Raw genomic sequence first — 59945 nt, 5'->3', positions numbered from 1 at the left:
CCCTTCACTGTGATTACTCAATGTGCTAAATAAACGATATGAAAGATATAGCGGTTTATTTGTTCTTAGCTTGGTTAGTTTATGTTAGACTATAATTGTGAGTTACGTAACAATCTGACCACATTGTAGCAATATTGCCCTTTTCAGTGGATCCGTTGTTTTCTATTGCCTTAAAGGCATTGGCATCAATGAAATGATTGTCATTTTCCAAATTCACCCATCATTAAATATAGTTATGTTTGGAAATAAATGCTCAAACACCCCTTTATTTTGGTTTCATTCTAATTCATCTGTCGCTTTTGGTTTTGATTTTGCCTATGTAGTATCATTTTTGCAAAATTAAAAAGGCATCTAACCCTGTAAACACCTAAGGTGAGTCTCTCGGACTTATTCCATAATGTTTTTGAGAAATTGCAGTATTCCCTTTTTAGCTTTGTGTAATACCCCCTTCACTATTCCTCCATCATATAGTTCCACATATAACATGATTTTGCCCTTTTTATACATTATGTATGAACAAGAGTAATACTACTATTTACTTTCTGTTGCATAGACTCCTAATGTAAGTCTGACGGGCTCACAAGGTATTTCGTGGGTCACTTGTTCTTCCCACCTTCGTGCTTTGCTGTAGACGACAGATAATATATTGCAGTGGTTTTGGGTAGATCCCATCACAATTGTGAGAGATAGATCGAGAGTTGCCAGACAGTAGTAGTCCTAGAACAAGCGTGTGTGTTCATAATTTTTTCCTTTCTGTTTGTGTTTCGGCATGTCGAAAAGAAAATTGAGTGCCGCAGAAATAACTTGTTTGCTTGCCGAAGAAAACAACAGTGATATACATTTCAGAAATGACGAAGCCAAATGACAGTGAAGTCCCAGAGGAGCAGAGTTCTGAAAATATTGATGACGATTTGGAAAGTAACAGCACTAAAAATTACTGCTATGTAAGGAAAAATGTCTTTCTGTGGAGCAGGAATCCACCGGCGCCATTGCAAAGTGAGAAGACACAATATTATCAGGTCACAAACAAATGCGGTAAAGCTGCCATCTTTAAAGATATTGTAGAGTCCAGTGGCTGCTTTTCATTTGCACATCCCAAATCACCAATCGCAAGCAGAGAGAATTTATACAAAAAAAGATTCATTGCTCATGTGGCACAAACGAGATTCAGTAGAAATTTAAGCTTTGATTGGACTGCTGATCATTGCAGGTGACTTGAGAAGCAATTTCTCAAACGTCTGTATTCTGTGGAGCAAGAAATACAGTCCACTAATTGTCCATGCCACGATGATAAAGACAAGACTTGAAGACCTAATGATCTCTTTAAGATTTGAGGACAAGTCATCAAGAATTGCTCCTTTTTGTGAGATATAGGACCAGATAAATCACAATCTTCAAAAGTACAAGTTTCCAGGTGTGACTCTGACTACTGATGAGCAATTGATCCCATTCTGAGGTCGCTGTTACTTTCGCTAGTACAGGAGTTGAAAGCCAGTAAAATATAGAATGAAGATCTTCTAGATATGTGACTCCAGCAACTTTTACCCACTGAAAGTCTTGCCCTACTTGGGTAATGAAGGCAATGTGAGGGGAACAAATATTGCATTCAAGGTGGTGAATGAGATGGCAATAGGGTACTTCGGCACCCATCAAAAAATTACCATGGACAATTTATTTACATTAGTAGAACTTGCTGACCACTTACTGAAGAATAGGCTAATACTGGTTAGCACAGTGCATCAAAACAAGGCTTTCGTACCAAAGAAAATAAAATGTATAATGTAATTGAGTTTTTACGTTCCTGAGTAGCTACTTAAGTACCAATTATTTTTAAAGCTAAATAATTGCTCAAAGCTGTCGCTCAAACTGTTGTTTGAGCGATCTTTGAGCGATTATCTGCTCATGTAAATGGGCCTTTAGCATTGAAGGGGAGGGGGTAGGGTGAGATCACCAGGCCAGCAGTGTTAGCTGTGCTATAGATTTCTCAAACTTCCCACTCACACATAAATCCTCGTGAAGACTTTAACCCTCTATTGAAAGTCTAAAAAGTTGTTATAAATTTATATTCCCAAATTCTTCTATGGCTTTGTGACTTGAAATTGCCTTTCAGTATAATAACTTTCATATCTTCTATGTTGTGTCCGTGACTAGAGAAATGCTCAGCCACAGGTAATTCTGTCTTTCTCTGCTTAATCGTGTGGCGATGAGATCTCATCCTGGCTTTAAGTTTTTGTCCTGTCTCTCCAACATAAAGGCCCCCAACGGGACATTTACTACAGAGGATCAGGTACACAACATCAGACATGGAACATGTGAATGTCCCCAGGATCTTATAGTCCCATTGAGTGTATACTGCCCGCAGTCAGTACATGTGAGCAGGTCTTGCAGCTCCTTACATTACAGAGATAAGTTCCTTTTTGTGTGTCAGAGGGCAATGCACTCCTGACTATAAAGCTCCTCAAACTTGGAGGTTGCCTGTAACATAGAAATGGAGGGTCCAGAATAATGATATTCAGATGGTCATCCTTGTGTAAGTATGAAGTTTCTTTACGGTTTTCCTTAGTACCTCTAGCTGTGGATTGTAGAGGTACACAATTGTATATTTCCTTATCTATGTATTGGATTAGCTGATTTCTGGGTATCCTGGGGGCTCTGGTGATTTGGTCATCAATTGAGGTGGGATGGTAGTCCTGATTCAAAAATGTCCGTTTAAGATGGTAGTCCTGATTCAAAAATGTCAGTTTAAGATGGTATAGATGTTCCTCTCTGTCTGCTGGGTTGGAGCAGATCCGGTTGTATCTCATGGCCTGGCTGTAAATGACTGACTTTTTGATGTGTTCAGGGTGGAAGCTGTCCCATCTGAGGTATGTGGGACAATCAATCGATTTCCGGTATAGGGATATCTGTATTGAGTTGTTTGAAATTTTTATGGTGGTGTCCAAAAAGTTGATTTTGGTATATGAGTAGCTTAATCTCAGGTTTATAGAGGGGCGGACCAATACCGAGCAAGAACTAATAAAAGTCCATGAGAGATTCAATGCATACCACCCCACCATAAACCTGACATTTGCGAGGCCAAATTGTCCTTATACCCGGCTTAACACTGCTACAAAATTTCTCCCTGCTCCTTCCCCAAAATGTCCTGAAATAGGGTGAAATGGGTATTGAAGGGCCTAAAATACCTCTGGAACCTTTTATGTTGTCACTTTTAGAATTTCTTAACAGATGCTGCACAAACAAAAGCAAAACTGAAAGCGGCCGATGAATTAGACCCAAACTAAAACACGGGTCGTGTGAACATTTTCAATCCTTATTTGCATACATAATGATATTTACTTATAAAATAATCTGGGTGCGGAGCAGAGAATTGTAGATTTATTAAAAATCCCCTTCTGTACCGTCTCCTCCCTCTTCCCAGTCCGGAGGGTTTATAAAGTGCAGTGTTATCTATTACAGAGAAGGATTCGGTATATGCGATCAGGGAAGAGGAGCCGAGAGGAGAATGAATGTGAATACTGTTAGCACTGGTAAGATGGAGACAATACACTTACGATTATTCTAGTGAGATACTAAGACTATGTTATACCTGTACGAAGAGCCGACATTCCTCTTCATGATTCTGGTTCTCTTCCACAGGACATTTGGAAAATGACGATCGTTTCATTGGTTTGGAAGTATTTAAGGCGATGGAAAACTATGGACCGGCTGAAAAGGGCAAATGTAAAGTATTTATCATCATATTTTACTCAAAACACAAGTTAGCTCATCAAACTCAGTTCTTGAGGGGTCATTGAATCAATATCAATCTGAATCAATTTTTCTGACTTGAGGAATTCTTAAAAGGGGGGGGGGGGGCAGGGATTAAAGCTTGACTGGACATTTAAAAAAATGTTTTGTTAAATTAATATAATTTAGTTTTGCTTGGCAAATGAGCATGTACATTTTTTTTTTCTCTTTTTTTCTCTTTTTATTTTCATGCAGTTTCTGATTAACCTGTAAGCTCTTTTATTTTAAAAGTTATATGCTTCTTATAACAATATGTATGTAAACGTATCCGAAAAGCACAAAAAAATTACCAACACTAGCAGTTTGATACATAGTGTAATAACATTCAGTGAAATTATCATTCGGACACTCTTGTGCTCCAGTGATAGTAATGAGAGAAAAGCTTGTGTGCAGAAGATTGTTGACATAAGGAGTGAAATTATGATGGCTTGGGCGATCTTTCTGCCTATCATATTATTTAGTTCCCTTAGAACCTGGGGGTGTATGCCATTAGCACCTGGCGATTCGTCTACTTTAATCTTTTTAAGGTGGCTCTGCACTTCTTCCTGGGTTGGTCTGCTGACATTTAATGTAGAGTTTACTTTATCAATCTGCATTTCATCTGACATTACATTTTCCTGAGTGGATACACTGGCGAAAAAACTATTTAACAGGTTTGCTTTCTCATCAACCTCTACTATTTTCCCCTCATTACATTTTAAAGAGCCAACACTTTCCATTTTAATCTTTTTTTTGCTATTTATATAGTTGAAGAACAGCTTAAGCTTAGTTTTATTTTCTTTGGCAATGGGTCTCTCTGTCGCCACCTTTGCTGCTTTTATTTGCTTTTTACATAATTCATTTTTTTTCCCTTATAGATTTTTAGTGCTTCTTCGCTGCCTTCTTGTTTAGTAGTTTAAACACTTTATTTTTGTTGTTTATTGCCCCCTTTATATATTTAATTAACCACGTAGTTTTTTTCTTATTCCTAACCCTTTTATTCCTGTAAGGTATGAACCGCTCACAGTAAGTATTTAAGATACTTTTAAAAATGTACCTTTTATTGTCTTTACATTTATTTCTGAAGCTACTGTTCCAGTCAATAAGGTTAAGGGCATCTCTGAATCGATTAAACTTTGCGTTCCTCAAAATGTATATGAAACTTATATGATGATATCAGAAGTCAAAACGTTCATTAACGAATAGAGATGAGCCAGCATACTCGCTAAGAGCAATTACTCGAGCGAGTATTGCCCTTAGCGAGTACCTGCCCGCTCGGAAGAAAAGATTCAGGTGCAGGCACGGGTGAGTGGTGAGTTACGGGAGTGAGCAGGGGGAAGCGAGGGGGGGAGAGAGCGAGATCCCTCTCTCCCCCCCGCTTCCCCCTGCTCACTCCTGCAACTCACCGCTCACCCGTGCCGGCACCTGAATCTTTTCTTCCGAGCGGGCAGGTACTCGCTAAGGGCAATACTCGCTCGAGTAATTGCTCTTAGCGAGTATGCTCGCTCATTTCTATTAACGAACCTATGCAAGTTCAATTGTGTCATGGTCAGTCTATAGAAAGAATTGTCAAACAAGTCACAGACGCAGCAGTCAAAGCATATACAGCTAAGAAACGTGAAGAATATATATAAAGTCAAAAAGCAAGCCGGCGGTTGATGTTCAAGAATGAATCAAAACAAAGACTTTATTAAATTTATTGTTTAATTTTAATATAGCCTATTACATTCTGTTGTACTTTGTTTAGAAAGAGATATTTTTTGACATTATACACTGTTTTGTGAGAGGGGTGAAAAATTTGTGAAAAATGATGTTTAACCCTCTAAATGACATGCCATAACATGTTGTGCACCATACAGGCTTACAGCCCTTAGTGATACCCATACTTTTAGATCAAGCTGGATGTCCTGCACCTCCTAAGTGTACCACACAAAGCACTGGGACTCACAAGGTGTGAGAACCCTTCCCATGGTCTTCTGTGGTACGCTTAGAATGTGTGGGACAGCCTGGTATAATAGTATGAACATCAGTAATAGGCTGTAAGCCTGCATGGTGCACTACATGTACCTGTCGGATTGACATATTATACAAGCCTTACCTGTGTGTAAGTACAATACTATGCAGCCCCAAATGTATGCTAGGTGTATGAGTGGTTGTCTATTAGTATTTTGCATCTGTGCAATCACCTCCATGTAGCAATTTGTCTTTCTGCAAGCTTCTGGGAACTGAAGACTGTACCTGGTATGTGTCAGTAAATACAACCCTAAGGCCGCCCTGCAGACGAGCGGGTCGGATCCGGCGGCGAGAATTCTCGCCGCGGGACCCGACCCGAGAGCCTGCAGTGACAAGCGCGTACTCACCCGCGCCTGGCGGCCCCGGCTCTTTCATGTGCCAGCTGCCGCGCAGCCGGCGCATGCGCAGGCCGGAGCCGGCGGCCGGGTGAGTGCGAGCCCCGCACAAAAATAGGACATGCTGCGGTTTGTTTGCCGCGCGAGATTTCGCACGGCCAAACCGTGGCCGTCTGCATAGGAGTGCGTATTGTAATGCACTCCTATGCAGACTTTCAGTGGCGGAAATCCCGCGGGAAATCCCGCCGCGGGATTTCCGCCCGTGTGCAGGCGGCCTAGAGATTTTTGTATGGATTTGATCCCTTTTTCAGTGATTTGACTTAATATTGAATTATTGGACCATCGGGGAGGTTTACACAATAGCTTATAAAGAAGCAGTTGATTGTGGAGGGATTAATAACATGAGCATAAACCTCTTTCTTCGTCTTTTCTAGTTGAATCCTGTTTCGGGAAGAGCAGGTCTATAGTATTCACAATAGTTCTCTGTGCTTTGATCTTGCTGATCTGTATAATCCTGATCATTGTCGTATGCGTGTTAAGTAAGTATAAATATCGTTGGAAGAATGTTTTTGTGTAAGAATGGTGCTATACCAAGAAATCAAAGGAGCTTTGTCTAAAGCTTCTTCAAGAAGCAACTACACAATCCAGATAGCATCAATTTGTTTTCAACCAACTTTATTCAGTTTCCCAAATCTTCATCATTCAATGCAGCTCTGTTCCAAAAGTCGCCAAAATCAAGTGACTATATGGCTGTGTGAGTTGAATCAGGGGATATATAGACCTATTTAACTAACAAAAAATGACATTTTAACCCATATACAGATATAGTATGGAATGAATTACTGGATGATTCTAAAACTAAACACTGACTGAACTTTACATGATCAAAACGTACAATGGGAGAGATATCTTCTCACAATGTAAGGCTAGCCATAGGCATAAAATAGTTGGTTTTGGCCGTACCCACTAAAATAATAACACTTTCTTCTATCTTCTTCTTTCTTCTTTTACCTTCTTTTTCTTCCTTCTTTGTCCTTCTTCCTCCTTCCTTCTTTGTTCTTTTTCCTTCTTCTCACTTCTTCTTTCTTTCTACCTTCTTCTTCTTTCTTCTTCCTCTTGTCTTTTCTTATTTTTCTTAATTCTTTTTCCCTCTTTTTCTTCATTCTTTTTCCTTTGATGTTGTCTTCTTCATTCTTCTATTTTGGTCTTCTCTTTTTCCTTCTTTCTCTTCTTTTTTTCTTTTGCTACTTTTTCCTCTTCATCTTGTACTTTCTTTTTCCTTCTTCTTCTGCTTTTCCCTTCTTCTTCCACTTTTTCTTTCTTTGTTCCCCTTCTTTTTTCTTCAGAAACATTGCCTTAAAAGAGCTCAAAAGTTCTTAGATAAACATCTAGGTGACCTGAAGTTGTTATACAGGGCTTTTATGGCTCTTGCACAGTGTTATACATCAGTTTTCGAGGTATTCATGAAATTCTAGTTTGGTTCAAACTAATTTGAACTAAACCAAAGTTTTTGCTCAAATTCATCGAACTGGCCTAACCGAGCTCTTAAAAAGTTTGCTCATCACTACACATGAGCTAGTGGTGTCAAGTACTGCTTGTGAATGCACTCGGACTTGGAAATTGTTTTCAAGCTGCAAATCCAAGTTCACCGTGGCAATTAACAGTAAACTACAACCATTACCTGTGATAGCTAACATGCATGTAAGAGTACCCTACAGTACCACTCAAGAGCTATTATTTATACAGCAGTGTACAATAATCTTTATAATCGAACCATTGTCTTTTTTATAGAATGGTAGAGTTGGAAGGGACCTCCAGGGTCATCGGGTCCAACCCCCTGCTCAGTGCAGGATTCACCAAATCATCCCAGACACATATTTGTCCAGCCTTTGTTTGTTTATGTAGATTCAGCTACCTCTAGAGGTAACTCCCCAGAGGTGCTGTAATTTACAGGACTGGTTATAAATGTATAAATACTGGAAATATGATGCCTGGGACCCCCAGAAATTACAAGAAAGATGCTCCAATCACTTCAGTGGAACTAACTGTAAAAGCAGAACACAGCGCTTGGCAATCTCCACAGACAGTGAGGGGAGCGGTGGTCATGGATCCACGCTGCTGCTCCACTCACTAGGGAAATCCAGAGGCCAGTATTCTTGTGATCACTGGGGGTCCCAGAGATTATACATGTATTACCTATCCTGTTCATTGGAGATAAATGTATTAAATGGTGAAAACTCTTTAACCTTCATTTCTTTACGTTTGTTTTTTTGGTTCTTGTCTTCCATAGCTGTATGAGGGCTTTTATTCTGTGAAAAGAGTTGTATTTTTTAATGGTATCCTTTAATGTACCATAAAACATACTGAACATTTGATATAACAATGATATAAAACACATTCACCACATTCTGAGCCCGATATAATAAAAAAAAAAATTATCAATTGGGCTGTGTAAGGGCTGTTTTTTGTGGGTCAAGCTGTAGTTTGTTTTAGCACCATTTTGGTGTCCATACTAGTTTTTTCCTCTCTTTTTATTTAATTTTTCCAGAAGTGTGATAGCGAAAGAAAAACACAGTTCTTGCATTCAATACTTTTTTCCTGTGTTTAACATGCGGTATGAACAGTGTAGTATTTTAATATTTATTTATTTATTTTTTACTACTTCAAAACTTTTATTAAACTTTTCCCTACATTGTTTTCTAGTCCCCATTAGGGACTTGAACTTGTAATCACTTGATCACTTGTACTATTGTATATACTGCAATATTTCAGTATTGCAGTATATGGGAATTTTCAATGTTGGCTACTAAGCCCTGTCACAGTCGGGGCCCAATAGGCATCCATACATGGCAGCCTTAGGAGCCCTCACTATGCTCCGGGCTTCCATGTTAACTCATTGGCATCCTGCAATTATGTCCTAGGGTTTCTGATGGGCACCAGTGGGAGCTCAGTTTGACTGCAGCATCTAAATAGTTTACTGCCATGTTCAGAGCTAACTCTGATTGTGGCATTTGCTGGTGCCCGTCGACTATTAAAAAGAGCTGATAGACGACGGTTATGGAGTAGACTTGGCACTTAAGCCACTTCCATACACCTTTCTCGACCGCATGATCTATATTTGCATGATGCAGTCGGCAAGTGGTAAACCTTTAGGTATTTGTGTATGTAAAGGCGGGAACCACATTGAAACTTTGCCCTAGGTGAAGGGTAGTCTAATATCTGCTTTGTCTTCTGCATTACTTTCTATCATAGTTGTATATGGCCTACAGGATTTGCATTAATTAAATGAATATCATTATTGGATATATTGAAATGCTGCATTGAAATTTTTCTGTACTACATTACTATCTACAGTTTCCGAATTCAAGCAGCATGCTATGGAGGAGCAGGACTACCTGAATACGAAAGTGGCCAACCTCAGTAATTTGATGGGTAAGACAATGTCTACATGATTCTAAGTGCCCATGAAGATGCTCACAAACTTCTCTGCCTTGGCCTGTATTTTTAGAAAATTAGCTAAGAAGTCTGTGGGCCTCTTTTATCCTGTCTCATACATTTTACTTAGTTTTCCTTACCTCTCAGTAAGATTTATACAGCTAATCTCAGATTTAATGAGATTTGTATAAATCTGCATGCAGTGAGCTCCCCCTAGTGGCAGTGCAGATATACAGTATGGCCATTTCTCTGCAAACAGAGTAAGCAGTTCAGCATTAGGCCCCTTCTACTACAGGTCCCACATTAGTCACATGCACTGCTTGGTAGATATGTCACCATTGATATCTATGCAAATGGCAAAATGGAGAAATACATCTACAGCGCCACCTATTAGAAGGCAGTACTCCTGCAAGTCAATGTCCGACTTTTTAACAAGCCTTGTAACAATGACTGTAAATATCAAAAAAGTCAAAGCCAGAATCCTCTGTAGAAGGAGAAGACAACCATGTACAGGCAGACTGTTTCCCCCTTATCAGTGGGTAATCGGTTGCTAGCTTGGCTACGTGAGAAGCCTATAAATGTAGGTCAAGAGCGGTATTGTTTCTCCTAAGGGAGTGCACCTAGTAAGGAGACTTTATGCAAATTTATGCAAATAGCAATTTGGAACAATGCCACGCAATGACTTTTTATATAGCTGCTCCACCTAAGGAGAAACTATACCCTTCCCAACCTACATAATAGGCCTCTCACCTAACCAAACCAGCTACCTACTGTACACCAATGAGGGGGCAAATAACCAGAAACAGCTGTCCGTTCATGATTTATATTTTCCTTTTTGAGAAGACTCTGACTTTGGTTTCCAGTTTCCAGTCATTGTTACAAGGCTTGTAAAAAAAGTCTGACATTGACTTGCGAGAATGCTGCCTTCCAATAGGTGGCACTGTAGAGGCATTGTACCGCCTTCCTATTTGCATAAATATCCCAGAGGAGCATGCATGGCTTATAAGTCTCCTGACTAGCTGCTCTCCCTAAGGCCTTAGTCACACGGGCGTTTTTTCACGCGATTTGCGGATCGCATGACGGATGCGCATCCGCAAATCGCGTGACCGGGGCCAAAAAAATTGCCCGAAAAATCTGCTCCTAACTGCGTTTCATTAGAAACAGGCAGGAGCTGTCCAGCGCATTGAATTCAATGGAGCCGGCAATACAGCCGGCTCCATTGAAAGCAATGGGCTGCCGGCGAGCGCAGGATGAATTGTCGGGAAGGGCTTAAATATATAAGCCCTTCCCTGCAATTCATCCAGAAATGTGTAAAAAAAAAAAATATATATATATATATATATATATACTCACCTTGTCCCGGCAAGGAAGGGCTTATATATTTAAGCCCTTCCCGACAATTCATCCTGCGATCGCCGGCAGCCCATTGCTTTCAATGGAGTCGGCTGTATTGCCGGCTCCATTGAATTCAATGGGCAAACATCGTTCTTCTCTGCCACAGCTGTTATAGCTGTGGCAGAGGAGAATGATTTGTCTACTATATGTTCTCAATGGGGTCGGCGCTGCTGCCGCCGGCCCCATTGAGCGCATATAGAGAAGAGAACAGGAATCGCAGATCACAGATAGGTGCGATCTGCGATTTCTGTTCTATAATTTATCGGACGAGCGCATAAAAAGCGCTCATGTGTCCGATACCATTGCAAAGCAATGGTTTTAAAAAATCGCCGGACGCATGCGCATTCGCAAATCGCGCGAAAAAACGCCCGTCTGACTAAGGCCTAAGGAGAAACCATACCCTTCCCAACCTGTTGATATCTACAGCTTCTTGTCCACTTGCTGCTCTCTCACTCCTGGATCTTCTACTTCTGTCTCTTTTACTGTCCCCTTTACATAGGCAAAATCTGCACAGCGTGTCCCGCTGGTTGGCATGCTATTGATTCTTCATGTTATTACCTCTCTGTGGAACAAAAGACTTGGTATGGAGCCCGAGATGAATGCTACAAAGTTGACTCTTTTCTTGCCATGATCACGGACAGGAAGAAATCTGTGAGTGTTTTACAAGCATGCAATAAACTGCTGTGTTACTTTACATATATAGACTCTGTTTGACAAATCAGCACAAAGAGAGTTAAGGTCTTTTTATATGCAAAGATAACCTTTTCCATTAACATTTTATCATCTTCATTTGCATGTAAAAGGACTTCTATGAGTTGTTTGCAGAGCCCAGCTTGTGTTTAAACACACACACACAGCTGTGTAAACAGCTGCCATCATGCTGCAAAGAGAACATTCTGCAGTATTTTGAAAAATAAGTGAAATGCATTCAAATGAAATTTATTTGCTTAGTCTTTCAGCAACTGAATGATGGATTTTAAAGGTCCATTTACACGGGACAAATGTCAGGCAAACGATGCCCGACACTCGTCCCCGCATGTCCTTGCTCTCGTGCTGTCACACGGGAGCTACTATTACTGGCTTGCTCACAGAGCGGCCAGCAGGGGGGCCGGGCAGTGCAGGAGATTTCTTTCCTCTCGCTCCCCCGCCCCTTTCCATTCCCTTAATACAGCGGCCGTTCAATACTGAACGCCCGCTATTTACACTGAACAATGATCAATGAACTCATCTTCCATTGTTTATGCTGCATAAACGATGGACGATTAGCTCATCGTTCAGTGTAAATAGTGGCCAATCAGTAGTGAACGGCTGCTGTATTAAGTGAATGGGGAGGGGTTGGGGAGCGAGAGGAGAGGAATCTCCTGCTGGCTGCTCTGTGAGCGAGCCAGCAATACCTGCTCCTGTGTGACAGCACGGGACACAGAACATGCGGGGACGAGTGTCTGGCATTGTTTGCCCAACATTCGTCCTGTGAAAATGGGCCTTTAGTGATCCAAAATCCATTGTTCAAACAAAAAGTGCATGATTGCACACGTTTACATGTTTATCACGATTATTACAGCAATTATCGCTAATTTTCGGGTGTTTGGACCAATTTTGGGCAATAATTGTTTTGTATAAAAGGGCCTTTATTTCAGCTTAGAAAAAAGGTCTGCTTTTCTGCAAATAACAGTGCCAGTCTTATTTCACAGGCTGTATGTGGTATTGCAACTCAGTCACATTCACTTGAATATGTGCAAAACCATATACAGTTTATGAATGAGAGTACTATTGTTTCAGAAAAAAAACAACCCTAAAGGCTCTCTCAGAAACTTTCTTTAAGTAACAGTAATAGAACTTTGCCTTAAAGGGAACCTGACCCGAAGATTGTATCCCTCAAACCAAGAGTAAAGTTTGAAATTGACTACTGACCCATGTACCTGAGATGTCATACTGATGTCCTATCTGAAGGAGCACCATGTTTTATGATGAGTTACCATTAAAATCCATTTTCTTCCAGAGCCACATTTACCCTGCTGCTTGTGTAATTCATATGTCCCAATGTTCTGTACTAGGAAAAGAACTTGTTCTTCCCATTACCTATGATAACACTGTGCTCAGCAGCAGGAGGTGTTGTCATCGGGTAAAGGCATTGAAGCTCTTCTGCAATGAAGAAAAATGCAAATTTTTAAACTAATCATGTTTTACTTTGAATGTAGTTCTGGGAATGAAGAGTAAAATCCGCTCCAAGGTCAAATTTAGCTTCATATATTTGCTGATGCTTTATTGTAGGATTCTCTGAATACGTTGTTTACCGGTTCCATAAGATACTGGATAGGACTGCACAGAGACCCCAAGAATATTCACATCTGGAAGTGGTTAGATGGGACAGAAGTGACCTTTACGTAAGTACAGCTACTTCATCAGTCTTCACTCATTTACAAAACAAATAGTGCACTCAGAAGGAGTTGTTTGAATCCGATGAAACCTTATATGTGTGATTGTAATGATGATATAATTATGGGATGACGATACTAGAGCGAAAGGATAAGTTTATTGGGAAAGACTGTACAGAGGAGGTTCTAGTGCCCTGTTGGGCCGCCTCTAGCCTGAGTACATGATCAGATATGATCGGGCATGGAGGCATACAGGCTCCGTATGTTATCCTGCAGCACATTTGCCCACAGATGTTACAACTGGGCCACTGGATCTTATACACTTGTAGGCTACTGAAACGGACATCCCAGCTGGTCCCATAAATGCTCAATCTGTGATAAATTTGCTGACCTGACAGACCAACATGGTTCAAGCATTCCTGTGACACCCTTGCTGTGTGCGGTCATGCATTACTCTACTGAAATGTGATCGTTCTCAACAAGAGAAACCAAGTAATCTTGTAGATATAATACCTTTAAATGGGTAACAAAAAATACATGATGTTATAGCGAGCTTTCAAACCTACTTAGGGTTCTTCCTTAAGGCCCATTTACACTGGACGATTATCGCTAAAACTTCACTCATTGGCAATTGTTTTAGCGATAATCGGCGCGTGTAAATGGGCGCGGGGCACCCACATTTCGGGCTCTTTTCGCTGATCATTAAAATCAAGTGAGCTTGATTTTAGTGATCAGCTTTATCAGTCGCTCTCCATGGGGAACTTCTCCATGGAAAACAAAGGATCTGAGCACAGCTAATAGCCTCAGGCTATTAGCATGCACTCAGAGAAGGCTTCATTATCATACATAATTGGCATTTAAGTAGCTGAGAAGCTACTTGAATACCAATTATTTTTAAAGTTTGAGGGATCTTTGAGCAATTATCTGCTAGTGTAAATGGGCCTTTAGGCTAATCGAATAGATCAAAAGAGACATATATACACACACACACATAAATATGAAAAGGCACAGACATGGTGCGATTAATTTGCATTTAAAACAATACCAAAACAAAATGAGTAGAGGAGTAAAAACTTAATTAGTCCACTGATAAGGGATGTGAAAGTTTTATGCTCTCTGAATTGTTATTAGGGGGTCACCAGGCCTGTGTGTGCTATATATTTCTCATAATCACCTGTCACGCATGAAGCCTCTTGAAAAATGTAGACCTGTATTGAAAGTGTCAAAGATGGTTATAAACTTGTACTCCTAAATTATTCTGTGATGCTGAGATTTGAAGTTGCCTATTAATATGGTAACCTTCATATGTTCTATGTTGTGTCCGTGACTAGAAAAATGCTCAGCCACAGGTAATTCTGTCTTTCTTCCTTTAATCGTGTGGCAATGAGATCTCATCTTCGCTTTTAGTTTTTGTCCTGTTTCTCCAACATAAAGTCTCCCAACATAACATTTACTGCACAGGATCAGGTACCAGGGGCGTAACTATAGGGGATGCAGGGGATTCAGTTGCACCTGGGCCCAGGAGCCTTAGGGGGGCCCATCAGCCCTCTCTTCTCCATATAGAGAGCCTAGTACTATGCATAAAGCATTATACTTGGGGGTCCGGTACAGATTTTGTATCGACGCCCAGAAGCTTCAAGTTACGCCTCTGTCAGGTACATAACATTAGATGTGGAACATGTGAATGCCCCCAGGATCTTATAGTCCTGCTTATTCTACTGAAAAATGCCTCTTGGAAACCCTGCCAAGAGAGGCAACACGTGGCGGCAGGATGTCCTGAACACACCGCTGAGCTGTTAGTGTTCCTTGTATCTGACTGTGGCATGCGATGGCTTCCTCGGTCATCATACCAGCAGTTGGGAGCAGTTCCACAGCAAAGGCAGGATTAAAGTGCTCCTTGCGAGACTTCAATACTCAAACACAACCATTGTTGGCTCCCAAATAGAACGCTAAAGACAATACAGTTCTAGACTTTAGCAGACCAGGTTTCTTATTCACAACACCACTGCAAACAAAGGCAACAGTGTTTGGGTGCTAATGGCAGGACATGTAATGGGAACCGTAACACCAAATTTACTTTTGTTAAATGGCTGAAAATAGTTCTGGCAGAGACAGGGATCTGTAATAAAGGTGCCACTTGTGGCTGGATGGTGGACAACGAATCTGTTGGATTTGCTTGTGCTTGTGAGCGAATCAAATAATCCTCTTTACTGGTGGTCTGTCTGGGCCGTCCGGAACTTGTGCACACTCTGTGCATGCCCTCATGTAACCACTGCTCCCAACACCTCCTAACAGCTTGGTCAGAAGAGCCTAGATGGCAGAAGAATCGTCAAAACGTCCATCTAGCTTCTCATATTCCAATGATGCTCCCCCTCTCAAAGTCTGTACACTGAATAAAATGTCTTTGAGTCATAGAGGCATGTCTAGTGGTCAACAATCTCAACAAAAGGTCCACTACACAAAAGTAGCCTCTGAGAGCAACAGGGGAAACACGTTTACGCCTCCAATGGCAAGACTCCGCATCTAATCATACCATATCAGTAATGATTTAGATATCTGCATGAGACATAACTACATGCCCAGTTTTTTTTGTCAATGAGACTATCTATCTATCTTTCTATCTATCTAATATCTGTCTGTCTATCTCAGTTGTAAGATAGTAGGCTCTCTTGTGCTGAAGTGCTCTACACTTTGGTCCGTTTCCAGGACCATTAAAATTCTGGCGTTCATTGACATGCATTGTTAATATACTGTATATTCCGGCGTATAAGACGACCTTTTAACCCCGAAAAATCTGCTCTGCAGTCGGGGGTCGTCTTATACGCCGGCTATACAAAAAAAGTGTCAAAAAAAAAAAACAGTACTCACCTCACCCGGCGTTCTGCGGCACTACTGCAGGCTGTCGCTCCCTCCTTGTCCCCGACAGAGCATTGCTTTCTGGATGCGGGGCTTGAAATCCCCGCCTCCAGAAAGCTAATGCTGTGATTGGCTAACTCACGTGCCGTCAGCCAATTACAGCCATTCAATGACATCATTGAATGGCTGTGATTGACTGACGCCATGTGGCGTCAGCCAATCACAGCTATTCAATGTTGAATGGCTGTGATTGACTGACAGCGCGTGAGTTAGCCAATCACAGCCTTAGCTTTCTGGAGGCGGGGATTTCAAGCCCCGCATCCAGAAAGTAATGCTCTGTCGGGGACGAGGAGGGAGCGACAGCCTGCAGCAGCGCTGCAGAATGCTGAGGGAGGTGAGTACTGCTTTTTTTTTTACACCGTATTCCAAGAGTATAAGGCGACAGTTGGGGGGGGTCGTCTTATACGTCCAGTCGCCTTATACGCCGGAATATACAGTAGTAAAAATTTTTCTTTAATCCCTGGAAGTGGAGATTTTTGGTCATTTGTTTTTCATATATTTGCAGAAACTGGGGAGTGAATGAACCCAACTTTCTCAAACAATTAGAGCACTGTGGAGAAACTAGGTCAGGACCCTGGAATGATGAATTCTGCAATAACAGCTACAATTATATCTGTGAAAAGAAACGATTCTGTTGAATATCTGTATGGTTAATAAATACAAGTACCAAATGAATCAATGAGAATTATTATCAAACACGTCAGCTCACTTTGCATTTGGTAATAGAACTTTTATTTTATTTAAAGTGTTCTCCCTACTCTCTCAGTTGCTGCTGTTTGCACCTATTCTCATGTCAGTAAGTTCTGATTTCCAGGTGGTTTTCCCCATTTTTCTGCTGCCCTGCTGTTTGCAATCCATTTTTGTGCAGGGATTGTGCAACAAGCTTAGCATTCTGCCAGTTGTTCATTGTCCTGGCTTCCTTGCCCTTTTGTCCCATGCTGCAATTCACAGTCTATGTATTCCAATTAGCAGGGGGCGGTATCACAATGCCACCTATCTGCTCTCCTAAGATGATTGAGGCTTTCTGGCCAAACTGTGAGTTAAGCCAATATAATGTGTGTATGAAGACACACACACATACACAGACGCTGCCAGGAGAGGCAGAAATTGTGAAAATCATTATCACAATGTCTGCAGATCTGTCAGACCGCAGTCTCTCAGAGCACAAATGCGCCCTGTGAAGATAATTAGTGGAAGCCACTTCAAATATGATTTATTTGTAATGCAAGGATATTACAGAAATAATGAGACTTACACAAGCTAGTAGAGGAGCATCAGTTGTCTGAAAAGCTAATGCCACTTTAACCCTCCACCCTTCCCCCATGCCCCAATGGCATCACATATACAGGTAGGAATAGGAAAGTCCCGCAGCACACCTAACACATGCACTTAAGTGCAGAGGTTCCAATCTATGTATGCCAAGCCACCTGTGGGGTCATGAACCCAACCCCAAATAAATGCAATGGTGTCCAAGGAGGCGGCAGCATCAACGGTGTAGAAATTGTAGAAAAAGGTTTTATTGCTCCATAAAATGGTGACGTTTCGACTTAATCTAAGTCTTTTTCAAGCCTAATACATTGCCATGAACACACATCTTATATAGTGAGGACAGACAGGGAGGACACTCCTCCAACTCCTTAATCAGTAAGTAATACAACACACATGAAACAAAAACCAGACATGGACTATACAAAAGACAAGGTTCTCTACACATATACATTAGGGTAAAACCTGGACTGCATCCATGTGTTGGGCTGCTCCACACAGCGTTCCACTATGTCTCCATTCATGTGTTCAGCCGGACATAACGTCAGGCGAATCTTCCCGGCGCACCGCGCGTACGCGGATTGCGTCACAGCCAACCACAGTAACACTGCCGATCAGCGTCTCAGCCATCCACTATATGGCACTGACTCTATTAGGAACTAGTCATGCATAAGGGCACTTCTGGGATTAGAATAAACACGGCCAACCACAAGATGGCGCCTCCGTAATAGAAAACAATGGAGCATGCCAACCAAGGGTGCCTATACATAAAGTATATTATATATAATAGCAAAAATTGCTTTGGCACATAAGGGAATACTGCAAATTCACAAAAAGCTCTCACAAGGTGCCAGCAAAACATTAAAGTCATCTATAATAAAAAGGCAGAACAGAAGAGAATAATTGTAGATAATAAAAACTATATCCCAAAAATGTGTGCCAAATAGGAAAAAAAAATAAATTTTTAAATAAAAAAAAAAAAATACCAACAAAAAAATGAAGAAAAAGTGTTCAAAATAAAAAAAGCATGATGAAGTAGTATATGTGCATGTGTGTAAAGAGTAGCTGTATAATAGTGAAAAAAATCTAAATAAATATACATAAAATCACGAAACAAAAAAATATAAATAAAAACCAACATATGACTGGACAAAAAGTAGACAGAAAATAGCAAACCTTAATAGGTGTGAATAACTAATCTTTCAAAAGTACGGTGCATAAGCAAGTAAACTCCCAAAAAATTATAAAGATACATTAAAAAATTAAAACGCTAATAATTGAAAAAATAAATTTTTTTTTACATTTTTTTGCTTTATTAATACGGTAAATTTTTTTTTTATATAATGCATGACAATGTTACAGAGAAAATACAAATTGTCAACTGACAATATTAGACATAGCAAGGACATAATTGTAATAGTGAATAAATAGCCGGAAAAGACACGAACTGTGGAGAAGACCAACACAGAGACCAGAAAGAAATCTAGGGAAAAAAAGAAAAAAGAAAAGGATTAAAAACAGGCATCTAAAAACTATATACATCAGATGAGGATCCTTAAATATAAGGGGCAAAGACATACTCCATGTTTAAACCGAAAGGATGTAACGTATTGAGGGTGTGAATCCAGCGCAACTCTTTCTTTTTGAGAAGAGCCTCCCTGTCACCTCCTCTGGTCAACGGTGGAACATCATCAATAATCCTGAATTTAAATTGACTTATACTATGCTTTTTCTCATGGAAATTCTTGGGGATCGGCAGGTCCAAGCACTTGGTACGTATAGTACTCTTATGTTTAATCATACGACTACGCGCCTCGAGTATCGTTTCCCCCACGTATCCAAGTCCGCAGGGGCAGGTGACCAAATAGATGACATAAGAGGAGGTGCAGGAATATCTGTTCCTAATTTTGAATTTCTGGCCTGTATATGGATGATGAAAGCTATCACCCTTGACAAGATTGCCGCAGCAAACACAGCCAAGACAGGGAAAATTGCCCTTCTTGGCTGGTGCTAATACTCGCTGTGTATGACTCACCGTCGGTACAATTGATTTCACTAACTTGTCACGTATGTTCGGGGGTCGTCTATAGGCCATCATCGGTTTTTCGTTAAATTCTGGTACCACACTTAAGCCTTTTGTCAGAAGGGACCAATGTTTGTTTATTATGGAAGAGACCTGCCCACTATGTCTACCAAAAGTGGAGATAAAAGGCACTCTTGCTGGTTTGGTGGTTTTACTTTTAGGTATCAACAAGGTGTCACGCTGCAGTTGTCGTACTCTGTCAACTGCCCTGTTGATAGGAGGTCTCGGATAACCTCTCTGCAAAAATTTATTTGCCATCTGCCCCAATCTCTTTTCAATGGCAGTATCATCAGTGATTCTACGCACCCGTAGGAGCTGACTCCACGGGAGGGAATTTACTGTTGGTCTAGGATGAAAGCTGTCATAGTGTAAGATACAGTTCCTATCAGTCGGTTTAACATAGAGGTCTGTCAAGAATTTTTCACCGTCATAGCATACCATTGTATCCAGAAACTGGATAGACTCTTCGGATGAATTAAGAGTAAATTGTAATTCCTGATAATGTGAATTCAGTTGCTAATGAAACAAATTAAGTTCATCCTGAGAGCCACTCCATACCACAAATATGTCATCTATGAAACGAAACCAGGCCTTAACCCGTGGCCAAAATTCAGATGTATGTATAAACGTTTCCTCAAAATGGCGCATATACAGATTTGCATAGGTGGGCGCGACATTAGACCCCATGGCGGTGCCCTGCCGCTGCTCAAAGAACATCCCCCCAAAAGAAAAATAATTCCTGGTGAGGATGAATTCGAGCAGCGACAGGGCAAATGCCTCACACCCTGGGGCCCAGTCGCACCCCACCATGTAGTGTCTTACAGAAGCTAGCCCTTTCTGATGTTGGATCGACGTATAAAGAGAAACCACATCGAATGTGGCTAGAACACATGGACCCGAGATTTAAATCTGTTTTAATTTGCATAGAAAATCACTCGTATCTCTGATATACAGTACGAGGAAGCATTCTCTGCCCAAGGGCGAAGCACCTTGTCCAGGAATTTTGCAGAATTAGCAAATATGGAATCACGTCCAGAGACGATCGGTCACCCTGGGGGGTTATTCAATGACTTGTGAATTTTTGGCAACAGGTATAGTACAGGAACACGAGGGTATAGTACATCAAGGAAACGTGATAATTCGGAGTCTATGACTCCCTCTATGACCGCATCAACAGGTGACATGAGCTTGTAGTTAATCAACCCAGGCCTGTATATGGGACGTAACTGCATCCTGTTGTAGCTGTGGAAGTTTCCAGAAGTGATAGTTGGTTTTAGCACATCACTGTAAACCTTAGAGAGCGATTCGCAATGTATGCCACAAATGTCTGATGTATGTGTGACCCACATCTGGGACCTGCACCCATTACTAGAACAGACGTCCCTGACCTCATCTCAGCTCATCTCCATGGCCATTGGTCACCGGGAGTATGGAAACAGCTCAACTAGTTGCTTTATGTTTCCATAACTTAAGGTAACCAGATGTCCCTATTCCCCAGAATCCCAAGAGGGACAGTCATTTGTCCCGCTTTCGGGATGTCTGTCCCATTTTTGGGTCACGGGGTCACGGGTTACTATTACTACTGGAGCCAATGTAGGGGTCACTATTACTACTGGGGCTGATATAGAGATCACTATTAATACTGGGGCTAATATAATAATAATCGTTATTTATATAGTATCAACATATTTCACAGCTCTTACAAAACAGGGGGAACAGAAACAAAACCAAGGTTACATGTAGTAATTGATGGAAACAATAGGGGTGAGGGGCCTGCTCCAACGAGCTTACATGCTACAAATAATGGTGTGATACAGAACGTAAAGAAACTGGAGATGTACACAGTATGGCGAGGTGGAGAGTGTGGGATGCTATATATATATATATATATATATATATATATATATATATATATATATATAGACAATGGTCAAATTGAGCCAAATAGTGCCCGAATCAGTATGACTGCAGGGGGTGGTTGATTGCGGCTAGCAGGAATTGCAGTTAGTAGGACAGGGAGCATGTTATCAGGCAGAGTACGGAGGGATTTGGTTTAGGAGATGTGATATACCTCCCTGAAAAGGTATGTTTTTAAAGCACGCCTGAAGTTTTGTGAGGGATTGCCAGGATAGTTTGGGGTAGTGTGTTCCAGAGGACTGGTGCTGCTTTGGAGAATTCTTGGAGGTGGGAGAGAGAGGCTTAGGTTGAAGGGGTGCTTAATCTGATTTCGTTAACAGAGTGAAGGGCATGGTTGTGGATTGTGACGAGGGAAGCAATATAGGGCAGCACAGTGCTGTTAAGAGCTTTGTGGATGAGGGTGGTGAGTTTCAATTGAATTCTGTATTTGACGGGCAGCCAATGTAGTGATTGGCACAGGGCAGAGGCATCTATGTGGCGACTGGACAGGAAGAGGAGCCTGGCTGCAGCATTCAGTATGGATTAGAGAGGGGAGAGTCTGGTGCGGGGGAGGCCGATCAGCAGTGAGTTGCAATAATCGAGCCACGAGTGGATGAGGGCAACAGTGAGCATTTTCAGCGTGTCCACGGTGAGAAAAGGGTGGATTCTACTCGTGGTGGAAACACGAGTAGGTACATTTTTGAGAGGCTGAATTTTAGGTAGAGAGAGGACATAGTGTTAGAGACAACGAACAGACAGTCAGTAGCATTCTGAAGGAATGGTGCTGTGATGTCACGGGAAGAGGTGTATAACTAGGTGCCATCTGTGTAGGGATGGCACTGAAATCCAATTCTACTGATTGTTTGTCCAATAGGGGCTGTGTAGATGGAGAAGAGGAGGAGGTCAAGGAGCCCTGGGGGACCCCAACAATAAGGGGAAGAGGAGAGGAGGTAGAGGCTGGAAAGGATATGCTGATTGAACGGCCAGATAGGTAGGAGGAGAACCAAGAAAGAGCAGTGTCCTTTAGGCTTATGGAGCAAAGCATATGGAGGAGTTTGTGGTCAACAGTGTTAAATGCTGCAGAGAGGTCAAGGAGGATCGGGGGAGTAGTCACCCCTTGATTTAGCAGTCAGGAGGTCGTTTGACAGCTTTGTAAGGGTGGTTGCTGTCAAATGTAGGGGGCAGAAGCTGGACTGTAGGGGGACAAGAAGAGAGTTTTCTGAGAGATAGCTTATAAGGCGGTAGTAGACCAGGCGTTCCATTAGTTTGGAGATGAAGGGAAGATTTGAGTTGGGTCGGTAGTTGGCAGCATGGATCAAGTCAAGAGTTGGTTTCTTTAGCAGTGGGGATATGATAGCATGTTTGAATGAGGAGGGGAAAATGCCAGAGGTCAGATAGAGGTTGAATATAGTGGTGAGGTGGAAGATGACAACTGGGGAGAGGGACCGGAGGAGATACGAGGGAAGAGGATCACTAGCATAGGTAGTGGGGCAAGCTGAGGAAAGCAATCTGGAGACTTCTTCCTCTGTTGGTTTGAGTACAGAGAGTAAGCAAAAGCTAGATGCAGTACTGAAGAGACTAGGGTCAGGGCTAGTCTGGGATTGGGAGGTTATTTATTGCCGGATGTCATTGATTTTCTTTTTTAAATAAGCAGCCAGCTCTTCAGCACTGAGATCTGTCACCGGGGGACTGCAATTTAGGGCTGAGAAGGAAGTGTAAAGTGTCCAAGAGTCATTTAAGGTTGTGAGATAGTGAGGAGACGCGAGAGATGAAGTAGACTTGTTTGGCATGGTGGAGGGCTAGGTTGTAGGTTCTGAGCATGAATTTGAAGTTGAAAAAGTCTGTGGACTTTTGTGACTTTTTCCACAGTCGTTCAGCATACCAAGAGCACTTCTGGATAAAGCGCATTTGAGACATGAGCCAGGGTTGCAGTGGTCTGCATCGGATGGTTTGAGTCATGGGGGGTGCAGCTTCATCCAGGGCAAGGTGGTGTTGTAATGTGTGACAGCCTGGTTGGTGCAAGAGAGAAGATAGATAGGGGACAGAGAGGACTGTAGGGTCACAGCAAAGCTTTGGGTGTGAACGGCCTGAAGATTCCTGTATGTATGGTGGGTAGGAGGGTCTGGGGACTATTACTACTGTAGCTACTGTGGGGGACACTTACTATTAGGGTTGATATAGGGGATACTATTGCAGTAGATGGCTGTCACGGGTGGCTCTGCTGCTCCGCTCCGTAGTTCGGCTGCGGTCTGGCTCAGCTACTCGCCGATTGCAAGTAAACTTAAATAGAAGATCGTGACGCCAATACCCTTTGACTTAATTATATTGATTACAATGATGTACGACAGTCCAGACACCAGAAGTTTACTCAATTATTGAACAAAGTATATTACAATCTCTATTGTAACAAGCAAAACGTTGATTCTTTAATAGATCTAACAATTAAGCAGACTTCTCTCAGACACTCTGTAAACTTAAGTGATCCTGAGGTAACGTTATTTCTAGTGGGATGAAGGGCTTCTATCCTGCTGCTCATTAGCGGTAGTTCTACTCATGGTTGACTATAGCCGCTTGACTGTTGCTCCCGGGACACATGAGGTCTTACCCACACTGAGCATGCTTCTTCAAGTGGGGTGGAAATAGACTCTATAGCTACCGGGGCTCTCCTTCCTGTTCACCTTTTCTTGGTCTATGTATTAGACCAGGCACAAACTTTTCCTCTTTCTCGTGCTTTACTTCTCCTTCTACTCACTTTTTCTCCCTACCCTACACCCATGCACTGCTTTTTATAGACTCTCCTCCTGCTAACCCCAGGGGATTATAGGTGAACCCCTCTACCCAATCCCAGGACTGCTTTTGTCGGTGACACACATCAGGGTAGGGATGTCTCATATTCAGACATATACACATACACAACACCGGACATTTGACCTGACAGTGACTCTATACAATACACAAAAACATCTCCTGTCTCCTCTTTTACACAAGACAGACAGGCACTCACAAATGCAATTACACACCACATGAGGTAATTAAAGTGCTGAGTGGCCCTAAAGCATGGGACACTACACTATTACTACTGGGGCCAATATTAGGGACACTTTTACTACTGAGGCTAATATAGGGGTCACTATTACTACTGGGGCCACTGTGGGGCATACTATTACTACTTGGTCTGATATAAGGAACACTATTACTACTGGGGCTGATATAGGGGACACTATTACTACTGGGGCTACTGTGGGGGACACTATTACTACTGAGGTCACTATTACTACTGGGGCCACTGTGGGGGACACTATTACTACTGGGCCACTCTGCACGTAGCAGTATACTTCAAGCTGACTTAGGGTATATTTACATGTGGCAGAAATGCTATGGAATGTCCACAGCAGAAATTCTGCGGCAAATTCCATAGCATTTCCACATCCAAAAAACAGTCAAAATCTGTACCATTGGTGCGAATTTTGACTGGAAATTAGACACGTATCTGCAGCTGATTTCATACTATGCTGCGCTACCCTCACCACCTTCGTAGGCCTCACACTGTCAGCACTCCCTGGCATCCGGTTTTTAGTGGCCTGGTCAGCTGCAGTGCCGCTGGTCAGGTGATGCTGGTCCGGTGAGACCACTACAGGCTGCTTGGAACCAGAAGCCAGGGAGCACTGACTGAGGGAAGCCTTTGGAGGAGGTGAGGGGGAGCGCTGTATACTATGAAATCAGCCGCGGATGCTGCAAAATCCACACCAATAGTGCAGATTTTGACTGTTTCTTAGATGCAGAAATGCTGCAGAATTTCCTATCTGTCTTTTTTGAAACGTCCCTGTACATTTTATAACAACGGAGGTAAAATCATACGTCATGATAAACCCCAGCCCCTGACCACTGGGAAAATCTGGTCACTTTACATAACTCCTATTCACTTCTAATGGGTCTTCTATATAAAGGACTAGCGTACCCGTCGCGCGTTGCTGCGAAAACAGACACACATACATACATTCGTTTTTATATATCAAGATAACAACCAATCACAGCGCAGCTTTCATGTTACCTCAGTGGTATAATATATAACAACCAATCGCAGCGCAGCTTACATGTTACCTCAGCTTTATAATATAACACCCAATCACAGCGCAGCTTTCATGTTACCACAGCAGTATAATATATAACAACCAATCACAGCGCAGCTTTCATGCTACCTCAGCAGTAAGAGAAATAACAACCAATCACAGCGCAACTTTTATTCTGCCTCAGCAATATAAAAAAAGAGCAACCAATCACAGCGCAGCATTCATTTTACCTCAGCAGTATAAGAAAAAGCAACCAATCACAGCACAGCTGTCATTTTACCTCAGCATTCTCAATATCCAGCAATTGTCTTGTGAAACGTTCAGCGGATGCATCATTTTCTGGTTGAACACGCATCCCGTTGCTCGTAATGCCTTTTGCTTTCGTGCTTGAGATGGAAATCAAATGATCTTTGTCTGGGGGGCATAACTGTCGACGATGCTCGCATGCACGCCACCTATCGTAGGATAGTTGTACTATGCCAGTAATCTTCCCAGGAGTGTATTCAACAACTTCCCAAAGTTTCATGGCGATTGGATGAATGGTGTAGTAATGCATAAAGGACAGACAGACAGACATTTTTATATATATAGACTAGCTTACCCGTCGCGCGTTGCTCCGAAGACAGACAGACATACATTCATTTTTATATATCTAGATAACAACTAGAGATGAGCGAACGTACTCGTCCGAGCTTGATGCTCGGGCGAATATTAGCGTGTTCGGGATGCTCGTTACTCTTAACGAGTACCACGCGATGTTCGGGTTACTTTCAGTTTCCTCTCTGAGATGTTAGCGCGATTTCTGGCCAATTGAAAGACAGGGAAGGCATTACAACTTCCCCCTGCGACGTTCAAGCCCTATACCACCCCCCTGCTGTGAGTGGCTGGGGAGATCAGATGTCACCCGAGTATAAAAGTCGGCCCCTCCCGCGGCTCGCCTCAGATGCCTTGTGAGTTAGCTGAGGGACAGTGCTGCTGGTGCCGGAGCTGCTGTAGGGAGAGCGTTAGGAGTTAGTGTAGGCTTCAAGAACCCCAACGGTCCTTCTTAGGGCCACATCTATCCGTGTGGAGGCTGCTGTTAGCAGTGTTGCCCATTTTTTTTTTTTTCAAAATCGGCTGTGCAGAGCATTGCGCCCTGCAGTAATACTACAGGGACAGAAGTGGTGGTTAGGCAGGGAGAGTGTTAGGAGTGAGTGTAGGCTTCAAGAACCCCAACGGTCCTTCTTAGGGCCACATTTAACCATGTGCAGTACTGTGCAGGCTGCTGTTAGCAGTGTTGCATTTTTTTTATTTTTTTTTAAATCGGCTGTGCAGAGCATTGCGCCCTGCAGTAATACTACAGGGACAGAATTGTGTAGGCAGGGCCAGAAGACATATTTATTATTGATTGAATATACGCAGTGGGCCTTTTCTTTAACAAAAAAAGGGAAACATTCTATTTGGCCTGCCTCTGACAGTCCTCAGCGTTCTGGGTACGTGTGTGCTGGGTGGAGAACGTAAAGAAATCATACGCAGCCAGCTACGTTTAACAGCAGGCTTGCGCCAATTTCTTTCCTGCCTGGGAAAAATCACCGCTCTGCTGTAGTTAATAACTCTGCAACCCTGCAGTTCTGTGACACATTTGCAGGGCCAGAAGACATATTTATTATTGATTGAATATACGCAGTGGGCCTTTTCTTTAACAAAAAAAGGGAAACATTCTATTTGGCCTGCCTCTGACAGTCCTCAGCGTTCTGGGTACGTGTGTGGTGGGTGCAGAACGTAAACAAAAATCATACGCAGCCAGCTACGTTTAACAGCAGGCTTGCGCCAATTTATTTCCTGCCTGGGAAAAATCACCGCTCTGCTGTAGTTAATAACTCTGCAACCCTGCAGTTCTGTGACACATTTGCAGGGCCAGAAGACATATTTATTATTGATTGAATATACGCAGTGGGCCTTTTCTTTAACAAAAAAAGGGAAACATTCTATTTGGCCTGCCTCTGACAGTCCTCAGCGTTCTGGGTACGTGTGTGGTGGGTGCAGAACGTAAAGAAATCATACGCAGCCAGCTACGTTTAACAGCAGGCTTGCGCCAATTTCTTTCCTGCCTGGGAAAAATCACCGCTCTGCTGTAGTTAATAACTCTGCAACCCTGCAGTTCTGTGACACATTTGCAGGGCCAGAAGACATATTTATTATTGATTGAATATACGCAGTGGGCCTTTTCTTTAACAAAAAAAGGGAAACATTCTATTTGGCCTGCCTCTGACAGTCCTCAGCGTTCTGGGTACGTGTGTGGTGGGTGCAGAACGTAAACAAAAATCATACGCAGCCAGCTACGTTTAACAGCAGGCTTGCGCTAATTTATTTCCTGCCTGGGAAATCAAATCACTGGTAATACACCATGCTGAGGGGTAGGGGTAGGCCTATAGGACGTGGACGCGGGCGAGGACGCGAAGGCCCAAGTCAGGGTGTGGGCACAGGCCGAGCCAGTGCGGTGGCCAGGGGTAGAGGCAGGGCCAGACTGAATAATCCACCAACTGTTTCCCAAAGCGCCCCCTCGCGCCATGCCACCCTGCAGAGGTCAAGGTGCTCTACGGTGTGGCAGTTTTTCACAGAGACGCCTGACGACCGACAAACAGTGGTGTGCAACCTTTGTCGCGCCAAGATCAGCTGGGGAGGCACCACCAATAGCATGCGCAGGTATATTATGGCCAAGCACCCCACAAGGTGGGACGATGCCCGTTCACCGCCTCCGGTTTGCACCACTGCCTCTCCCCCTGTGCCCCAACCTGCCACTGAGATCCAACCCCCCTCTGAGGACACAGGCACTACCGTCTCCTGGCCTGCACCCACACCCTCACCTCCGCTGTCCTCGGCCCCATCCAGCAATGTCTCTCAGCGTAGCGTCCAGACGTCGCTAGCGCCACAGTTTGAGCGCAAGCGCAAGTACGACGCCACGCACCCGCACGCTCAAGCGTTAAACGTGCACATTGCAAAATTGATCAGCCTAGAGATGCTGCCGTATAGGCTTGTGGAAACGGAGGCTTTCAAAAGCATGATGGCGGCGGCCCCGCGCTACTCAGTTCCCAGTCGCCACTACTTTTCCCGATGTGCCGTCCCAGGCCTGCACGACCACGTCTCCCGCAACATTGTACGCGCCCTCACCAACGCGGTTACTGCCAAAGTCCACTTAACAACAGACACGTGGACAAGCACAGGTGGGCAGGGCCACTATATCTCCCTAACGGCACATTGGGTGAATTTAGTGGAGGCTGGGACAGAGTCAGAGCCTGGGACCGCTCACGTCCTACCCACCCCCAGAATTGCGGGCCCCAGCTCGGTGGTGGTATCTGCGGTGGTGTATGCTTCCTCCACTAAACCACCCTCCTCCTCCTCCTACGCAACCTCTGTCTCGCAATCAAGATGTGTCAGCAGCAGCAGCACGTCGCCAGCAGTCGGTGTCACGCGGCGTGGCAGCACAGCGGTGGGCAAGCGTCAGCAGGCCGTGCTGAAACTACTCAGCTTAGGAGATAAGAGGCACACGGCCCACGAACTGCTGCAGGGTCTGACAGAGCAGACCGACCGCTGGCTTGCGCCGCTGAGCCTCCAACCGGGCATGGTCATGTGTGACAACGGCCGTAACCTGGTGGCGGTTCTGCAGCTCGGCAGCCTCACGCACGTGCCATGCCTGGCCCATGTGTTTAATTTGGTGGTTCAGCGCTTTCTGAAAAGCTACCCCCACTTGTCATACCTGCTTGGAAAGGTGCGCCAGCTCTGCGCACATTTCCGCAAATCCCACACGCACGCTGCCACCCTGCGGACCCTGCAACATCGGTTTAATCTGCCAGTGCACCGACTGCTGTGCGACGTGCCCACACAGTGGAACTCTACGCTCCACATGTTGGCCAGACTCTATGAGCAGCGTAGAGCTATAGTGGAATACCAACTCCAACTTGCGCGGCGCAGTGGGAGTCAGCCTCCTCAATTATTTACAGAAGAGTGGGCCTGGTTGGCAGCCATCTGCCAGGTCCTTGGAAACTTTGAGGAGTCTACCCAGATGGTGAGCGGGGATGCTGCAATCATTAGCGTCACCATTCCTCTGCTATGCCTCTTGAGAAGTTCCCTGCAAAGCATAAAGGCAGACACTTTGGAATCAGAAACGGAGGCGGGGGAAGACAGTATGTCGCTGGATAGTCAGAGCAACCTCATGTCTATATCTCAGCGCGTTGAGGAGGAGGGGGAGGAGCATGAGGAGGAGGGGGAAGAGACAGCTTGGCCCACTGCTGAGGGGACAGATGCTGCTTGCCTGTCATCCTTTCAGCGTGTATGGCCAGAGGAGGAGGAGGAGGAGGATCCTGAAAGTGATCTTCCGAGTGAGGACAGCCATGTGTTGCGTACAGGTACCCTGACACACATGGCTGACTTCATGTTAGGATGCCTTTCTCGTGACCCTCGTGTTACACGCATTCTGGCCACTACGGATTACTGGGTGTACACACTGCTCGATCCACGGTATAAGGAGAGCCTTTGCACTCTCATTCCCGAAGAGGAAAGGGGTTCGAGAATGATGCTATACCACAGGGCGCTTGTGGACAAACTGATGGTAAACTTCCCATCCGACAGCGCTAGTGGCAGAAGGCGCAGTTCCGAGGGCCAGGTAGCAGGGGAGGCGCAGAGATCAGGCAGCATGTACAGCGCAGGCAGGGGATCATTCTCCAAGGCCTTTGCCAGCTTTATGGCTCCCCAGCAAGACTGTGTCACCGGTCCCCAGTCAAGGCTGAGTTGGCGGGAGCACTGTAAAAGGATGGTGAGGGAGTACGTAGCCGATTGCAGCACAGTCCTCGGTGACGCCTCTGCCCCCTACAACTACTGGGTGTTGAAGCTGGACACGTGGCCTGAACTCGCGCTGTATGCCCTGGAGGTGCTTGCTTGTCCTGCGGCTAGTGTCTTGTCAGAGAGTGTGTTTAGTGTGGCTGGGGGAATCATCACGGATAAGCGTACCCACCTGTCAACCGACAGTGCCGACAGGCTTACACTCATCAAGATGAACAAAGCCTGGATTTCCCCAGACTTCTCTTCTCCACCAGCGGACAGCAGCGATACCTAAGCAATACGTAGGCTGCACCCGCGGATGGAAGCATCGTTCTCTCTCACCATCCAAAACGGGGACATTTCTGCTTCATCAATCTGTGTATAATATTCCTCCTCCTCCTCCTGCTCCTCCTCCTGAAACCTCACGTAGTCACGCCGAACGGGCAATTTTTCTTAGGCCCACAAGGCTCACTCATATAATTTTTCTTAACAATTTTTATACGTTTCAATGCTCTTAAAAGCGTTGAAACTTTAACTTGAACCAATTTTTCGTTAAACTGGGCTGCCTCCAGGCCTAGTTACCACTTAAGCCACATTAACCAAAGCGATTAATGGGTTTCACCTGCCATCTTGGTTGGGCATGGCAAATTTTTTCTGAGGTACATTACTACTGTTGGTACACCAATTTTTTTGGGCCCTCACCTACAGTGTAATCATAGTAATTTCTATGTTCTTCGCCTGCACTCATGGTACAGAAAGGTGTGTGGGGTTGGCCTACACTTTTGCTACGTAAATGTAACTAGGGCCTTGTCTATACTGCAGCTACTGAAATGTGAAAGAGACTGTTATCTCCCTAAACTGCTGCAATGGGAATGTTACTGGGGCCTGTCTTGAGTGCTACTATTACTGAAATGGAACTAAGACTGCGCTCCCCCTATACTGCTGCTAGTGATATGTTAGTGGGGCCTGTCCCTAATGCTACCGCTGAAATGTTAATAATTGTGGGCTCTGCCTATACCGCTGCTAATGGTATGTCACTGGGGTGTGGAAACAGAGGCTTCACAAAGACATGATGGCGGCGAGGCCATTTCCCACCAACGCTGTTACTGTTAAGGTGCATATTACCACGGACACGTGTAGAGGACACATAGTGCCTCCAAAACATCCCCCTCCTCCTCCAACAATGAAAACATTCTTGGCAAATACCTTTGCATTGGTCCGTCTGGTGGCAGTCCAAGAATTTCACCTTTAACGACACAACAAGAGAGCACCACCACCATCCCCCCGCCACGGCCCACTTAATCCTGGCCACATTCCGAAAACCAACTACATAAAACCGCGCTACCAGGTCCGCAGTCACCACCACATTACCACCAACGAGGTTACTGTTAAGGTACATATTACCAGTCAGACTGGGGCATGCAGTGTGGGCCGAAACCCACCTGCATTAAGCACGACATTACTACCTTAGCTGTGTTGGGCAATGCAATGGGATATTTTTATGTACCGCCGGTGGCTTCCTGGCACCCACCCATGCTGTGGGTCCACAGGGAATTATAAATGCATCTGTTCCACTTCTAAAGAACCCCAGTCAGACTGGGGCATGCAGTGTGGGCCGAAACCCACCTGCATTAAGCACGACATTACTACCTCAGCTGTGTTGGGCAATGCAATGGGATATTTTTATGTACCGCCGGTGGCTTCCTGGCACCCACCCATGCTGTGGGTCCACAGGGAATTATAAATGCATCTGTTTCCACTTCTAAAGAACCCCAGTCAGACTGGGGCATGCAGTGTGGGCCGAAACCCACCTGCATTAAGCACGACATTACTACCTCAGCTGTGTTGGGCAATGCAATGGGATATTTTTATGTACCGCCGGTGGGTTCCAGGGAGCCACCCATGCTGTCGGTCCACAGGGAATTATAAATGCATCTGTTTCCACTTCTAAAGAACCCCAGTCTGACTGGGGGCATGCAGTGTGGGCCGAAGCTCACCTGTATTAAGCACGACATTACTACCTCAGCTGTGTTGGGCAATGCAATGGGATATTTTTATGTACAGATAGTCCCCGACTTGCGAACATTCGACTTATGAATTTCGCTAGATACGAACTATCTGTACAGCACAGTATGATGTAATGCTATGGCATTACATCATACTGTGCAGGGACTGGGCAGGCTTCTATCAAGCCTGATAGAAGCCTGTCCGGTCACATCGCGGATGCTGGGCAGCCGGGGGCCTTCTGAAAGGCCCTAGGGCTGTCTATGCAGAGCGCCTAGCAAGCCGTGCGCTTGATAGGCACTCTGCATAGGCAGCCCTGGGGCCTTTCAGGAGGTCCCCGGCTGCCTAGCAACCACACAGCGTCCCGCGATCTCATCGTGGGATGCTGTACGGGCCCCCTGAACGTCGGGTGCAGGCTGTTTCTTACAGCGGGCACCCGGCGGCAGCAGTTCCGACGAGCCGCGCCACTCGTCAGAACTGTTAACACTTTAAATACCGCTGTCAGAGCGGTATTTAAAGTGTTAACAGTTCCGACAAGCGCCACGGCTCATCGGAACTGCTGCCGCCGGGAGCCCGCTGTAAGAACAGCCGGCACCCGACGTTGTATGGAGCGGGGTCCACCCGCGATCCCCTCCATACAACCATTTGTTCGACTTGCGAACAAAACGGACTTGCGAACGGGCTCCCGGAACAGAACCTGTTCGCAAGTCGGGGACTAACTGTACCACCGGTGGGTTCCAGGGAGCCACCCATGCTGTGGGTCCATAGGGAATTATAAATGCATCTGTTTCCACTTCTAAAGAACCCCAGTCTGACTGGGGCATGCAGTGTGGGCCGAAGCCCACCTGCATTAAGCACGACATTACTACCTCAGCTGTGTTGGGCAATGCAATGGGATATTTTTATGTACCGCCGGTGGCTTCCTGGCACCCACCCATGCTGTGGGTCCACAGGGAATTATAAATGCATCTGTTTCCACTTCTAAAGAACCCCAGTCTGACTGGGGCATGCAGTGTGGGCCGAAGCCCACCTGTATTAAGCACGACATTACTACCTCAGCTGTGTTGGGCAATGCAATGGGATATTTTTATGTACCGCCGGTGGGTTCCAGGGAGCCACCCATGCTGTCGGTCCACAGGGAATTATAAATGCATCTGTTTCCACTTCTAAAGAACCCCAGTCTGACTGGGGCATGCAGTGTGGGCCGAAGCCCACCTGTATTAAGCACGACATTACTACCTCAGCTGTGTTGGGCAATGCAATGGGATATTTTTATGTACCGCCGGTGGGTGCCAGGGAGCCACCCATGCTGTGGATCCACAGGGAATTATAAATGCATCTGTTTCCACTTCTAACGAACCCCAGTCAGACTGGGGCATGCAGTGTGGGCCGAAACCCACCTGCATTAAGCACGACATTACTACCTCAGCTGTGTTGGGCAATGCAATGGGATATTTTTATGTACCGCCGGTGGCTTCCTGGCACTCACCCATGCTGTGGGTCCACAGGGAATTATAAATGCATCTGTTTCCACTTCTAAAGAACCCCAGTCTGACTGGGGAATGCAGTGTGGGCCGAAGCCCACCTGTATTAAGCACGACATTACTACCTCAGCTGTGTTGGGCAATGCAATGGGATATTTTTATGTACCGCCGGTGGGTTCCAGGGAGCCACCCATGCTGTCGGTCCACAGGGAATTATAAATGCATCTGTTTCCACTTCTAAAGAACCCCAGTCTGACTGGGGCATGCAGTGTGGGCCGAAGCCCACCTGTATTAAGCACGACATTACTACCTCAGCTGTGTTGGGCAATGCAATGGGATATTTTTATGTACCGCCGGTGGGTGCCAGGGAGCCACCCATGCTGTGGATCCACAGGGAATTATAAATGCATCTGTTTCCACTTCTAAGGAACCCCAGTCTGACTGGGGCATGCAGTGTGGGCCGAAGCCCACCTGTATTAAGCACGACATTACTACCTCAGCTGTGTTGGGCAATGCAATGGGATATTTTTATGTACCGCCGGTGGGTTCCAGGGAGCCACCCATGCTGTGGGTCCACAGGGACTTCACAATAGGGAGTTGTACCTGCCTGTGTCTATGAATTAAGAACCGCGGTCTGACTGGGGCATGCAGACACCTTGACAGAATGAATAGTGTGTGGCACATAGGTTCCCCATTGCTATGCCCACGTGTGCAGCTCCTGATGGTGGTGGCACAGGATTATATTTCTCATTGCTTCTGTACAGCATTGTGGGCTATCGCCCCGCCCCTTTTAAAGAGGGTCGCTGCCTAGCCGTGCCAACCCTCTGCAGTGTGTGCCTGCGGTTCCTCGTCATGGCAGACGCACTTATAAATAGACATGAGGGTGGTGTGGCATGAGGGCAGCTGAAGGCTGCGCAGGGACACTTTTGTGTGCGCTGTGGACACTGGGTCGTGCGGGGGGGTTGGGCAGCATGTAACCCAGGAGAAGTGGCAGCGGAGTGTCATGCAGGCAGGGATTGTGCTTTGTTGGAGGTAGTGTGGTGCTTAGCTAAGGTATCCATTGCTAATTAGGGCTTTTCAGAAGTAAAAGTTGTTGGGAGGGGGGGGGCCCACTCTTGCCGGTATTGTGGCTTAATAGTGGGACCTGTGAACTTGAGATGCAGCCCAACATGTAGCCCCTCGCCTGCCCTATCCGTTGCTTTGTCGTTCCCATCACTTTCTTGAATTGCCCAGATTTTCACACATGAAAACCTTAGCGAGCATCGGCGAAATACAAAAATGCTCGGGTCGCCCATTGACTTCAATGGGGTTCGTTACTCGAAACGAACCCTCGAGCATCGCGATAATTTCGTCCCGAGTAACGAGCACCCGAGCATTTTGGTGCTCGCTCATCTCTAATAACAACCAATCACAGCGCAGTTTTTTTAGGTTACCTCAGTGGTATAATATATAACCAATCACAGCGCAGCTTTGATGTTACCTCAGCTTTATAATATATAAAACCCAATCACAGCGCAGCTTATATGTTACCTCAGCAGTATAAAATATAACAACCAATCACAGTGCAGCTTTCATGTTACCTCAGCGGTATAATATATAACAACCAATCACAGCACAGCTTTCATGTTACGTCAGCAGTAAGAGAAATAACCAATCACAGCGCAACTTTTATTCTGCCTCAGCAATATAAAAAATAGCAACGAATCACAGTGCAGCATTGATTTTACCTCAGCGGTATAATATATAGCAACCAATCACAGCGCAGCTTTTATTTTACCTCAGCATTCTCAATATCCAGCAATTGTCTTGCGAAATGTTCGGCGGATGCATCATTTTGTAGTTGAACACGCATCCCGTTGCTCGTAATGCCTTTTGCTTTTGTGCTTGAGATGGAAATCAAACGATCTTTGTCTGGGGGGGCATAACTGTCGACGATGCTCGCACGCCACCTATCGTAGGATAGATGTACTATGCCAGTAATCTTCCCAGGAGTGTACTCAACAACTTCCCATTAACTTTTCCTACTTATAACATAATCAATGCTCGTGCCAAATTTCACGTTTCTATGACACCGGAAAGTGAGAAAATTACATTCCGTACGTAAAATTTGGATGCTAATTCTTTTGTGCATAGAATTGAATAATCGAGTTGGGACCCATTAGCTTTTCCTATTTATGACATAATCAATGCTTGTGCCAAATTTCACGTTTCTATTAGCGTAAAATTTGGATGCTAATTCTTTGGCGCTAAGAATTGAATAATCGAGTTGGGACCCATTAGCTTTTCCTATTTATGACATAATCAATGCTCGTGCCGAATTTCAAGTTTCTATGACATTGGGAAGCGAGAAAATTAGATTCCGTACGTAAAATTTGGACGCTAATTCTTTTGCGCCTAGAATTAAATAATCGAGTTGGGACCCATTAACTTTTCCTATTTATAACATAATCAATGCTCATGTCAAATTTCAAGTTTGTATTACATTGGGAAGCGAGAGAATTCGATTCCGTACGTAAAATTTGGACGCTAATTCTTTTGCGCATAGAATTGACTAATCGAGTTGGGACCGATTAGCTTTTCCTATTTATGACATATTCAATGTTCGTGCCAAATTTCGAGTTTCTATGACATTGGGAAGCGAGACAATTAGATTCCGTATGTAAAATTTGGACGCTAATTCTTTGGCGAATAGAATTAAATAATCGAGTTGGGACCCATTCGCTTTTCCTATTTATGACATATTCAATGCCCGTGCCAAATTTCAAGTTCCTATGTGAGAAAATTACATTCCGTATGCAAAATTTGGACGCTAACTTTTTTGCGCATAGAATTGAATAATCGAGTTGGGACCCATTAACTTTTCCTATTTATGACATAATCAATGCTTGGGCCAAATTTCACGTTTCTATGACACCGGAAAGTGAGAAAATTACACTCCGTATGTAAAATTTGGACACTAATTCTTTTGCGTAGAGAATTGAATAATCGAGTTGGGACCCATTAGCTTTTCCTATTTATGACATATTCAATGCCCGTGCCAAATTTCAAGTTTCTATGTAAGAAAATTACATTCCGTACGCAAAATTTGGACGCTAACTTTTTTGCGCATAGAATTGAATAATCGAGTTGGGACCCATTAGCTTTTCCTATTTATGACATAATCAATGCTCGTGCCAAATTTCACGTTTCTATGACACCGGAAAGTGAGAAAATGACATTCCGTACGTAAAATTTGGACGCTAATTCTTTTGCGCAGAGAATTGAATAATCGAGTTGGGACCCATTAGCTTTTCCTATTTATGACATAATCAATGCTTGTGCCAAATTTCACGTTTCTATGACACCGGAAAGTGAGAAAATGACATTCCGTACGTAAAATTTGGACGCTAATTCTTTTGCGCAGAGAATTGAATAATCGAGTTGGGACCCATTAGCTTTTCCTATTTATGACATATTCAATGCCCGTGCCAAATTTCAAGTTTCTATGTGAGAAAATTACATTCCGTACGCAAAATTTGGACGCTAACTTTTTTGTGCATAGAATTGAATAATCTTGTTGGGACCCATTAGCTTTTCCTATATATGATATAATCAATGCTCGTGCCAAATTTCACGTTTCTATGACACCGGAAAGTGAGAAAATTACATTCCGTACGTAAAATTTGGACGCTAATTCTTTTGTGCATAGAATTGAATAATCGAGTTGGGACCTATTAACTTTTCCTATTTATGACATAATCAATGCTCGTGCCAAATTTCAAGGTTCTATGACATTGGGAAGCGAGAAAATTAGATTCCGTATGTAAAATTTGGACGCTAATTCTTTGGCGCTTACAATTGAATAATCGAGTTGGGACCCATTAACTTTTCCTATTTATGACATAATCAATGCTCGTGCCAAATTTCACGTTTCTATGACACCGGAAAGTGAGAAAATTACATTCTGTACGTAAAATTTGGACGCTAATTCTTTTGCGCATAGAATTGAATAATCGAGTTGGGACCCATTAGTGTTTCCTATTTATGACATATTTAATGCCCGTACCAAATTTCAAGTTTCTATGTGAGAAAATTACATTCCGTACGTAAAATTTGGACGCTAATTCTTTGGCGCATAGAATTGAATAATCGAGTTGGGACCCATTAGCTTTTCCTATTTATGACATAATCAATGCTCGTGCCAAATTTCAAGTTTCTATGTGAGAAAATTACATTCCGTACGTAAAATTTGGACGCTAATTCTTTGGCGCATAGAATTGAATAATCGAGTTGGGACCCATTAACTTTTTCTATTTATGACATAATCATGGCTCGTGCCAAATTTCACGTTTCTATGACACCGGAAAGTGAGAAAATTACATTCCGTACGTAAAATTTGGACGCTAATTCTTTTGCGCATAGAATTGAATAATCGAGTTGGGACCCATTAACTTTTCCTATTTATGACATAATCAATGCCCGTGCCAAATTTCACGTTTCTATGACACCGGAAAGTGAGAAAATTACATTCCGTACGTAAAATTTGGACGCTAATTCTTTTGCGCATAGAATTGAATAATCGAGTTGGGACCCATTAGTGTTTCCTATTTATGACATATTCAATGCCCGTGCCAAATTTCAAATTTGTATGTGAGAAAATTACATTCCGTACGTAAAATTTGGACGCTAATTCTTTGGCACATAGAATTGAATAATCGAGTTGGGACCTATTAACTTTTCCTATTTACTGCACTCATGCCACGCCACCCTAATGTCTATTTATAAGTGCGTCTGCCATGAGGAGGAACCGCAAGCACACACTGCAGAGGGTTGGCACAGCTAGGCAGCGACCCTCTTTAAAAGGGGCGGGGCGATAGCCCACAATGCTGTACAGAAGCAATGAGAAATATAATCCTGTGCCACCGCCATCAGGAGCTGCACACGTGGGCATAGCAATGGGGAACCTATGTGCCACACACTATTCATTCTGTCAAGGTGTCTGCATGCCCCAGTCAGACTGCGGTTTTTTATAAATAGTCACAGGCAGGTACAACTCCACAATGGGAATTCCGTGTGCACCCACAGCATGGGTGGCTCCCTGGAACCCACCCGCTGTACATAAATGTATCCCATTGCAGTGCCCTGGACAGCAGAGCTAACGTCAGATTAAATGCAAGTGGACTTCGGCCCACACTGCATGCCCCAACCTGACCGGGCTTTTTAATTCATAGACACAGGCAGGTACAACTCTCTATTGTGAAGTCCCTGTGGACCGACAGCATGGGTGGGTGCCAGGAAGCCACAGGCGGCACATAAATATATCCCATAGCATTGCCCATCACAGCTGAGGTAATGTCATGTTAAATGCAGGTGGGCTTCGGCCCACACTGCATGCCCCAGTCAGACTGGGTTTCTTTAGAAGTGGACACATGTAGTTACAACTCCGTGTGGACCGACAGCATGGGTGGCTCCCTGGAACCCACCGGCGGTACATAAATATATCCCATTGCAGTGCCCAGCACAGCTGATGTAACGTCAGCTGTAATGCAGGTGGGCAAAAAATTAATTGGATTACACTGTAGGCGAGGGCCCCAAAAAATTGATGTACCAACAGTACTAATGTACCTCAGAAAAATTGCCCATGCCCAACCAAGAGGGCAGGTGAAACCCATTAATCGCTTTGGTTAATGTGGCTTAATTTGTAACTAGGCCTGGAGGCAGCCCAGTTAAAATAAAAATTGGTTCAGGTGCAAGTTTCAACGCTTTAATGAGAATTGAAACGTATAAACATTGTTTACTAAAGTAATATGACTGAGCCTTGTGGGCCTAAGAAAAATTGCCCGTTTGGCGTGATTACGTGAGGTTTCAGGAGGAGGAGCAGGAGGAGGAGGAGGAATATTATACACAGATTGATGAAGCTAAAAGGTCCACGTTTTTGATGGTGATAGAGAACAATGCTTCCATCCACGGGTGCAGCCTACGTATTGCTTAGGTGTCGCTGCTGTCCGCTGGTGAAGAAGAGAAGTCTGGGGAAATCCAGGCTTTGTTCATCTTGATGAGTGTAAGCCTGTCGGCACTGTCGGTTGGCAGGCGGGTACGCTTATCCGTGATGATTCCCCCAGCCGCACTAAACACCCTCTCTGACAAGACGCTAGCCGCAGGACAAGCAAGCGCCTCCAGGGCATACAGCGCGAGTTCAGGCCACGTGTCCAGCTTCGACACCCAGTAGTTGTAGGGGGCAGAGGCGTCACCGAGGACGGTTGTGCGATCGGCTACGTACTCCCTCACCATCCTTTTACAGTGCTCCCGCCAACTCAGCCTTGACTGGGGAGCGGTGACACAGTCTTGCTGGGGAGCCATAAAGCTGGCAAAGGCCTTGGAGAATGTTCCCCTGCCTGCGCTGTACATGCTGCCTGATCTCTGCGCCTCCCCTGCTACCTGGCCCTCAGAACTGCGCCTTCTGCCACTAGCGCTGTCGGATGGGAAGTTTACCATCAGTTTGTTCACCAGCGCCCTGTGGTATAGCATCATTCTCAAACCCCTTTCCTCTTCGGGAATAAGAGTGGAAAGGTTCTCCTTATACCGTGGGTCGAGCAGTGTGTACACCCAGTAATCCGTAGTGGCCAGAATGCGTGTAACGTGAGGGTCACGAGAAAGGCATCCTAAAATGAAGTCAGCTATGTGTGCCAGGGTACCTGTATGCAACACATGGCTGTCCTCACTAGGAAGATCACTTTCAGGATCCTCCTCCTCCTCCTCCCACTCCGGCCATACACGCTGAAAGGATGACAGGCAAGCAGCATGTGTACCCTCAGCAGTGGGCCAAGCTGTCTCTTCCCCCTCCTCCTCATGCTCCTCCCCCTTCTCCTCCTCCTCAACGCGCTGAGATATAGACATGAGGGTGCTCTGACTATCCAGCGACATACTGTCTTCCCACGTCTCCGTTTCCGAGTGCAAAGCGTCTGCCTTTATGCTTTGCAGGGAACTTCTCAAGAGGCATAGCAGAGGAATGGTGACGCTAATGATTGCAGCATCCCTGCTCACCATCTGGGTAGACTCCTCAAAGTTTCCAAGGACCTGGCAGATGTCTGCCAACCAGGCCCACTCTTCTGTAAAAAATTGAGGTGGCTGACTCCCACTACGCCGCCCATGTTGGAGTTGGTATTCCACTATAGCTCTACGCTGCTCATAGAGCCTGGCTCTTCCCCATAGACAGAAAACAGGTACTGAGGATATGGAGGGTGTTCCTGCCTATAGCGGGATCTAGAAGGTTCCTATTTCCTGTCCGGAAGGGAGGCGGTCTCTTACAGGTGCTGTCATGGGGGTAAGGCAAAAAAGATTAATAAAGAGTTTCAAGAGTAATTTATAATGTGTGTCAGTGATATTCTCAACTACCTAATGGGAAATAACAGAAAGTAATAAATAGTTAAAAAAGGGGTCCTTTGAAACTACATTCTCTGTGAAATGTGCTCAGAAATAACTGTCAGTCTAACAGGCTCACATTGAGGGGCTACGCGAGTCAAAAACCTTAGGTGTTCCAGATTAAAATATCAGGTTCTTTTCACATGCAATCTTCTGTGCATGGCGGAATACACAGAAACCATGTGTGAAAGTCGCAATGTAAATACACCTTAAGGGTGGTGTTGCAGCCGTGCTGAGGCCTGCACCTTGCCTGCAGGCCAGACCAGGTTTTGGGTGTGCCCTTGCTTCTGCGGGAACTGAGGGGTGTGGTATCTGCAGGAGGAAGGTCAGTCAGCACCTGGGGCTGAGTAGCCTGCTTCCTATTTAAACAGGGCCAGCACTATCTCCTGTGCTGGTCAATCACTTCAGTTGCATTTTGGACAGCGACGGAGCAATACAGCTTGGCGGAAGCTCTCCATGCAAGCTCAGTTCTTTTCTGTTTTGTTTGGTTCTGTTTCGCTTCTATTTTGTGCTAGGGCTCCCTGATAGGGACTTGTTAGTGGCCCAAGCACGCGTGCGGGCTCGCACTTGTCAGAGCGATCAGTCCGCTGAGTAGGCAGGGCCCCCTTCCGGGTTAGGGGACTATAGGGAGAGTATTCCCCATAGGGTTATGTTTCCTTTGCACAGTTGTGCCTTTGATTTATGTTATTGAGGTTGCACGTCCGGAGAATGCAACAGATTGACCAGCCCTTACTTACTCAGGGAGATTCTGTGCTGTTAACATGAATCCCCTTGAGGTTTTGTCGCACCAGCTCGGCACGCTGGCTGCGGAGGTCGCTGAGATTAAACAGCGACAACTTGCGCTGCAGGTTCCCAGCAAGGAACCAAAAATTGAGCTACCGGACCGTTTTTCTGGTGATAGGCAGAAATTCGGATCCTTTCGAGAGGCCTGTAAGTTCTATTTCAGACTGCGTCCTAGCTCTTCGGGGGACGACGCCCAGAGGGTGGGCATTGTAATGTCCAGACTGCAGGGGGCGCCACAGGCATGGGCGTTTTCATTACCCCTGACGTCTGAGGCTCTGACCTCAGTGGATAACTTTTTTGCTGCTTTGGGTCTTATTTATGACGACCCCGATAAGATAGCGGTGGCTGGGGGAAATATCAGACGTTTGTGACAGAGAGATTCCACTGTTGAAGATTAGTGTGCTAAGTTTCGACGTTGGGCAGCAGAAACTCAGTGGAATGACCCAGCTTTAAAGAGCCAGTTCCATTGTGGTCTGTCCAATGAGATCAAGGATGTACTGGTAGGACATCCAGTACCTCGCAGTCTGGATGAGGCCATGTCTCTGGCTATTAAAGTTGGGAGACGGATCAAGGAGAGGCATCAGGAACTGTCTACGGATCCCGACCTCCTACCTACAGGTATGGAAGAGCCCATGCAGCTGGGGTCTCTAGCTGGCAGGGTTAGGAGGAGAAGGATGGTACAGTTTAATAACCGATGCTTTGTCTGTAATTGTACAGGTCATATGGCTCAGTTTTGCCCACGTCGTAATGCTCAGTCGGAAAAACTAGATGGCCTGGAGGCTAGAGAGGAGGTCCCTCTAGGCCATCAGATTGCTTGGGTATCCTCTTCCAGGCTGGTACTTCCCGCTGAAATTCGTTGTGGCAGTGTTGACAGTCCCATACGAGTCTTTTTGGATTGTGGAGCTTGTATTAATTTAATACATCAGGAGACTGTCAAACGTTTAGGCTTAGAGATGAGCGCTTTAGATTGTCCCATCCCTGTGCCCGCCATTGATGCCGCTCCACTATCTCAGAGAAATCTGAGTTTTTGTGTACCTAATGTCCATTTAAGGATTGGGCTGTTCCACACGGAATGTATAACACTATATGTCATGGAATCCCTCCCTACGCAAGTAGTCTTGGGGTTGCCCTGGCTGCGCTTACACAACCCAGTAGTGGACTGGGAAAAGGGGGACATTGTTAAATGGAGCCCTGGTTGTCTGTCCGGTTGCATTTCTGCTGATATAGCCTCCATTCAGGCAGAGGAGTTGCCTGAATTTATAGCTGACTTCTCTGATGTGTTTTCCCAAGAGGGGACAGACAAATTACCACCGCACAGAAAGGGGGATTGTGCCATTGAACTTCTCTCTGACTGTAAGTTCCCCAAGAGTCGCATGTTCAACATATTGGGCCCTGAGAGACTGGCGCTCAAAGATTATATCCAGGACAGCTTGAGAAGGAATCATATACGGCCATCTAATTCCCCACTAGCAGCTGGTTTCTTTTTTGTAAAGAAAAAAGATGGCGGGTTACGTCCCTGTGTTGACTTTAGGGAATTGAACAAAATCACGAAACGCAATCCATACCCTCTCCCCCTTATTCCGGATCTGTTTTCGAAGTTGAATGGCTCCAACTGGTTTTCCAAACTAGACTTGCGTGGGGCATATAATTTAATCCGGATTAAGGAGGGGGACGAGTGGAAGACTGCGTTTAATACCCCAGAGGGGCATTTTGAGAGTCTGGTGATGCCTTTTGATCTCACTAATGCCCCTGCGGTATTCCAGTCCTTGATCAATAAGGTTCTCTCTCAGTTTGTGGGCAGATTTGTACTAGTATACTTGGATGATATTTTGATCTTCTCTCCGGATTTTGATTCCCATGTTTCTCATGTTCGCCAGGTCCTCCAAGCTTTGCGTGAGAATTGTTTGTTCGCCAAAAGAGAAAAGTGTGTGTTTGCTGTACAAGAGATCACATTTTTGGGGCCTATAATTACCCAGGAAGGGTTAAAGATGGATCCTGAGAAGGTCCGAGCGGTGCAGGATTGGATCCTACCAGAAGATGTGAAAGCCTTACAAAGGTTCTTGGGGTTCGCCAATAGAGATGAGCGAGCGTACTCGGAAAAGCACTACTCGCTCGAGTAATTTGCTTTATCCGAGTATCGCTGTGCTCGGGTCTGAAGATTTGGGTGCCGGCACGGAGCGGGGAGCTGCAGGGGAGAGCGGGGAGGAACGGAGGTAAGATCTTTCTCTCCCTCTCTCCCGCCCGCTCTCCCCTGCTCCCCGCTGCGACTCACCTGTCAGCCGCAGCGGCACCCGAATCTTCAGACCCGAGCACAGCAATACTCAGATAAAGCACATTACTCGAGCGAGTAGTGCTTTTCCGAGTACGCTCGCTCATCTCTATTCGCCAACTATTACCGTAGATTCATTAGGAATTTTTCGGTGATAGTTAAACCTCTTACTGATATGACTAAGAAGGGGTGCTTTCCTACTAAATGGTCGACGGAAACTATGCAGTCATTTCAGAGATTGAAGAGGTGTTTTGCTACTGCTCCGGTTCTGGTGCAACCAGATTCTTCCAGGCCCTTTATTGTTGAGGTCGATGCTTCAGTGGTGGGGGTTGGAGAAGTTCTATCTCAGGAAACAGAGACATCGCAAGATCTCCACCTGTGTGCATTCTTCTCCCGTAAATTTTTGTCTTCGGAGTGAAATGATGACATTGGGGACAGGGAATTGCTGGCGATTAAATGGGCATTCGAGGAGTGGCGTCATTTTCTAGAGGGGGCGCGACACAAAGTAACGGTTTTCACGGATCACAAAAACCTCATATATCTGGAATCTGCCAAGAGACTTAATTCCAGACAGGCATGCTGGTCGCTTTTCTTTTTCCGTTTCAATTTTTTAGTTACTTATCATCCAGGCTGGAAGAATGTGAAGGCCAATGCTCTTTCCAGAAGTTTTCTTCCAGTAGTTTCTGAGGAACTTCCTGCCTCTATCCTGTCTGAAGGGGTGGTGGTGTCGGCAGTGTCATTAGAGTTAGAGGAGCAAGTCCGTAAAGCGCAAAATTTGGCCCCATCAAAACTTCCAGCTGGGAAGCTTTTTGTTCCGGTTCATCTAAGGTTACAGGTGCTGGCCGAGATTCACAGTTCGGTGTTGGCCGGGCATCCGGGGAGTAATAATACCCGTAAGTTACTCTCAAGAACCTATTGGTGGCCGTCATTACGACGGGATACGTTCAGTTTTGTTTCGTCATATGAGGTGTGTGCCAGAACCAAGTCTGCATCCGTCATGCGATCCGCAAATCGCGTGAAAAAACGCCCGTCTGACTGAGGCTTAAGACAGTTTTCTGGCGTAAATTACTTTCAAAGAAAGACTAATCTAGTACTATAGACCATTCCTATCCATACAAAGAGACTGTTCCAGAAATCTATAAATATATCATATACACACATACATATTTAATTGCTTATAGAGGATGTTTCAGTTGCCATGTCTTCACTTTCAATCTTTTAAGTTTTAAGAGATAAACCTCTCACGGGACATATATAAAATTGTGTTAAATTTAATGTATTACACAGATTCTTGAATTACCATAAGGGGGAAACAAAAGACTTGGGCTAAAGTGCGTGTAAATATAACAGGATGAATGTGTTAGTTTAACTGCTTAATGACTGCCATAAGGGGCTTTATTCTGCAACACCCTTAAAAGACATTGCTGCATTAGTAGCCCGGCGCTGGCAGGAGCGGGTGCTCAGCTGTTGGATGAGAGCCGGGCACTTGCTCTAACATCTGGACAAGAGAAACTTCGGATCCCCGATGTTTACCCTTTACACACTGCAGTCAGTGCAACCGCAGCATGTAAAAGGCTGACAGAGCGATGGGGCTTCCTTTGTCACCCCTCAGACCCACACTATGTGATCGCGAAGTCCTGATGGTTTGCTATGGTACCCGGAGACTTGAATATAGCTTTTGGGTCTGCCAGCTACAGTGGTCTGTGAGGTTCAGCCTCTGGCTGACCTCATAGGCTTTCTAATACACTACTGTCCTGAAGTATAGTACTGTATAAGAAAAGTGATAAAATATGCTGATAATCAAGTCCCCTAGTGGGGAAAAAAATCAAAAGTTAAAGTATAAAAAAAAATAGTAAAAATAAATATGTCAAAACCCCACCTTTCCCCTTTACTATGTAAAAAAAAAAAACATTGTATAACTGTGTTCCTAATGATCCAGAGGGGAGAAAACGTGTCAAAATGTTGCATGGATCAACAGCTGATACTAATAAAAAAGTACAACTCCTTCTGCAAAAAAAACCTTCACACAGCATCATTGATAAAAAAAAGAAAAATGTTAGGGGTCTTTGAATGCAGAGATGAACAAAAAATATATATTTTTTAAAAAAGTGTGAAAAAAAAATCGCAAAACCCCCCAAAATATAAATATATGGGCATTGACATCGTAGTGGCCTGCAGAATTAATGTAACATATTATTTATACTGCATGGTGAATGCCTTTAAAAATAAAAAACATGCCAGAAAATTCAGATTTTGTTAATCTTGCCTCTAGAAAAAGAATGGAATAAAAAGCAATGAAAATGGTATATGTTCCCAAAAGTTGAACAAATAAAGAGGTCATCCCGCAGAAAACAAATCACCATAGAGCTCTGTCGAAGGAAAAATCTTAGGGCTCTTGGAATGCAGTGACACAAAAGCAGATCTTTAACCCATTAGTGTATTTTGAAATCTGACATGTGTCACTTTAACATATCATAACTCCGTAAATGTTTTGCATATCCAAGTGATTCTGACATTGTTTTTTCGCCACATATTGTACTTCATTTGGGTTGTAAAAATAGACCAATAGACTTTGTGTATATTTATTAAAAGTGCCCAAATTGGGAACATTTTGAAAACATTGTCATCCCCCCCCCCCCCACACACATTTTCAACTGTCAAATGTGTGCAAATATACTGTATAATTTTTCGATGAGATAAATATTTCCATCTGTTTACTTTATTCTGGAAGCACATTTGAAAAAACTCTTTTTAAAAAAAAAACCATTTAGAAGACATATAAATTTAACATTAATTGTCAAAATTTTTAGAAAGATTTTGTTTTCCTACACCATGCCTCGATTGCAAAGGCTTATAGTTGCCACAATGATAGATATCCCCACAAATGATTCCATTTAAAAATATGTATATATATTTATTGAGCAGTGTCATGAGTATTTTGACCACACAGTTTTTTTCAGGAATTAATGCAATTTAGAGAAAAAAAATAAGATTTCATATTTTTGCAAATATTTCATTTTAAAGACAGTTTTTTTTCCTATAGTGCACATGAAAATGATGATTTACCCCCCATGGATCCCCCTGTTTGTCCTGTGTTCAGAAACATACCCATTGTGGCCCTAATATTATGTCCGTATGCACTACGGGGCCCAAACCGAAAGGAGCAGCCAGTGGCTTTCAATACAGAAATTTTGCTTGAAGGTGATTTAGGTCCCATTGCATACTAGTAGAGCCCTTGAGCAGCCAAAGTGACAGAGAAACCCCACAAATGACTGCATTTTGAAAATTAGACCCCTTAACGAATTCATCTAGGGGAAATTACAATTTTAATTTTTTTGGCAATTGTGTTATTTTGAAAACAGTTTTTTTACAGCACACATATAAATGAAGACTTGCACCTCAAAATGGATACCCCTGTTTATCCTGCGTTCAGAAACATACCCATGGTGACCCCAACCTGCTTACTGGGCACATGACTAGGCCTGCAATGAAGGGAACACCCATTGGATTTCAGGACACAACTGAATAAATTCCAGGCCTCACTGCACACTTGTGCAGAAAAAAAATTGACTTCCTAAAAAGATCCTGCCCCCCACCCACCTTTTTTTTGGCATTCCCTATAAATTAGCTAATATTAATAATGTAAGACTGTGCGGTATATCTCAAAACAGGGGTAATTACAGAGGCCTGGTTGGAATAGGCACTTGAGGCAATAAATGCTCCCATGCTTGCTGCAAACAAGACACTTTTTGGGGGGTATTTTCTGACCTCAGTGGCAGGTGTGGGGTGTAAAAAGTGGCGCTTTGTGAGCCTTCTCACCTCCTCAGACTCATAAGCTTGCTGAGGTGCGGGGGTCTCAAACAGAAGGCGCTCAACAACATGTTCCTTGAACTGCAGGAAGGTGATATTTTATAAATGATGTAGGTATTACAGGTAGCGATCTGAATTAGATAGATCGCTACTAGAAGTAAGCGAGCGCACTCGTCCGAGCTTGATGCTCGTTCGAGTATTAGGGTGTTCGAGATGCTCGTTACTCCAGACGAGCACCACGCAGCACTCGACTCCATTACATTGCCTTCCCTGAGAAATTTGCGCCCTTTTCTGGCCAATAGAAACACAGGGAAGGCATTACAACTTCCTCCTGTGACGTTCCAGCCCTATCCCACCCCCCTGCAGTGAGTGGCTGGTGAGATCAAGTGACCCCCGAGTATTTAAATCTGCCCCGCCCGCGGCTTGCCACAGACACACGCTAAGAGAGATCAGGGAAAGTGCTGCTGATGCTGCTGCTGCTATAGGGACAGTGTTAGCGTCTTCAAGAACCACAACGGTCCTCCTTAGGGCCACAGCTCACCTAGTGCATTACTGTTGTGGCTGCTGTGAGCAGTTTTGCACAAATTTTTTGTTTATGTATATCGGGCGTGCAGGCTGTAGCGTTCTCAGGCTGCAGTCTGTACTTGAGTATAGGGGCAGTATTGGTCAGGCAGGGACAGTGGTAGTGTAGAATCCTGCCTACAAGTACCCCAATGGTTCTTCTTAGGGCAACCTGCGTCCGTGTGCATTGAACTCCGTGGTTGCTGGGAGTTGTAGTACCTGTAGTGGGTGCTGTGATCACTTTTGCACCAATGTTTTTTTAAATGTATATCGGGCGTGCAGGCTGTAGCGTTCTCAGGCTGCAGTCTGTACTTCAATATAGGGGCACTATTGGTCAGGCAGGGACAGTGGTAGTGTAGAATCCTGTCCACAAGTACCCCAACGGTTCTTCTTAGGACAACCTGCGACCGTGTGCATTGAACTCCGTGGTTGCTGGGAGTTGTAGTACCTCTGCATTGCACAGCCTAGCCTGCGTGCAGCCTTCATTTAGAAATATTTTTCTGTCCGCACTTCGCGTAGCCTCACAGCAGTCTGCCTCTGTACGCCAAGAAACCGCACATTTTCCACAACGATCTGTTATACGTGTGTTGTCTCAGACGTTCACGGTCTGCCCGACGCACATAGATTGAAAGAGCAATACACACTGCCTAGCCTCAGGCTGCATTGCAGAGTAAAATAAGGAGATTTTTAAAAAAAAAATTCCTTTTTACGGCTAACGGTTACCCAGTGCTTGTGCCTGCGTGGCCTGTGGGACTTTACGTCCATCCAAACTGCATAGTTCACAGCTAGGCCTAAGTGCAGCCTTCCTTATAATTTATCTCTGGCTTCATTTAGCGTTATATTACCGCTGGCAGCTAGCAACTGCGCAGCAATAATTCACAAACATTTTTACACCGCTCTGTCTCTTCTCGATTCTTAATCCAGCATGCTGAGGGGTAGGGGTAGGGGCAGAGGACATGGAGGCGGTCGCGGTCGAGGACGCGGAGTCCCAAGTGAGGGTGTGGGCATAGGCCGAGTTCCTGGTCCAGGTGAATCACAGCCGGCTGCTGCGGGAGTAGGAGAGAGGACAGTTTCTGGGTTCCCCAGCTCCATATCACAATTTTTGGGTCCACATCGTAGACCTTTATTAAAAAATGAGCAGTGTGAGCAGGTCCTGTTGTGGATGGCAGAAAGTGCATCCAGCAATCTATCGACCACCCAGTCTTCTACGCCGTCCACTGCTGCAACTCTGAATCCTCTGGCTGCTGCTCCTCCTTCCTCCCAGCCTCCTCACTCCATGAAAATGACACATTCTGAGGAGCAGGCAGACTCCCAGGAACTGTTCTCGTGCCCCTGCCCAGATTGGGCAGCAATGGTTCCTCTCCCACCGGAGGAGTTTGTCGTGACTGATGCCCAACCTTTGGAAAGTTCCCCGGGTCCGGGGGATGAGGCTGGGGACTTACGGCAACTGTCTCAAGAGCTTTCAGTGGGTGAGGAGGACGATAACGATGAGACACAGTTGTCTATCAGTGAGGTAGTAGTAAGGGCAGTAAAGTGTGGCAGTTTTTCATGGAGACGCTGGACGACCGACGAACAGTGGTGTGCAACCTTTGTCGCGCCAAGATCAGCCGGGGAGCCACCACCACTAGCCTCGCCACCACCAGCATGCGCAGGCATATGATGGCCAAGCACCCCACTAGGTGGGACGAAGGCCGTTCACCGCCTCCAGCTTGTGCCACTGCCTCTCCCCCTGGGCCCCAACCTGCCACTGAGATCCAACCACCCTCTCAGGACACAGGCACGACCGTCTCCTGGCCTGGACCCACACCCTTACCTCCGCTGTCCTCAGCCCCATCCAGCAATGTCTCTCAACGCAGCGTCCAGCTGTCGCTAAGAGAATCGTTGGAGCGAAAGCGGAAATGCGCCGCCACGCACCCGCACACTTAAGCTTTAAATGTCCACATAGCCAAATTGATCAGCCTGGAGATGCTCCCCTACAGGCTGGTGGAAACTGAGGCATTCAAAAACATGATGGCGGCGGCAGCCCCGCGCTACTCTGTCCCCAGTCGCCACTTTTTTTCACGGTGTGCCGTCCCAGGCCTGCACGACCATGTCTCACGCAACATCGTGCGCGCCCTCACCAACTCGGTTACTGCCAAGGTCCACTTAACAACGGACACGTGGACAAGCACAGGCGGGCAGGGCCACTATATCTCCCTGACGGCACATTGGGTGAATTTAGTGGAGGCTGGGACCAAGTCAGAGCCTGGGACCGCTCATGTACTACCCACACCCAGAACCGCGGGCCCCAGCTCGGTGCTGGTATCTGTGGCGGTGTATGCCACCTCCACTAAACCTTCCTCCTCCTCCAACGCAACCTCTACCTCGCAATCAAGACTTGTCACCAGCAGCACGTCGCCAGCAGTCGGTGTCGCGCGGCGCGGCAGCACAGCGGTGGGCAAGCGTCAGCAGGCCGTACTGAAACTACTCAGCTTAGGAGAGAAGAGGCACATGGCCCACGAACTGTTGCACGGTCTGACAGAGGAGACCGACCGCTGGCTTTCGCCACTGAGCCTTCAACCGGGCATGGTCGTGTGTGGCGGCTCTGCAGCTCGGCAGCCTCACGTACGTGCCATGCCTGGCCCACATCTTTAATTTGGTGGTTCAGCGGTTTCTGAAAGGCTACCCACACTTGTCAGACCTCCTCGGCAAGGTGCGCCGGGTCAGCGCACACTTCCGCAAGTCCAACACGGACGCTGCCACCCTGAGGACCCTACAACATCGGTTTAATCTGCCAGTGCACCGACTGCTTTGCGACGTGCCCACACAGTGGAACTCTACGCTTCACATGTTGTCCCGGCTGTATGAGCAGCGTAGAGCTATAGTGGAATACCAACTCCAACATGGGCGGTGAATTGGGAGTCAGCCTTCTCAATTCTTTACAGAGGAGTGGGCCTGGATGGCAGATATCTGCCAGGTCCTTGGAAACTTTGAGGAGTCCACCCTGATGGTGAGCGGCGATGCTGCAATCATTAGCGTCACCATTCCCCTGCTATGCCTGTTGAGAAGTTCCCTGCAAAGCATAAAGGCTGATGCTTTGTGGGCGGAAACGGAAGCGGGGGAAGACAGTATGTCGCTGGATAGTCAGAGCACCCTCATGTCTATATCTCAGCGTGTGGAGGAGGGGGAGGAGCCTGAGGAGGAAGAGACAGCTGGGCCCACTGCAGAGGGTGCCCATGCAGCTTGCCTCTCATCCATTCAGCGTGTATGGCCTGAGGAGGAGGAGGAGGAGGATACTCAAAGTGATCGTCCTAGTGAGGACAGCCATATGTTGCATACAGGTACCCTGGCACACATGGCTAACTTTATGTTAGCATGCCTTTCTCGTGACCCACTACGGATTACTGGGTGTACACACTGCTTGACCCACGGTATAAGGAGAACTTTTACACTCTCATACCCGAAGAGGAAAGGGGTTTGAGAGTGATGCAATACCACAGGGCCCTGGTGGACAAACTGATGGTAAACTTCCCATCTGACAGCGCTAGTGGCAGAAGGCGCAGTTCCGAGGGCCACGTAGAAGGGGAGGCGCGGAGATCAGGCAGCATGTTCAGCGCAGGCAGGGGAACACTCTGCAAGGCCTTTGCCAGCTTTATGGCTCCCCAGCAAGACTGTTTCACACCTCCCCAGTCCAGGCTGAGTTGGAGGGAGCACTGTAAGAAGTTGGTGAGGGAGTACGCAGCCGATCGTACCACCGTCCTCCGTGACGCCTCTGCTCCATACAACTACTGGGTGTCAAAGCTGGACACGTGGCCCGAACTTGCGCTGTATGCCCTGGAGGTGTTGGCGTGCCCTGCGGCTAGCGTCTTGTCAGAGAGAGTGTTTAGTTCAGCTGGGGGAATCATCACGGACAAGCGTACCCGCCTGTCAACTTACAGCGCCGACAGGCTTACACTTATAAAGATGAACAAAGCCTGGATTTCCCCAGACTTCTCTTCTCCACCAGCGGACAGCAGCGCTACCTAAAGAACTTTGTCAATCTGTGTATGGTATTCGTCCTCCTCCTCCGGCTCCTCCTCCTGAAACCTCTCGTAATCACCGCGAATGGGCAATTTTTCTGTAGGCCAAAAGGCTCATATAACTTTTCTAAATAATATTTATCTGTTTCAATTCTCATTAAAGCATTGAAACTTCCACCTGAACCAATTGTTATTTTGACTGGGCTGCCTCCAGGCCTAGTTAAAAATTAAGCCACAGTACGTTAAGCGATTAATGGGTTTCACCTGCCCTCTGGGTTGGGCATGGGCAATTTTTCTGGGGTACATTTGTACTGTTGGTACAACAATTTTTCGGGCCCTCGCCTACAATGTAATCCAAGTAATTTTTATGGGCTTCGCCTACACTCATGGTACACCACTATGTCTGGGGTTGGCCTACACATTTGCTACAGAAATGTAACTCTGTTCTGCCTACCTATACTTCTGCCACAGTAATGCTACAGGGGTCTGACTATACTTTAGCAACAGAAATGTTACTTCGGTCTGCCGATACTTCTGCTCCTGAAATGTTACCTTGGTTGGTGTATACTGTTACTACTGTAATTTTACTAATACTGGGCTCTGCCCATAATGCTTCAACGGAAATGTTACTGGGGCAGGTCTATACTGCTATAACAGAAATGTAACAAATAGTTTGCTTTGCCCATACTGCTTCTACGTTACTGTTGCTGGGGCCTCTCAATACTCCTACTACTGAAATCTTACCAATACAACGCTCTCCCTACACTGCTGCCAGGGAAATGTGAATCTGCTGCTTTGTCTCTACTGCTTCTACGTTGCTGTTGCTGGGGCCTGACTATACTCCTACTACTTAAATCTTACCAATACTATGCTCTCCCTACACTGCTGCCAGGGAAATGTGAATCTGCTGCTTTGTCTCTACTGCTTCTACGTTACTGTTGCTGGGGCCTGACTATACTCCTACTACTGAAATCTTACCAATACTATGCTCTCACTACACTGCTGCCAGGGAAATGTGAATCTGCTGCTTTGTCTCTACTGCTTCTACGTTACTGTTGCTGGGGCTTGACTATACTCCTACTACTGAAATCTTACCAATACTATGCTCTCCCTACACTGCTGCCAGGGAAATGTGAATCTGCTGCTTTGTCCATACTGCTTCTACGTTACTGTTGCTGGGGCCTGACTATACTCCTACTACTTAAATCTTACCAATACTATGCTCTACCTACACTGCTGCCAGGGAAATGTGAATCTGCTGCTTTGCCCATACTGCTTCTACGTTACTGTTACTGGGGTCTGTGTATACTGATACTACTGAAATGTTACTGGGGTCTGTGTATACTGCTGCAAATGAAATGTTAGTGGGGTCTGTCCTCACTGCTGCCAATGAAATGTTACAGCGTTTGTGCATACTCTTACCGCTGAAATATTACTATTTCTCGGCTCTGCCTATACTGCTGCTACTGCAATGTTACAGGGTAGTGGACCCGGAGGCTTCCCAAAGACATGATGGTGGTGAGGCCACGCTAATAGGTTCCACAGGCGCGATAACTTTTCAGCGACGTGCTCACTAGGAAGGTGCATATAACCACGGACACGGGGACAGGACACGTACTGCCTCAAAAACTTCCCCGTCCTCCTCCTCCAACAATGAAAACATTCTTGGCCGAAGCCCATCTGCATTTAATCTGACGTTAGCTCTGCTGTCCAGGGCACTGCAATGGGATATATTTATGTACCGCTGGTGGGTTCCAGGTAGCCACCCATGCTGTCGGTCCACACAGACTTCACATTAGGGAGATGTACCTGCCTGTGTCTATGAATTAAAAACCCCGGTCAGGTTGGGGCATGCAGTGTGGGCCGAAGCCCACCTGTATTTAATCTGACGTTACCTCAGCTGTGCTGGGCAATGCAATGGGATTTATTTATGTACCGGCGGTGGCTTCCCTGGACCCACCCATGCTGTTGGTCCACACGGAGTTGTAACTGCATGTGTCTACTTATAAAGAACCCCAGTCTGACTGGGGCATGCAGTGTGGGCCGAAGCCCACCTGCATTTAATCTGACGTTACCTCAGCTGTCCAGGGCACTGCAATGGGATATATTTATGTACCGCTGGTGGGTTCCAGGGAGCCACCCATGCTGTCGGTCCACACAGACTTCACATTAGGGAGATGTACCTGCCTGTGTCTATGAATTAAAAACCCCGGTCAGGTTGGGGCATGCAGTGTGGGCCGAAGCCCACCTGTATTTAATCTGACGTTACCTCAACTGTGCTGGGCAATGCAATGGGATTTATTTATGTACCGGCGGTGGCTTCCTGGGACCCACCCATGCTGTTGGTCCACACGGACTTGAAACTGCATGTGTCTACTTATAAAGAACCCCAGTCTGACTGGGGCATGCAGTGTGGGCCGAAGCCCACCTGCATTTAATCTGACGTTACCTCAGCTGTGCTGGGCACTGCAATGGGATTTATTTATGTACCGCCGGTGGGTTCCAGGGAGCCACCCATGCTGTGGGTCCACAGGGACTTCACATAGGGGATTTGTACCTGCCTGTGTCTATGAATTAAAAACCCCGGCCAGGTTGGGGCATGCAGTGTGGGCCGAAGGCCACCTGCATTTAATCTGACGCTACCTCAGCTGTGCTGGGCAATGCAATGGGATATATTTATGTACCGCCGGTGGCTTCCTGGGACCCACCCATGCTGTGGGTCCACACGGAGTTGTAACTGCATGTATCTACTTATAAAGAACCCCAGTCTGACTGAGGCATGCAGTGTGGGCCGAAGCCCACCTGCATTTAATGTGACGTTAGCTCTGCTGTCCAGGGCACTGCAATGGGATATATTTATGTACCGCCGGTGGGTTCCAGGGAGCCACCCATGCTGTGGGTGCACACGGAATTCCCATTGCAGAGTTGTACCTGCCTGTGACTATTTATAAAAAACCCCGGTCAGACTGGGGCATGCAGTGTGGGCCGAAGCCCACCTGTATTTAATCTGACGTTAGCTCTACTATCCGTGGCACTGCATTGGGACAAACTACAGAAGCAATACAGCGCTAATGAGATGTGCACAGCTACGCTAGCATAGGAGTCCGCTGTAGGCCCGCGATTGCTGAGGGTTTGTGCAGAGGCCTATGTCCTGGGCGCAGTGAAAGTCCGCTTCGTGCCTAGGATTGCTGAAGCTGTGGGCCGAGGCCTATGTTGTGGGCGCGGTGCAAGTCTGCCATGTTTGGCCGCTCAGATCAATTTTTTGTTCATGTCTTGGGCTTCCTAGGACCCACCTATGCTGTTGGTGCAAACTTAGTTCCCATTGCGGTGTTTGACCTGTCTGGCACAAAGGCACTGACTGACTTGCGTATGGGGGCAGAGCGCTGATGGCTTTACCCTTGCAGTGTAGATTGAGCTATGCAACACCTTGACAGAATGAATACTGTGTGGCACATGGATTCCCCATTGCTATGCCCACGTTTGCAGCTCCTGACGGAGGTGGCACAGGATTGGATTTCTCATTGCTTCTGTACAGCATTGTGGGTTATCGCCCCGCCCCTTTTAAAGAGGGGCGCTGCCTAGCCCTGCCAACCCTCTGCAGTGTGTGCCTCCGGTTCCTCCTCATGGCAGACGCACTTATAAATAGACATGAGGGTGGTGTGGCTATGAGGCCAGCGTGTGGCTTGAGGGCAGCTGAAGGCTGCGCAGGGACACTTTGGTGTGCGCTATGGACACTGGGTCGTGCAGGGGGGTTGGGCAGCATGTAACCCAGGAGAAGAGGCAGGGGTGTGTCCCACAGGCAGTGCTTGTGCTTAGTTGGAGGTAGTGTGGTGCTTAGCTACGGTGTGGCTTACTAATGAGGGTTTGTCCGAAGTAAAAATTGTTAGGGGGGGGGGGGCACTCTTGCCACTATTGGGGCTGAATAGTGGGACCTGGGAACCTGAAATGCAGCCCAACATGTAGCCCCTCGCCTGCCCTATCCGTTTCTGTGTCGTTTCCAGCACTTTCTTGGGTTTTGCAGATTTTCACCAAGGAAAACCTTAGCGGAGCATAGCTGATATACAAAAATGCTCGAGTTGCCCATTGACTTCAATGGGGTTCGTTACTCGAAACGAACCCTTGAGCATCGCGGAAAGTTCGACTCGAGCAACGAGCACCCGAGCATTTTGGTGCTCGCTCATCTCTAATCGCTACTAGAGATGAGCGAGCACACTCCTCCGAGCAGTAGGGTGTTTGAGATGCTTGTTACTCGAGCCGAGCACCAGGTGGCACTCGAGTCAATTCCATTTCCTTCCCTGCATGTTTAGCGCCATTTTTTAGCCAATAGACATGCAGGGAAGGCATTTCCACTTCCTCCTGTGACGTGCCAGCCCTATCCCACCCCCCTGCAGTGAGTGGCTGGTGAGATCAAGTGACCGCCTAGTACTTAAAGCGGTCCCGCCCGCGGCTCGCCTCAGCCACACACTGGGAAAGCATAGGGAAAGTGCTGCTGCTTATTCAGGGATAGTGTTAGTGTAGGATCCTGTCCTCAAGAACCCCAACGATCCTTCTTCGGGCCACATCAGACCATGTGCATTACTGTTGTGGCTGCTGGGAGCAGTTTTGCACAATTTTTTTTTTTTATCTCGGGCTGTGCAGGCTATTACAGCTATAGCGTTCTAAGTCTGCAGTCTGTAATAAAGAGTATAGGGAAAGTGCTGCTGAGATAGGGACAGTGGTAGTGTAGGATCCTATCTACAAGAACACCTACGGTCCTTCTTAGGGCTACCTCTGACCGTGTGTATTTTACAGGGTGTCTGGTGGGAGTTGTAGTGCATCAGTATTGCACAGCTAGCCCTTTTTGCAGCCATCCGTATAATTTTTTTCTGCCTGCAGTTTGCGTTACATTACCGCTCTCAGGCCTTAGTCAGACGGGCGTTTTTTCGCGCGATTTGCGGATCGCATGACGGATGCGCATCCGCAAATCGCGTGACCGGTGCGCGCAAGTCGCCCGCAAATCGCCCAAAAATCTGCTCCTAGCCGCGTTTCATTAGAAACGGGCCGGAGCTGTCCAGCGCATTGCATTCAATGGAGACGGCAATACAGCCGTCTCCATTGAAAGCAATGCGCTGCGGGCGAGCCCGGGATGAATTGTCGGTAAGGGCTTAAATATATAAGCCCTTCCCTGCAATTCATCCTAAAATGTGTTAAAATAAAAAAAAAATTGTATACTCACCTTCTCCCGGCAGCCGGAGCTCCGCTCGGCCTTCCTGCAGTGGGTGTGAAGGGGGTGTGAGTCAGACCTGCCCCCTGATTGGCTCAGCGCTGAGCCAATCAGAGGCATGCCTCACTCACACCCATTCATGAATTCATGAATGGATGTGAGTCAGACCTGCCCCTGATTGGCTCAGCGATGAGAGGCAGCAGTCACTCACCCATTCATGAATTCATGAATGGGTGTGTGAGTGTTTTTAGCCTCTGATTGGTCAGGGCTGTGACCAATCAGAGGCAGATCATTCAGCAGGCGGGGATTTTAAAGCCCCGCCGGCTGAATAGTGCCAAGAAGCAGTTCAGGAGAACTGACAGCGGCCGCGGCTGGACTCCGGCTGCAGCGGAAAGGTGAGTATACAATTTTTTTTTTATTTTAACACATTTTAGGATGAATTGCAGGGAAGGGCTTATATATTTAACCCCTTCCCGACAATTCACCCCGCGCACGCCGGCAGCCCATTGCTTTCAATGGAGCGGCTGTATTGCCGCTCCATTGAATTCAATGGGCAAACATCGTTCTTCTCTGCCACAGCTGTTACAGCTGTGGCAGAGAAGAATGATTTGTCTTCTATATGTTCTCAATGGGGTCGACGCTGCTGCCGCCGGCCCCATTGAGCGCATATACAGAAGAGAACAGGAATCGCAGATCGCAGATAGGTGCGATCTGCGATTTTTTGTTCTATAATTTATCGGACGAGCGCATAAAAAACGCTCATGTGTCCGATACCATTTTAAAAATCGCCGGACGCATGCGCATGCGCAAATCGCGGCTAAAAACGCCCGTCTGACTAAGGCCTTAGCGTCAAACTGTACGTCAATAATTCCATAATTTTTTACATCAGTCTGTGTCTGCAGTGAACTTAACACACAGTGTACGGCCACAGCCACTGATAGAGGGAAAGTCATATACACACTATATAGCCTGTATTCTTTTTCAAAAAGAAAAAAAAAAAAAGCTCCATCGTTGGGCTACCTCTGACCGTCTGAAATTTTCAGGGTGTCTGTTGGGAATTGTAGTGCATCACTATTGCACAGCTAGGCCTGTTTGCAGCCTTCCATATTCTTTGTTTCTGCCTGGAGTTAGCGTTACAATACCACTGTCGGCTGCGTGAAAGTGTACGCAAATAATTCCATAATTATTTACACCGCTCTGTGTCTGCTCTATTCGTAATCCACCATGCTGAGGGGTAGGGGTAGGGCTCGAGGATGTGGACGTAGACGTGGGCGAGGATGCGGAGGTCCAAGTGAGGGTGGGGGCAGAGGCCGAGTTCCTGGTCCAGGTGAATCACAGCCGGCTGCTGCGGGATTAGGAGAGAGGCAAGTTTCTGGGGTCCCCAGCTTCATATCACAATTTATGGGTCCACGTGGTAGACGTTTATTACAAACAGAGCAGTGTGAGCAGGTCCTGTCGTGGATGGCAGAAAATGCATCCAGCAATGTATCGACCACCCAGTCTTCTACACAGTCCACTGCTGCAACTCTGAATCCTCTGGCTGCTGCTCCTCCTTCCTCCCAGCCTCCTCACTCCATAAAAATGACACATTCTGATGAGCAGGCAGACTCCCAGGAACTGTTCTCTGCTCCCTGCCTTGATTGGGAAAAAATTGTTCCTCTCTCACCTGAGGAGTTTGTCGTGACCGATGCTCAACCTTTGGAAAGTTCCCGGGGGCCAGGTGATGAGGCTGGGGACTTCCGGCAACTGTCTCAAGAGCTTTCAGTGTGTGAGGAGTACGATGATGATGAGACACAGTTGTCTATCAGTGAGGTAGTACTAAGGGCAGTAAGTCCGAGGGAGGAGCGCACAGAGGATTCGGAGGAAGAGCAGCTGGAAGAAGAGGTGACTGACCCCACCTGGTTTGCTAAGCCAACTGAGGACAGGTCTTCAGAGGGGGAGGCAAGTGCAGCAGCAGGACAGGTTGGAAGAGGTAGTGGGGTGGCCAGGGGTAGAGGCAGGGCCAGAGCGAAGAATCCCCCAACTGTTTCCCAAAACACCCCCTTGCGCCATGCCACCGTGCAGAGGCCTAGGTGTTCAAAGGTGT

At 45.8% G+C, this 59945-nt stretch overlaps 1 protein-coding gene across 1 annotated transcript; it reads left to right on the top strand.

Annotated features, from left to right (window-relative positions):
• The first annotated feature begins 848 nt into the window (after nucleotides 1–848).
• Nucleotides 849–16909, top strand: LOC136610202 (hepatic lectin-like). Its single transcript, XM_066589444.1, has 8 exons — nucleotides 849–944; nucleotides 3419–3527; nucleotides 3637–3720; nucleotides 6548–6652; nucleotides 9468–9545; nucleotides 11443–11594; nucleotides 13215–13327; nucleotides 16740–16909. The coding sequence occupies exons 1-8, from the start codon at nucleotides 849–851 to the stop codon at nucleotides 16870–16872; spliced, it is 870 nt and encodes a 289-aa protein (XP_066445541.1). The 3' UTR covers nucleotides 16873–16909.
• The last annotated feature ends 43036 nt before the right edge of the window (nucleotides 16910–59945 follow it).

Source organism: Eleutherodactylus coqui, chromosome 2 (assembly GCF_035609145.1).
Source record: "Eleutherodactylus coqui strain aEleCoq1 chromosome 2, aEleCoq1.hap1, whole genome shotgun sequence".
Classification (NCBI taxonomy): domain Eukaryota; kingdom Metazoa; phylum Chordata; class Amphibia; order Anura; family Eleutherodactylidae; genus Eleutherodactylus; species Eleutherodactylus coqui.
The sequence above is the reverse complement of the archived record's forward strand: the minus strand, read 5'-3'. Positions and strand labels throughout refer to the sequence as shown.

Coding starts and splice junctions, on each gene's coding strand:
- LOC136610202 (XM_066589444.1), top strand. CDS start 849: ATGACGAAGCCAAATGACAGTGAAGTCCCAGAGGAGCAGAGTTCTGAA. Junction 3,721..6,547: donor ACCGGCTGAAAAGGGCAAAT/GTAAAGTATTTA, acceptor CGTCTTTTCTAG/TTGAATCCTGTTTCGGGAAG. Junction 13,328..16,739: donor GGGACAGAAGTGACCTTTAC/GTAAGTACAGCT, acceptor ATATATTTGCAG/AAACTGGGGAGTGAATGAAC.